Genomic DNA, 72,089 nt, shown 5'->3' on the forward strand with positions numbered 1-72,089 from the left:
CGTGGATTTACGGTCGTTGATACGGAATGCGCAGCGAAACGACGAGTGGGTGGAACAACGGCGGGCAGAGGTAGGGTCGACATCCCCGTGGACCTTTGACGAGGACCTTTTGAGGTATCGGGATCGGCTCTACGTGCCTGCAGGACCGCTCCGTGGATTGGTTCTCTCCCAGTGTCATGACACTCTGGCAGCAGGACACTTTGGCCTGTTCAAAACTTTGTACCTGGTTTCCCGTACATTTTGGTGGCCTCGCCTGCGACACGACGTGCAGACGTACGTCACGTCGTGTGTGCAGTGTCGACAGGCCAAATCAGCGACGGGAGCTCCTCCAGGCTTCCTACAGCCATTGCCGACCCCGGACAGACCCTGGGGAGCTGTGTCTATGGACTTCTTGACGGAACTGCCTCCGTCGTCCGGTTTCACTACGGTCCTGGTGGTGGTGGACATGCTCACCAAGATGGCGCATTTCATCCCCTGCCGGAGATTGCCGACAGCCTGCGCCACCGCCTGCATGTTCATCCAGCACGTGTTCCGGCTGCACGGCCTACCTGACCGGGTCGTCTCCGATCGTGGTACACAATTCACGGCCCAGTTCTGGAAAGGGCTGATGGCCGCTCTTGACGTTCAAGTTTGTTTGTCCTCGGTGCACCATCCCAAAACCGATGGGGGGGGACGGAGAAGGTGATTGGGATTCTGGAACATTATCTGCGCTGCTTCGTGAACCAGCGGCAGAACAATTGGGCGGAGTACCTCGCCGTGGCGGAGTTTGCGTTCAACAACTCGTAGCACTCCTCCACATGGACGACGCCTTTCATGGCGAACGTCGGGTACCACCCTCGTTTTTTCCCTCTCACCCCCGTGGACTCTCCGGTCCCTGCAGCGCAGGATTTCCTCTCTGAGCTTCAGGCGGTTCACCAGATGGTGCGCCGCTATTTGAATCAGGCGAAGGAGGATTACAAGTGGGTGGCGGACAGGTCTCACCGTGCGGTGCCGGAATTGGCCGTGGGTGATCGCGTGTGGTTGTCCAAGTGGCATCTTCCATCCCACCGGCCTATGAGAAAGTTGGACCACCGGTATCTGGGGCCGTTTCCTGTGGAGGCCGTTATCAATCTGGTGGCCTATCGCCTGACCCTCCCGCGCTCGATGCGAGTACACCCGGTGTTCTATCGCTCGCTCCTGATCTCTGAGCGGTCGGATTGTCCTCTCCGACGTCCCTCTTCGCCCCTACCATCGTCACCTGAGGTGCACACACAGCCATCGCACAGAGTGACCCGGATCCGTGACTCGAGATGGCTCAAGGGTCGGTTCCAGGATTTGGTCGACTGGGCGGACGAGGACTCAGACGGGGGGACCTGGACCGATGCGACGGCTGTGCATGCTCCAGCTTTGGTGCGGGCCTATCATGGACAATTTCCCTCCCGACCGCATCCCAAGCGTCAGGCCCGGGGGAAGGGCCCTGCGGTGAGGCATAGTGTTGTGGCCCAGCCGGTGCCGCTGCCGCTGCCACCAGACTCCGAGAGTGATAGTCCCTACGAGTCAGCTCCAGAGGAGATGGGCGATCCTGGACAGGATTCGGAGGCTGAGCAGGGATCCGAGAGTCTGGTCGGCCACCAGGCGGCGCCAGAGGCATGGAGCAGCGGTGAGAGCCAGAGGAGGCGGACTCCCGATGCCATGCCTTGGAGCAGCGGGGAAGAGTCACGTGACAGTGACTCAGGACTCAGCAGGGAGTTTCTAGACGCCCGTTACCGGCGCGCCCACAGACGCAAGGAGCGTGGGCGTAATTATAGGTGGTAAAGAGCTCTCAGGTGCTGTTTGGGCGGCGCCCTTTTTAGGTTATAAAAGGGTTGACTCTGGAGATGCCCTTCGCAGCAGTCAACAAAGGACTTATGCCAGAAGCTCTAGTCTGGGATCCTGGCAAGCTGGATAGCTGCTTTTGTGTTCTGTTCCTGTGAGTTTTATCTTGGTGGATTGCTGCCATGGAACCTCTTGTCTGTTCGTGTAATAAACCTTGTTCCCTTGTACTGTTCCGGAGTGTGTGTGCTGTGTGGGCAATGGAGGAAGGGGGGTCAGAACAAGATTCCATATTCGATTCCATTCTATAATATTCGATTCCATTCCAAAACATTAAATTCTCTCCAGTTCCATTCCATTCCACAGCATTCTATTCCATAACATTCCATTCCATAACATTTTGTTAGATTCCATCCCATACCTTTCGGTCACATTACATTTTATTCCATTCCATTCCATTCCATACCATTCTACTCCATTCCAGTCCATAACATTCCATTTCATAATGTGCCATTCCATAAACTTCCACTCCATTCCATACCACATTATTCCATTCCATAACTTTGCATTTGATAATATTCCATCCAGTCCCATTCCATTCGATTCAACAACACTCTATTCCTGTGATGGCAAACCTATGGCACACGTGTCCAAAGTGGCACATAGAGCTAAGTTGCATGTATGCTCCACGGCACCCGTTCCTTTTCCAGGTTTCTGGCACGCCTGCGCACGTGGTGATCAGCTGTCTTCACACGCACAGAAGTGCTGGAAACCAGAAGAGCTGGTCTTCCAGTTTCCGGTGTGCACGTGCACACCGGCCAGCTGATAGTCACGCACGCCAGATAGTCATGTGTGCCAGAAATTAGAAGACCAGGCGGCCGGTGCACATGTGCATGCAGGAAACCAGAAGTTCATTTCTCCGCACGTGCATGCCCCCTGGACAGCTTCTCTTCTGGGTTGAGGCCCTGACGGGCATGCGCACGCTCCCTTTTCAGTGCTGAAAAGGTTTGCCATCACTGCTATATTCCATAACATTCCATTCTATTGCATTCTATTTCAAAACATTCCATAATATTGCATTCCATTCCAATGTAGAAAGCAAAATGCAGAAAGCAAAATGCAGAAAGCAAAATGCAGAATGCAAAATGTAGAATGCAAAATGCAAAATGCAGAATGGGGGATGGAATGCGGAATATAGAATGCGGAACAGAATGTGAAATTCGGATTCAGAATGCAGAATTCAGAATTGGGAATGTGGAATTGGGAATGCAGAATTGGGAATTCAAAATATAGAATTCAGAATTCAAAATATGGAATTCAGAATTCAAAATATGGAATTCAGAATTCAAAATATGGAATTCAGAATTCAAAATTCAGAATGCAGAATTTAGAATGTGTAATAAGGAACTCAGAATTCAAAATCCAGAATGTGGAATATAGAATTTGGAATTTGTCATTCAGAACCTACAATTTGGAATGTGGAACTCAGAACTTGGAACCACAAATGCAGAATGCAAAATGCAGGATTCAAAATTCAGAATTTGGAATTAAGAATCTGGAATTTGTAACATGGAATTTGGAATGCAGAATTTGGAATTCCAAATTTGAAATTTAAAATGTGGATTTTAGAATGTGAAATTCAAAATTCATTATTTGGAAAACAGAACTAGGAATACGGAATTGGGAATGTGGATTTCAGAATATGGAACTCAGAATGCAAATTTTGGAAAGCAGAATGGAATGTTGAATGTGGAATTTGGAATTCAGAACTAGGAATTTGGAATGTGGAGCATGGAATTTGGGATATGGGATTCATTATTTGGAATTTGCAATTCAGAATACAGAATTCAGAATGCTGAATACAGAATGCAAATTTCAAAATTTGAAAATTAGAATGTGGATTTCAAAACTAGGAATTCAGAATGCGGATTTTGGAATACAAAATATGGAATTTGAAATGCAGAATTCAGAACTATTTGAAATTCAGAACAAGGAATTTGGAATTCAGAATATTGAATGGCATTCAGAATTTGGAATGCGGAATATGGAATATGGAATTTGGAATCCAGAGTCCATAATCCAAAATCCAGAATGTGGCATTGCGAATTCAAAATGTGGAATTGCGAACTCAGAAAATTGGAATGCGGAATTTGGAATTCTCTATGCAGATTGCGCAATGTGGAAAATGGAATGCGGAAAATGGAATGTGGAATACAGAATGCGGAATGCAGAGTGTATAATACTTAATTCAGCATTTGAAGTTTGAAATGCCAAGTTCCAAATTCCGACTTACGAATAACGAAGAATAAATTCCACAGTCTGAATTCTACATCGTAAATTCTGAATTCTAAGTTCCGACTTCCACATTCTGTGATCCAAGATTCAAATTTAGAATGTGGAATTTGGAATTCAGGACGTGGAGTTCGGAATGCAGAATTTGGGATTCAAAATGCAGAATTCAGAATTTGAAATGCAGAATGTGAAATGTGGAAATTTGGAATTCTGGAATGCTTTAATTCCTGCAGAGAGGAGGGGTTGAGCTAGATGGTCTCAGAGTTTCCTTCAAAGGTATAAATATAAAATTCTATGGTGCTAATTTCAAACCCCTGCCTACAGTATTTTATTGAAAAATGTATGCATGGTTTTAAAATTAGCAATGTTTAACACCCCTTTCCATGAATAATTAAATTGCCCCAAACTCTTGGCCTTTTGTACCCCAAAGAGCTCTGATGGTTCCCCTCCGTCTCCTTTGGATGCTTCCTAAAATTTAAGGAAATCTGATGGATCCTTGTCGGGACCCCTTACCTGCCACGGCTGCAGCCTTGGAGGCCCCAAACTCTCTTCGACCCCTTTGTTTCTCCTCCTCAGAATGGAGGAATAGGCAGCATTCAAGGCCTGGGCCAGAGTCTTGGTGATACTGTACACATTGGGGTTATTTAGGACCCGGATCCTGTTCCATTTCCACTGGGTGTCCAGTGGGGCTTTCTGGGGGCATCTTCCCCTGTCTTTGACCGAGAAGATGGACTTTGAAACAGAAGAGTGAAAATGCTCATCTTGATATTGAGGTCCTGCAAAGAAACTGTGTTCAAAGGGATCATCCTTAGGACTTTTTTCCTGAAAAGCAAAGTTCCAAATACTGTGGACATATTTGAAAAGCCTGTGCCTTCTCATTGTCGCTTCACCCAAGATTGACAAGATCCAAACTTTCCCTTCAGTGGGTCCTGGCAAGTGTGCAAGTGCTGAATGGAAAGGAAGAACTCTGTTTGCAAGAGGAACATGTTCCAGGAAGTGAACAAAGACATTGACTTGTCTCCCCTTATAGAGGGGAGCTGTATTTCCATCTGTGGAGAATTGTTGTGATACAACAACACAAATTCCATTCCTGACCAGCATAGGGCTGAAAATCCTCATGAAATTCTCTCCCTTCTCGGTGTCTGAAGCAAAGAGGCCAATCAGGGTCCATCTGAAATGGAGGAGCAGCTGGACAATGGCTGGGTACTGGATCCCTTCTTTGGGGAACATCTGGTGGAAAAAGGGGAACTGATTTTTATCTCTCAAGGTCTCTGAAGCAATTCTATCACTGATCTAAAAAAGCAATGAAGAATGCCGTGTTATATTGGGGGTTAGATCAAATCCAAAATGTTAGATTTTAATAAATCCAACCTGGTTCTCAGGAACCTATTAGAAGAATTTATTGTCATTAGCCATTAAGCCATGTCAAGATGAATAATGTAGAACACAGAGCATAATAAGTCCATATATGAAAATAGAAAGTAATAAAAAAATAAGTGAGAAAGAATATGACTAAAGACTGGAAAACGTATTTATGCATTACCCTTAAAATTTGCCACAGTCATACCCACATATCCAGTTCTCAATGGAAGAGTTTTGCTCCAATAAGGGGCTGCATTATATGTAATTTTGGAATTCTGACCACCCAGGAAATCAATTGTTTGGATTTAAGCAATGGGTCATTTGTCTAACAATGCAGTCCAAGATCTTTCTCTTTCTTAGACAGTAGACATTCCAATAACAGATGTATTAAGATGCATGACATCTTCTTAACTGGGGCTCCACAAATAAAATCCTTTTCATTATAAGCAGTTGATTATATTTCTTTAACTAACCATTATGACTAGCTTTTCAAATCTTGCTCAAATAAATACGACCCTGAGATATTAGGGCATCTCTGTGTCTCAATACTTGGAAATTTGGGAGGTCTGTTTGTAGCAGCTCATCCACTTCAATGTGCCAACCTTACTGAGGTTGGGTGTATCTTTCTCTGCTCGGATATCCCAGATTCCTTGTGCGGCCTTCTCTTGAACTTGTTCTCCGAGGACGCAAGAGACAGGGAAACCACAGCTCCTAATAGGATTTGTCAGATGTTCAAGGAAAGTGGGCTGTAATTGAAATTTTGTTGGTTGTGACAGACCAGATTTTGGGGTTCTCTCATTTTCCACTAATTTCATTTTAGATCAATAATAATATTCCCCAATTTTAGTGAGAGATAAAAATGAACAACTTCCTAAATTAGTTCTGAGGGCAGAAGCTAAAGTTATTTTATCCATCTCTAAGATACTCTTCAGATGCTGGGACTGGAATTGTACTAAGCATGAACTATTTTAACTATAGTTTGATATAGGAGCTTGGAAATACAGACTTTAATATATTGGGCTAAGGAAGATGGATGGTTTTTAAAATTTAAGCAGCAAATTCACTGAGTCCCCTGCTCTAAAGGCGCTTCATTGAACAAGAGTGAGTGAACTTTCAGTTCTGGGGAAAACTACCCTAAATAAGGAAAGATGTTAATTCACTCTATTGACTCACCATCAAATAGCCATCTATGGCTATTATGTTATTTTCCAAACACCCTGTTGACTTTCATTTATTAATTTTAAGACAATTATTAGCACAGTAGGAACCAACTCTTCTCAACAACCCAAGTTGAAACTCTAAAGTAATATCATAACATCAGCAAAGAGGCATTTATCTCCTAAGGCATACTTACTTCATGCCTTGATTTTGACATATTTTCACTCATTTCTTTTAACTTTTATCCACCCCCCTCTCCCCCTCTCCTTCCTTCCTTCCTGCGTTCATTCCATGGGGTGAGAGGCAGCCCTGATTTCGTTTTTTCTAACCTCTGTCTCTCCCCCCTCCCTCTCTATCATTTTTTTTAACTCTGCAAAATTCTGGTAACTAGTTTTTCAATAAAGTTGATTTTGTTCTTGAAGACAGGCCATACTATAGCATCAGCCCTTTTGTGTGGTGCCCTTGAGCATTAGCTTTCAAAATAAAGTACATTTTGATTCCAACTCAGCTGCCAACTTTTTCAGTTCTGTGATATGCTCTGGCATTAACTGGTCCCTGGAGTTTTGTCTTTTATCACTATGCCAACAAATCTCAGATTTATTTGTTTCTTCAGCCACAGGTGCCGTGTATTCCCTCTGGGCTCAGTTTCAAACATGGAGACCCCAAATCTCTCAATTCTAGATGATGGCTTTAATTCGATATCTGCCCCTGTTATTATGAATCACATGGGGATTATTTCCCTTTCATTTCCCTCTACAGAATTTCCCAACAACCTTTGAGTCCAAGAACTGGTTGAATTGTCCAGGGATCCCTCCTTAGAGGGAGAATTATGATAAAAGTTTCAGCTCTGCTCTTTGGCCGAATCCTCCAGGGGAGACTTTGGGCAGAGAAATATGGAGTTTTGGGACAGGCAGTGCCTGTGCTCTTGAATGTCCGTCTCTCTCCTTTCCAGATGAAGCTGAGTGTTTCTCTATGTTTCAATCAGGAAAGACACTGGATCATATTCCACCTTGTGAGAGTCCTTTGAATTCTTCTAATTCTTCTTTAGAAACAGAAAAGGGATCATTGATTCACCCCATGAATGATGGACCTCCTGCTTCTGCTTCTGATGCTGCTGGTGTCCCATCCAGTCTCTGGGAAGCTGAGAATGAAATGCCCGCAGAGTTTGGAGCACCAGGATGGAAAACAACCACGGAGCTTTTACAGCCCAGGAGACCATCTCATTGGTATAGTTTCCACTGGAAAGGAAATATTGCATACAAACTTGCTTTTCAATGTGGCTCCTTCTCTTCAGTTTGTTTTTCGTGATCGGTAAGTCATTCAGGGTGATACAGTTGCACTCCCTCCATTCTAACACTCTCCTTCTTTTCTGTTTTTATTTTTCATTTATTCCTATATTGGAGATTATATCTAATTTCCTCAATGATTTTGATTTCCATGGCTTCTCTCTTTTGTCTGATTTTGTGAAAGAGACTCAAATCCAAAAATGAATCTGAAGAAAAGTTGAAAGGGCTGCAGATTATTTTCCTCTCTCAGTTCAATCCTTAATTTATCACTCGGATAATGAATTTTATTTAAAGTAGTGGTGGAATCAGTTGTAGTTGCTGAACCTCAGCCCATTTCCATATTTGTATAACTGATCATTGCTTTTGGATCAATGTTGGCTTAAGGCTCAGTAGGCTTTTGGAGGCTTATATATTTTTAAAAAGTATTTGTTGCTGCCCATTATAATAACATTTTTTTTTACAATAGGGATGTTAATGGTTTTGCAGATGCCTTAATATTCATTTTCAACATTCAAATGGTCAACAAGAATTCCCAGCTCCTGCACAATCTCACACTTGGCTACAACATCCATGACAACTATTGGAGCACTTTCCACACTTCAGATGCCTTGCTGGACATTCTCTCCACTGGAGAAGCCAATGTCCCCAACTACGGCTGTGGAAGGAAGGAGAACCTTCTGGCTCTAATTGATGGAGCTACAAGGGACAGCTCCATCCAGATGTCAACATTAGGAGGCACCTACAAAGTCCCACAGGTTTGTGTGTGTTTTTCTCTCTCTGGTAAAGTGAGGGGTGGGTGGTGGTGGGTGAGCAATAAATGCAACCATGTCTTCTCCATGGAATTCAAAGAGCTACTTTTCTACATATTAGCAAAAATGACAATATTTTACCCAATTACGTTCATGTTGAGATTAATCATAAAAGGCCTGAAATGCAAGCAGTACATTCCCCGGAGAAGACATTCTACCAACTATTTAACTGATGAAAAAATATCCCTGGTTGTTGGGGCCTCTATTGGCATCTTCATTTCCACATATAAATAATATCCAGTCGGATTGAAGTTGGCAATAGTAGCATTTTACCTATCTAAAAAGTGGAATAAAAAGGACTCTAGCAATTATAAGCCAAATAGACTAGCAGATATTGTGGCTGAAATGTATGCCTGGATCCACTTAGTTAAACTTGAGAAAAATGCATTCCTTGCAGAAGAAACAGAAGGTTTTAGGTAGTGAATAGCTATACAGATTTTATAAGAAATATTGCATGTCAATAATCTAATATTGGTAACAAATTTGTCTTGAAATATCTAATCTATATCAGCAAAGTAAAACACGGTTTTGCTGGCTTTCTAGATGTTAGTGCATTTGTCATAATTAACAGAGAAATATTATATAGGAAATTGATTGCCCTCAAAATGGAGCTCTACCTGTTAGTCCTGATCCAGGCTCTTTCTCCAGGTCCTTGTTTGAGAGGGAGGTTTGGGCTCAACGGAGCAATGAGAAGAAGGATTGATACTTACCAAGGAGGAAGGGAAGGATGCATATTTGAACCCTTGTTATTCTCTCTTCATATTGGCAATTTACTTCAACAAATTAACGATCCAAAAACACATCATAAATAAATGTTATTTCTTTCTTTGACAAAAATTACTAAATTAGTGGATCAGTGAAATGCAGTGCACATAGTTTCCAGTACTTGGATTTTAGAAAGGCTTTGACAAAGTAAACCACCATCTACTTCTTGGTAAGCTAAAAATATGTGGGATAGACAGCATCACCCCCAGATGGACTCAGCCTGTGATCCTCAATGGAACTACATGGAGGGAAACAAGCAGTGGAGGACCCCAAGGTTCCATTTTAGGCCCAGTACTCTTCAACATCTTCATCAATGGTTTGGATGAGGGATAGATGGGGAACTCATCAAATTTACAGATGACACTAAACTGGCAGGAATAGCCAACAGCCCAGAAGATAGGCTCAAGATCCAGATGGATCTAGATGGACTTCAACCCTGGGCCTATTTAATAAAAGGAAATTCAGTATAGAGAAAAGTAAAGTAATACAATAGCAGAGTTGGAAGGGACCTTGGAGGTATTCTAGTCCAACCCCCTGCCTAGGCAGGAAACCCTATACCGTTTCAGACAAATGGCTATCCAACATCTTCTTAAAGATTTCCACAACTTCTGGAGGCAAACAGTTCCACTGATTAATTGTTCTAACTGTCAGGAAATTTCTCCTCAGTTCTAAGTTGCTTCTTTCCTTGATTAGTTTCCACCCATTGCTTCTTGTTCTACCCTCAGGTGCCTTGGAAAATAGTTTGACTCCCTCTTCTTTGTGGCAACCCCTGAGTCTTACACTGAGGCTAGAAAAACCAAATGTACAGGTACAGATTAGGTGAAACCTGGCTCAATAGCAGTAACTGTGAAAGGGATCTTGGAATCTTAGAGGACAATCTCGCAAATGTGAGCCAACAATGTGTGGCAGCAGCCAAAAAAAGCCACTGCAATTCTAGGCTGCATCAACAGAAGGATAGAATCCAAATCATGAGAAGTATTGGTACCATTTTATAATGCCTTGATAAAACCACCCTTGGAATAGGGCATTGATGGCGAACCCTTTTGGCACCAAGTGCTCTTGTCAGGGATGCAATCTGGAAGAGGAGTTGACCAGTGTGCATGTTGGTCCATACATGTGCACCAGGCAGCTCCTCTTCCACTTCCTGGCACTGCCGCGCATGTAAAGGCCAGCTGATGCTCGTGCTCACATGCACACAAGAAACCCGGAAGAGCAACGGGCAAGGCCACGCTTGCCAGTCGACATGGCTTTGCGTTCCACTTAGCCCAAGCTAAGAATCTGAAGCAGAGGGCACCATTTCCCCTCCTGGGGCCTCCATGCACCCCATTTTTGGCCTCCCCAGCCCCCAGAAGTACTCTGCCGGCCAAAAGCTTTGGTCTTACTTTGCAGCTTCAGTCCGTGGGGCTTGCGAAGGTAAGGCCTGCACTCAGCCGGTGGGTGGGGGCCAGCAGATGGGCAGAGTGATTTGGGCGGGGCAGCCTCGTGGTCCCACGTGGGCTGGATTAATGGCTTCAGTGGCCTGTATCCGGCCCGTGGGACGTAGTTTGACGACCCTTGGTATATGGTCTCCTTCTTGAGCAGGGGGTTGGACTAGAAGACCTCAAAGATCCTTTCCAACCCTTTTATTTTGTGATAAGTTCTGTTATGGGTACATAACAGAGTAAGTTCTGTTATGGGTACATCTGTTATGGGTACAATCCGCTCGCACAGAGAGGGCCTCCTCCAGGTGCCGTCCACTAGACAGTGTCGGGGGGCGGCGCCTAGGAGTAGAGCCTTCTCTGTGGCGGGCCCAGCCCTGTGGAATGACCTCCCTCCGGATATTAGGAATACCTCTGACCTCCGCTCCTTTCGTATTAAGCTTAAGACCCACCTATTCCAAGCAGCTGGCCTGGCTCAACTTTGATCTAACCATATCGCTCCTGACGGGTTTTTACTGGGTATTTTAATTATATTTAATTATCTAGGGGTTTTTAAATACTGTATTTTAATTGTTTTATTTACCAGCCGACCTCCTCCTTGTGTATGTCTCGGTATATGTCTCTGTTATATGTTTGTTTTGTCCACATATTTATTTCATATGTTTCATTGTACGCCGCCCTGAGTCCTTCGGGAGAGGGTGCGGCTAAGAAATAAATATTTATTTATTATTATTATTATATGTTTAGCATGCTAAATACCTATTGGAGCATGCTGATTTACACTGTGATATTATCATACTTGCACATTGGATTATATACCCTGTGAGGAAGACTTGGTTTCTTTTGTCATAATAATTATCGGATAATTAATACCTGTAAATCAAGTTCAAAAGTTATGGTCTTTGGGAAATGACATCATAGCCATAAATAGTCAGCCAATAGAGCAAGTAAGACCTTTCTTTACCTGGGGTTGTTTTCTCTGAGACTGAATCTTGGCTCCCTCATCATCAAAGGAGCTCAGTTGGATCAAAGACATGAGTGAAAGTGGTGCTTAAAAGAAAACCTCATAGCTCTCCAGCTTCCTTAGCCCCAATTATTAAAGTATATGAGGCCAAGGTTTCCCTCATGTTCTTACATCAATCTGATGTTTGATGCTTCAGAGAGAAATCACCAGCAGAACCAACCCAATCACAGGCTCTGAGGAGTATCTTGGGGTGGACAAAAGGACTCCAGCTGCTGCCCTCAGAGCTGATTTGGGAATTTACACAATTTCTGCTTTGTCTAAAATCAGAAAATATGGATATTGGCATTTAATCTATGGAAACTGACAGACTCTGAAAATTGTGGCTGTTAGAACAGAGAAAACTTCAATTAAAGACCAATCTTGGATTGTATTACTGAAAAATTGTATGAGGAACTGAGGTCTCCCTGTTTCTTGTTCAATTGTTGAAGAAGCTAAAAAGATTCCTCCACAAAGAATCTGGGCCTTAGAAGCATTAAAATATGCAGCAATCCTCAAAAATTATAGTAGGCCCTTTATTGGAATAGAATAATTCAGTTGGCATTTGCACATGTAAATCTAATTGCAATAAATTTTAGGGGTGAGATACAGTAATATGATTTATATTGATTATAGTTTTTAAATTTATTTATTATTTTCCACTCTTATAATACAATCTTGCTAATATTCTGTCTTTAATATTTTAAACAATGTCTAATTAACAAATTATTCTAATGCTTTCATGAGAACAAAATTGGATTTATTAAAATCTAATATTTTGCACTTGATCTGACCCCAAATATTACACAGCATTCTTCATTGTGTAAGGTTTTTGAATGCAGCTCAGAATCTGATGTCCAATGAAATTCTGAAGATGAGGCTACTGATTATCAGCTTTTATTTCTGCAGAAAGCAAAAGACTGGATGACCTTTTTGTCTCCCACCTTAACAGAGCAGGCAGAGAGAGAGAAACAGGCATGTGCCAAAACCTTTTCCAAACATCTTATAGCTTGCACAGAACGTCATTGCTATAGAAACATAATTTGATATCACGCAAATTTCATGATTTTTGTCAGCGCTCTGAAAACCATAGACTGTAGAAGGGAAAAGAAATTCATTTTTTGGAGTGTAACTCATACCTTTGTTAGGGAATGCTGAACACACATTTTAGGTTACAAGCAAGGCTACTTGGCAGATTCCACATTCTACTTTTCACAAGAAGTTACTTTGCTAGGCTAAGCTTGGCAATTCGCCTAGAAGTTTTATCTATGTAGTTGGCACCTTAGGATACAATGGAGCTTCTCTCAACAGCAATTTAACAAAAACTGAATTAGGTTACACTCTGTGTATGCTCTAATGCAGTGATGGCAAACCTTTTAGAGACCGAATGCCCAAACTGCAACCCAAAACCCACTTATTTATCTCGGAGTGCCAACATGAGGTTTTAGTTTAGAAAAACAACTCACGCATCATTAACGTCTTTTGTCTGAAAAAAATCCCACAATAACAGTGCTTTCAATGATACAAACACCTTTTTATTCAAAGGTAAATGTTTTCATTTGGCATGCTTTTGATTAATGTGACCTTTGTGTTGAATGCACACTGATAATAACCTTGACTCATACGTTGTAAGTTTGAGAGCAACACATGCAGCACTCAGGTCATCTGTTAGTCCAGGGGTGTCAAACTCAATTTCAATGAGGGCCCCATTGTGGTTGACTTCGGAGGCCATGGTGGGCACGGCCAGCTCCCACTGCTGCTTTGCTCACTCTCCTTGGTTGCCCATGGTGTGTGCAGGAGGTCAAAGTATGTGGGTCAGAGGGAGGCCCACTCCCTCTCCTTACGAGACCTAGCTTTGTAACCAAAGGATCCTCAATGATAGGATGGGAAGAGGTCAGGAGGATGGGACAAGGAGATGGTAAAAGGCAACAGGGCTGTTGGTGATCAAGCGCTAAGGCAGGATTTACCTAACACCCTCACCCTCTCTCTTTATAATCTCCTTCCTTCCCTTCTTTTTACTTCCCTCTTCATTCTTTCTTCCCCTCTTTCCTTCTTTTTGCTTCCTTGCTCTCTTCCCCTCTTTCCATCTTTTTCTTTGTCTTTCCTGTCCCTTCTTGCATACTCCAATGCAAAAGGGGAAACATTCCTTGTCTTGTGATCAACTGCCACTTTTGCTAGTAGTTTGTGGCCACTGAAAAGACTGAGAACAAACCAGGCTCAGTTTATTCCAGGCTTGCATTTCATGGGGACAGACTACAGGACAGCAAAACTGTCAAAATGATGGCTCTGGTAGTTGATCAGAGCTCCTCTGTTTTTTATGTGCAACAGCTTTAGCATTTAAAAGCAGAGCTAAGTTAGTTGCTTTACTATGAATACATAATGATCCTTGAAAGATCTCTTCCGTAGGGACCCTGCCATGCTCTAATTCAGACTGGAAATATAGCAAAGGAAACTATTTTCCCACTTGCTTTGTCTTCCCCCCCCCCCCACTGGAAACAGCTGTTTGCAACCCACAAGGAGGGGATACTTTCCTAAGAGCTCAGAATTCAAGGATACCAATGTGGCCATGACCACCACCAGATGGATTCATAACTGGCTGACCAACCACACTCAACATGTAGTCCTCAATGGAACTGCAGCTACATGGAGGGAGGTATGCAGTGGAGTACCCCAAGGCTCTGTTTTGGGCCCAGTACTCTTCAACATCTTCATCAATGATTTGGATGAGGGAATAAATGGGGAACTCATCAAATTTGCAGATGACACCAAGCTGGCAGGAATAGCCAACACTCCAGAAGATAGGCTAAAGATACAGAAGGATCTTGACAAACTTGAACATTGGGCACTATCTAATAAAATGAAATTCAATGGTGAAAAGAGTAAGGTTCTACATTTAGGCAACAAAAATGAAATGTGCTGGTACAGTATAGGTGGTACGTTGCTCAACAGTAGTAGATCTTGGAGTCCTAGTGGACAACCATTTAAATATGAGCCAGAAAAGCCAACACAGTTCTAGGCTCCATCAACAGAGGGATAGAATCAAGATCATGGGAAGTGTTAATACCACTTTATAATGCCTTGGTAAGGCCATACGTGGAATACTGCTTTCAGTTTTGATCGCCAGGATGTAAAAAAATGTGGAGACTCTAGAAAGAGTGAAGAGAAGAGCAACAAAGATGATTAGGGGACTGGAGACTAAAACATATGAAGAACGGTTGCAGTAACTGGGTATGTCTAGTTTAATAGAAAGAAGGACTAGGGGAGACATGATAGCAGTGTTCCCATATCTCAGGGGTTGCCACAAAGAAGAGGGAGTCAAACTATTTTCCAAGGCACCTGAGGGTAGAACAAGAAGCAATGGGTGGAAACTAATCAAGGAGAGAAGCAACTTAGAACTGAGGAGAAACTTCCTGACAGTTAGAACAATTAATCAGTGGAACAGCTTGCCTCCAGAAGTTGTGAATGCCCCAACACTGGAAGTTTTTAAGAAGATGTTGGATAGCCATTTGTCTGAAACGGTATAGGGCAGTGATGGCGAACTTATAGCACGCGTGCCACATGTGGCACGCGGAGCCATTTGTCAGGGCATGTGAGGCGCTGCCCTGTCAGCTGGCCAGCGCGCATGTGCGCGCTGGCCAGCTGAGTTCACCTTTTTAAAAGCTATTTTTCACCTTCCCCAGGCTCCAGAGGCTTTATAGGAGCCTGGGGACGGCGAAAAGAGCCTCCCCCGCCCCCCTGGAGGCTTCAGGGACCGTCCCTGAAGCCTTCGGAGCGCTTAAAACCACCCTCCGAGCAAACCGGAAGTCCGGGTTGCTCGGAGGGTCGTTTTAAGCATTCTGAAGGCTTCAGGGAATGTCCGAGGCTTCCCTGGTGCTTGGGGAGGGCGAAAAAAGCCCCTGGAGCCTGGGGAGGGCGAAAAAAGCATGTAAAATGGGGGGGGTGTCACGCATTGTGCGCACATGCGCACTGGGGGGGGTCACGCATTGCATTATGGGTGCGGCATGCCCGCACTCGACCCCCCTGCGCTCCCCCCACTTGTGGCACGCGAGCCAAAAAAGGTTCACCATCACTGGTATAGGGTTTCCTGCCTGGGTAGGGGTTGGACTAGAAGACCTCCAAGGTCCCTTCCAACTCTGCTATTATATTGTATCTCAGGGTGGGGAAGGCCATGGGAGTCCTAGTGATAGAAGAGACCCTCAAGGCCTCCCCAACCCACTAAGATACCTCCTGCTTCTCCCTCCCTTCCTGCAACAAGTGCTCACTTACTTTCCAAACCTCTGTCTCCTCTCTTGTTTCTCGGCTTCTTTGCCTTTGAAGAAGGGAGAGGAGAGTTGGCTGCGAAATGCTTTTTGTGCCGAGAATGGACGCTCCTGGGTACTATAATATTGTGCAGATTCAGGCACCCATCTTCTTTTGCAGAGTCAGGGATCCAGAAACTTTCATTCTCGGGGGTGGGTGGGTGGGGAAAGTGGTTACCTGCAGGTCTCCTGCTCCTCCCCTCCCCCCAACTACTTTCCACTTAGCTACTTAATGAGGCTTCTTTGTCTCAAGGAGCAGCAAATGGGGCCAGACAGAGACAGGCAATCCAAGTGTGTTTGGCAGAGAAAGCATACTTCAGCCAAGGCACCCAAACTGCTGCCAATGGTGTGGGCGACAGCTGAGCATGCAAATGGGGCCAGACAGAGACAGGGAGGGTAAGAGGGTAATGTTTGTGTGTTTGTGTGTCTCTCTGTGTGTGTGTATGTCTGTGTGTGTGTGTGTGTGTCAGGGAAAGCGTGCTTCAGCCAGGGCACCCAAACTGCTGCCAATGGTATGGGCGACAGCTGAGTATGCAAATGGGGCCAGACAGAGACAGGGAGGGTAAGAGAGTAATCTAAGTGTGTGTCTGAGTGTGTGTGTGTGTGTGTGTGTGTGTGTGTGTGTGTGTGTGTGTGTAAGCGTGCTTCAGCCAGGGCACCCAAACTGGTGTGGCCGACACCTGAGCAGTGAGGCAGGGTGTGTGTGTACTTTCATCCCCATTCAAGCAGGGCCTCTTATTTCCTCCCCAGCACAGTTGGGGCATGCAGGCTGCTGCCACCTAAGCACCATGATTGCCCCCTCCCCAGCCAGCCAGCCAGCCCCACCTGACCTGCTCCCTGCTGGCTCCTGCAAAGCCTCGCCATTCTCCTCCTCCTCCTCCTCTTCTTCGTGTGGTCCTCCTCCTCCGCCCAAGTGGCAGTGGGCTCCACAGGACAGGTTTCCATTTCTGCCCTGGGGCAGAAAACTCTGGTGGATGGAAGTGAGTGTGAATGGCCTGGCTCTCCAGTGCTTCCTGGGTCAGTTGGAGGCTTCCTTCAGCCTTCAAACAGTTGCAGGGCTTGTTTGGGGTTTTTTGCTTCCAGGTTGGTGCAGGAGGCTTTCCAGGGCCAAAATGGGGGGGGGGGGAACACACACACACACAAACACACACACACTGCATACTCATGCATCCCTCGCACTGGCCCTTGGCAATTTTAAAACCCACCATTGTTAGCAACCCACAAGGAGGGGATTCTTTCCTAAGAGCTCACAAATTCGGGAATAACGGGGGGGGGGGGCTGGAAAGCCTCCTGCACCAACCTGGAAGCAAAAAAAAAAAAAACCAAACAAGCCCTGCAACTGTTTGAAGGCTGAAGGAAGCCTCCAACTGAGCCAGGAAGCACTGGGGGGGGGGGATCCTGCACAATGTGAGCCCCCCCCCACTGCATACTCATGCGTCCCCCGCCCTGGCCTTCCAGAAAGGCCCGAAAACCAGCTGGCCGCCAGGAGGTGAGCCTGCATGTGGATGCTAGTGGAGCTGGGCTGTGGCGGCTGGCGTGCCAGGAGAGGACGCTCTGCATGCCACACGTTTCCCCATCACGGCTCTAATCCTTTCAATTCCTTTTCCAGATCAATCATGGAACAGCTTCAGAGGCTCTGAGTGATAAACGTCGATTCCCCTTTTTCCACCAGATGTACCCCAAAGAAGGATTCCAGTACCCAGCAATTGTCCGGCTGCTCCTCCACTTCAGATGGACCCTGATTGGCCTCTTTGCTTCAGACACAGAAAAGGGAGAGAATTTCATGAGGACTTTTACTCCTGTGCTTGTCAGGAATGGAATTTGTGTGGTTCTATCACAACTGTTCTCAACAACTGGACACACAGCAGCCCTCAGGGATTCCCTCTCTAAGTGGAGACAAGTCAACGTCTTTGTTCACTTCATGGAATTGGATTCCATTTGGGAGAGAATTCTTCCTTTCCATTTAACACTTATGCGTCTCCCAGGACCCATTGAGGGGAAAGTCTGGATCCTCACAAGTTTTAAAGCATATCAAATAAACAAGCGCAGACTTCTCAAATACATCCACAGTATTTGGAGCTTTGGTTATCTGGGAAAAGAAAGGCCAAAAGATTCTGCCTTTAAACCCTATTACTTTGTGGAAGAAAAGTTTCAAGATCATTATTTTCATTGTTCTCTTTCAAAGAATGTCTTTTCTGTCAAAGGCCGCAGAAGATGCACCCAGAAAGCCCCACTGGAGACCCAGTGGAAATGGGACAGAATAGTGATCCCAAATGACAACCACTGTTACAGTCACACGAAGACTCTGGCCCAGGCCCTGAATGCTGCATATTCCTCCAGATCGAGGATGGGAAGGAAGGAGGAAGAAAAGATCTTGGGGTCTCCAAGGCTGCAGCCATGGCAGGTATGGGGGTCCCGATAGGGATCCATTAATCTTAGATCCTTTGGAGGAGGAATCCAGAGGAGAAGGAGGGGAACCATCTCAACAGATCTGGCCAATTTAATTACTCAGGGAATTAATGCTTCCAAAGAGTAGAAACCATGGTATTTTGATACTTAGCACTGTTAATTGGAAAATGCTGTATTCTTTTTAAAATAAATTCCTGTATTTGTGGATTTGTGATTAGCCTGGTGGAATTCCACCTTTCTTCCGTCCCCATTGCACGTGGGTCTGTGTGCAGCTGGACAGGCAGCTAAGCCCCCCCTGTTCTCCTCCAATGAAAGGGAGCCTGGCGTGGATCTGGATGCTTTATTGGGAGAAGAGGGCAGGTGAAACTGAGGAGATGCAAAGAGTGGGAATCAAATAGAAAGACGAGATAGGCAGCATTAACTGACAGCCAACAAAGAAGCAGCTGGAACCTCTCAAGAGATGCTCCGTGTGAGGGACAGAAGCATCTCCGGATGACCAGGGGTCTCGGTCACAACGGCTGCTTCCGTCTTCTCCAAAGGCTGACAGAAAATGGAGTCTGGCTTCAGACCTTATACTTAGGCTTATCTGCCCTCGGCCACTAGGTGGGGCTAGAGCAACAACAGCACAACAGTTACTGTATTTTTCAGAATATAAGACGCACCTTTTTCCCTCAAAAAAGAGGCCGAACATCTCGGTGCGTCTTATACATTGAATACAGCATTTTTTTGCCTCCCAAAGCCACGCCCCCTTCACCAAAATGGCCGTGCATACCCTTATGGAGGCTTTCAGAGAGCTCCTGGGGGCTGGGGAGGGCAGTAATGAGCAAAAAATGGACCATTTCCCCACACCCCAACCCCCAGCAGCACTCTATAAGCCTAAGGCTTATAGGCTATGCATGCAATTTTTTTGACAAAAAACAGGCTTTTTTTTGCAGAAAATGGGCCATTTTTTTCTCATTTCCTCCTCCCCAGGAGCACTCTGCAAGCCCCCCCCCATGGCTATTTGTGATTTTTTTTAAAGGGGGGGGGCGTTTTCACAAAAATGGGCTGTTTTGGGGAGGTTTGTAGAGTGTAAAAACTTTTTTTCCCCTCTTGGAAAGCTCTTTAACTGGTTGATGAGAATTATATTGATCAAGTGCTTTGCCAGCAGAAAGAAAGTTTTAGGTGCTGCAGATTGTCAGCAATTTCCTTCTCCAGCACATGGATAAATACACCTGGAAACATCTACCTATCTACCTACTCTCCCTCCCTCCCTCCCTCCCTCCCTACTGTATTTCTCTCTCTATTTCTTTTTATTTCTCTCTATATATCCCTCCATTTACCTACTCTCTCTCTCTCTACCCCTACCTACCTACTGTATTTCTCTGTCTCTATATCTCTCTCTATTTCTCTCTATCTCTATCCCTTTATCTACCTCCCTTCCTCCCTACCTAATTACTCTCTCTCTCTCCCTACCTACCTACTGTATTTCTCTCTCTTTCTCTCCCTCTACCTACCTACCTACTTTTTTTTTAAAAAAAATTGCCTCTTCAAAACCTTGGTGGGTCTTATACTCTGGTGCATCTTATACTCCGAAAAATACGGTACATGTTGTGGCATGACAACCTTTATAAATTAGGAGGAGACCCTGAGACCATCTAGCCCAACCCCTCCTCTCTGCAGGAATCCCAGTTCAAGCTTCTCTGACTGATGGCTGCTCAGTCTTTGCTCTCAGACGATCCATGAAGAGGAGACTGAACTTCTCTGCTTTACTGGCTCAGCTCTAAAACAGCTCATCCTTTTATCATATTTTTTTCTTTCTCATTCATTTAAAATCTCCTCTCTTGTAACTGAATTCACTTTTTCCACGTCTGACACTCTGGAATAAGAGTGAGTGGATCTTACACTTGTGTGTAACAGGAGTCAGTTATTGGAAGAGGGTTGTATCCAGTGGTGGGATTCAAATGTTTTTACTACTGGTTCTGTGGGCATGGCTTGGTGGTCATGGGACTGGGTGGGCATGGCTTGGTGGTCTTGTGATTGGGTGGGCGTGGCTTGGTGGTCATGTGATTGGCTGGGTGTAGCCAACTTGACATCATTCACGTCAAGGGGTACCTTGCCTGGCCTTTCCTTGCGTCAACAAGATACAATTTCCCTGTATATTTATTTACTACTAATAATCAATCCAAAATGCACAATTTAATCCTATGTATATATGCCATATGTGTACATACATATTACAAGGTATAGTCTGTGTATAGGCACACAAAAAGATACATTATTTACTTTATACACTGTATGAGTATGTACACACACACACACACACACACACACACAAACACACACAGAGCTCTTCTAAAACTATACACATTCAACCTCACTTATTGCGTTTGGAAAAACACACCCAGAGTCCACTTTCTGCCACACATTTAACTATCACTTCTGCACATTAAAACATCACATAGGCCTTCAGATGTTCTTCCCTAGCCCCCACATGACTGTTAGAGCCAGGAGATGTCATGGATTGAGTAAAATGTGGCAAAGCTCACTTAGCAACGCTCTTGCTTAGCAACCAAAATATTGGGCTCAATTGTCTTAAGTCAAGGAATGTCTCTTCCTTCCTTTGCATGGCAGCCTTGTCCTAGTAAACTCCTTCCCTTTTCTGGCAATTTTCCTCTCTGTTAGAGGCACCAAAATAATCCAGGGGATACAAGGTCTCCAGCTGGAGCAGGGGGTTGGACTAGATGGCTTCTAAGGTCCCTTCTGACCCTACTAGAGCAGGGCTTGGACTAGAAAATGACCTCCAAGATCCCTTCCAGCCCTTTCAAACATTGTTGTGCTGTTTGAAAGAGTTTTCTGAAGCCATGGTTTGTGTCCTTCCTTCCTCTCATTTTCTCTTTCCCTCCCTCCCTCCCTCCCTCCCTCCCTCCCTCCCTCCATGTATCTATTGACCCATCCATCCAACTATATCTCATTCACTTCCTCCTCCCTCCCTCTCTTTCTTTTTTCCCTTCCTTCCATAACTCCCTCTTTCTTTCTCTCTCTCTCTCCTTTCCTTTCTTTTCCTTTCCTTTCTTTTTCCTTTTCTTTCATCTCTCTCTCTCTCTCTTTCTACCCCTTCCTTTCCTCCTTCCAAAGCTAGGAGATCCACCTGAAACAAAAACTCCTTTGGATGAAACCACCCATTTTACACATACACAAACACACACACGTGCACACATTCTTCCAACCAGCTCTGCGCCTCGCCTCATTGTTTGATTTTAGTGGTGGGCTGGTGGCCGAAGTCCTTTCCAAGCGCCCGGCAGCATCGCTTGCATCCCAGGGAAGCCTGGCTGATTAACTTATTAGGACGCGCTTCGATCGGTGCCTCTTCTGCGCAGGCAAGCTTCTCTCTCTGGAGCAGGCAGAGAAGGGGGACTTGCAGGCATAAGAGTCTGTGTGTGTGTGTGTGTGTGTGTGTGTGTGTGTGTGTGTGAGAGAGAGAGAGAGAGAGAGAGAGTGAGTGAGTAAGAGCAAGAGAGGGGGGGGAAGAAAAAAGAAAAAGAGAGTGAGAGTGAGGAATCAGAAGCTTTTCAACCTTGTGGGCTGCCTGGGAGGAGGCGGAAACGGGGCGAGGGCCTCTCCCCGTTTCCTCTGGATCTCCCTCCCTCTTCCCCAAGTTTTTCTTTCCTCCCATCCATTCTCTCCCCCACTCCTGAGAGCAAGGCGGCGCTGCTTTGCCTGGGAGTTTTCTGGGCTCTGGAAGGGGCAGCAGGGCAGGGGGGGTTGGGTTCCCCAGAACTTATTTTGGAGAAGCGTCATTCTGAACTCTGCGTTGGGGGGCGTGTGCGTGGGGTGTCCACTGAGGGGCTTTTAGCTGGAGGTGCCTCTGGCCAGGGGGGAAATTGGAGTGGCTCGGGTGATCCAGGAGGGATGATTGAAATCTGTTGGCTGAGCTGGTCAATCCCCCCCCACCCCGGTTAGACCTGGCTGAACTTTCCTCCCACCCTCCGGTCACCATGGAGCTGCTGCAGCCTCTCCCCCAACACACTGCCCAGTTATGGGGTCATCCTGCTCTTCCCTGCAGTATTAGGGTGGGGGGGGGTCCTCTGTTTGGGGGTAGAATTTGGTTGCAAAAACGCAAAGGGGTGGGCAGCCTTGGAGGGCCTGTTCACCCTTCGCCTTTTCCTCTCAGCCCGGTAAAACTAGAAATCTCCCCCCCCCTCTAAGCAGCAACTGAGACTGTGCAGGGGGGAGGAGGGGGGGCAGTAGAAGAAGATCTGAAAGATCCCAATTCTGCATCCAAAGGAGTTTCTGCAATGGGGAGGGGGAGGGGGTAGCCCCAGCTTCCAAACGCCTTTTAGCCATAATTGCCATCAGAGCAGATGTTGGGGAGGGGTTCAAGGAGGAAAGGGGTCCCTTGACTCTCCCTCAGACCCCCAGGAAGGAGGTGAGGGAGGGAGGGAGGGAGGAAGGAAGGAAGGAAGGAAGGAAGGGAAGGGAAGGGAAGGGAAGGAAGGGGGAGGGAAAGGGAAGGAAATGGGAAAGAAGGAAAGGATGAAAAACAGAGGGAATGGGAAGGGAAGGAAAAAGAAAAGAGAAAGGAAAGGAAAGAGGGAAAAGGTGAAGAATGGCCACTGCTGGAGTGGTTGGGAGCAGTCTGAAGTGGGCATTCGGGAGCAGACCAAGATGAGCAGGTGGCCACGGCAAAGACAGGCAGACAGGCTGGGCTGCGTGGCCACGTGGTTGAAGCAAGGGAGCCAAAGAGCAGCTGCAGCTATGACTCTAAGGCACCAGCCAAAGCCTGCGAGGCAAGGAGTGGTGGGGCAGGGTGTGGCCAGGCAGAACTTTTACTACCGGGGAGCCTGAACTGAATCCCACCATTGGCTGTATCTTCCCTTCTCCAACCAAGAGATTGTGTCAGTTGGAAAAGGGGCTAACAGACTCCTCCTGGTCTTCAGCTCTTCTCCTTGTGGTCTTTCCTCAAGGCTAAGAGCAACTCCTTTGATCTCTTCCTTGGCTTCATTGTCCTTCCCTGAAGTTCACGTAGATTGTGTGCAAATTCTCCTCCAAGCTTGGTGCCTGCAAGGGGACCTGGCCCTTGAGTTGGGGTCTCCCCAAACCAGAACGTTCACTTCCTGAGATTCTTATGGCTGCATTTGCCTTCTTTCCATGGACATCACCCTGCTGACTCAGATTCTGTTTCCAGTTAACTATGATTTTGAGATCATTTTCACAAACATACATATCAAATTTGGTATCCTTCATGTTTCTTCCAGTCCATCATTAATGTTCTTATATGAGACTCTATTGTTAGTCAAGTCCTAGTAGATAAAAATCAGATACTTTTCTACTGCTTTTTACTTATGAACCCTTCTCTGTGTGCTAATCATAAATATTGTTTCTCGAAACTTGATATTCCTCCTATAAAATTTTATTTTATTCAGAAAGGTAAGATACAAGTTTTGGAAAATAAAACTATTACAAAGACAAAACAAAACTAGATAAAACATTAAAAACAGACAAAGACATGCATCTTGTCTCCCCAATTGAATACAATACAGCAATAATAGTTTCTCCCACTTGCAAAATAGGCCCACAATTATAAACTATATATCTACTGGACTTGTCATCTATCTGCTGTATATAAAAAACATAGTTAACGAACCTGTCACTTCCGGGTTCCAACGACGACGGACGTGTTTGTCCACCGCTCATCTTCCTGGTGGGTTCCTGAGGGGACACAGGAGCCCCTGGAAGGGGGTCCTGCCGAAGGGCGGCCGGCCGAGGCACCCCACATGTGGCGGCAGCCAGCTGGGGTGCTTTTCGGCTTCGCCTAGGAGCCGGGGAGCGGAGGGGGGTCGAGAGACAGCATCGCGCTGTTCGCCCTCTCATCAGATGGCTCCGGAGGCTAAAAGAAAAGTTGGAGAAGTGCAGCTGGAGACTGAAAGTGGGGATCCTGACCGGTGCTCTTGGAGGACTTAAGAGAAAATCAGCAGACACTTTGTGAGTTCTTTGTGTTTCTGTTCTTGAATGGAGATTAGAGGGGGGGTTCTATTATTTCCCCCCCCTCGGATTAAGAGGCTTTGAAAATGGACTCTCTTGAAGAGAGAGGATAAAAGATTGACTTGATTTGTCATTTTGGACTTTCAATTGAAAATGACTTTTCACAATTGCTGGAAACGATCCTGAGCTGTTGCTCTAAAATAAAAAAACTTTCTGCGACTTCATTCCCTGTGAAAGGGAGGGCCAAGATGGCGCTCGCCCTTCTTTCTTTGTCAATATGCAAATGAAGGCTGTCCTTTGAAACTACTCCCAAAGAGAGAATAAAGAAAAGTGGAGTTCCGGTTCCGGCGGCGGCGGCAACGGGCAGCTCTTTGCCCGCTCCGGCTCCCTGGTGGGCTTCCCCACTCCTTGGGGGGCACAGGACACCCCGCAGAGGGGTCCTGCCGGAGGGGCGGCATCGCGGAGGACTCCTGCAGCGGCGGCGGCCGGCGGGAGGTCTCGCGCGCGCCCAAGGCACCGGGGAGCAAGCTCGGAGGGCGCTTCGCGTTTCTGCGCCTCGCGCCTCGCGCCTCGCTATAAGCCGACTGGAGAATGCAACAATAGAAGGAAGCGGCTGCAGTGCGGTGAGGTTGCTTCTCTCTTCATTCCCTACTTTGCATGAAGAACTATTCAGCTTTTTAAAAAGATTTTTACTTTCGGAGCATTTTGGAGGCGCGGCTGGAGGGAGGGGGGTTTCCCCCCCCCCTTGGACAAGCGGCGAGGAACAATTCTGCTCTCAGCCCCCGGGGAAGGAGGAGGGGGGAGAGCCAACGAATGAAGCCTCACCCAGGCTGAGATGATTTTCTCTTCAACTTATCTCTACATATTACTGTGATTTGAGGACTTTTGGAACTTTTTAAAACTTTGTTATGCCTCTGTGCCCAAAACTGGCAGGGCAAGATGGCACACTTCCGTTGTCTTTATGAACTGTGAAACTTGACTCCACCTTTAAAATTCAGGCTTCCGGTCTTTGTCTCCGTGTCTCCCAGAGGAATCTCTTGTGGATTGGTATTTTTTAAACTTCCTAGGGGAAACTTTCTATCTACTGCCAGACTTATTAGAGAGACTCTCTTCTGCCTGGCTCTTCTGCTCCCGAGACTCACCTGGCTACCCTTCTTTTCTAACTGTCTATCTTATATATGGACTGAACTTCTAACGTTATAAAGGATGGCATCTAAAAGACCACCTCCTGGAAAACCTGGCTTTGCTACTTCTGCTCCAACATCCGCAACATCCAGTCCAGCCACACAGTCAAAGATATCAGAACTGATGCAACCTAAGACTACAGAGATGGACTTTCAACAAATGCTTCAACAAATTTTACAGGGCCAGGAGGAAATCAAGAAACAGCTAAGGGAAATGAAAGATGAAATTAAAGAAAATCAAGCCCAAATATATAAGAACTCATAAAGACTGAATCTTGTGGAAGGGGGGGTGGAAGAGGTGAGGGGGGGGGGGTAGAAGCTGTGCAGAAAGGGAACAAAGATCTTGACATCCAACAGATGAAAATAGAATTTGAGAGAATGTCCTATTACCTTAGATTTCAAAATGTTATAGAAGAAGATGGGGAAAACATAAAGGACATCATGACAAACATCCTGGCTGACTACACACACAAAGAAAAACAACAGATGGGGTGGGATATAGACCTGGTTTATAGAGTGAACTCAGCTTATGCTAGAACACACAATGTACCTAGGGAGGTTCACATTAAATTTCTTAGAAAAAGCACAAGAGATGAAATTCTGGGTGTACAAAGGGGGCAAGCATTGACATACCATGATATGGAGATAACCATTCTGAAGCAGATCCCTAAGAAGATTAGAGAAAAAAGGAAGAATTATTCGCAATTAGCGAATAAATTATACCAGAAAGGGGTGTGGTTTAGATGGTTGATGCCTGAAGGTATGCTGATATTCTGGGAGGAGACAAGAATCAGAATTAATTCACCCATAGAGGCGCAGGCCTTTATGGAAAAAAACAAAACACTCCTAGAAAAAACACAAGACACTACAACGGACACACAGGACACGGGAGGGGCCAGAGCTCTGCCAGTGGAGGGAGATGGGGCAATAGCAAGAAGACTCAGATCACAAAAATAAACAAGAAAATCATATTATTATAAACTGACCGAAAGTGATAATGGAATTATATCTGGATTTTATACTGTAATGTCTAATCTGATTGAATTTAATAATAGAACTAATATGCTGATTGTAATCAATTATATACCAATGCATTATATATAAATGTATACTATGAGTATAGAGGGAGGGACGCCTGCCAAATTTTGCAACTGCCAAAATTTGTATACCTGTCCATTTACCCTTTTCCCTATAAATGTTGAAAAACCAATAAAATTTTTATTAAAAAAAAGAAAAGAAAAGTGGATTGATTGTTTACTCTCCCAAAGGGAAACTGGGACCTCCCCCTGTGTGTGGATCCTCTGATCATCGGCTGACTTTCTTTTCTCTTTCATTTTGGTGTATTTTACTCCTGGAACTGTAAATTGGGTGCCTTTGTGATTGTTTTCCTTTGGAGACCAGTGAAGCTGCGACACCCTCTGACATCACCTTTCCTGGTAAAGACTTGCATCTCTGAATTTAAACAAATGGCTGCAAGGAAACCTCCGACCGGCAAGGCTCACTCAGCCCCTTCATCTGCTGCCCCAAGCCCCACGATGCAACAGACTAAGATTTCTTCAATGTTGCAGAAAGGAGCAGCTGGAGAGGACCCAAAGGAACTATCTGTTATGGAAATGTTTAAAGAACTTATGAAAGGACAGAATCAAATGAGGGCAGAGGTCAAAGAAGAACTCAGAGTGGTTAAAGAACATATAGCTGGAAATACACAGCGAATTTTGGTGTTAGAGGTGGCGGGGCTGGGGGAAGAAGTGAAAACAATGCACAAGGGAAACACAGACATGGAAAATTTTCAGACAAAAGTAGAATTTGAAAGAATGTCCTTTTTTCTTAGATTCCAGAAGCTACCAGAAGCAGAGAACGAAAACCTTAAGGATATTATGAGTACAATCTTAGCAGATTATCTCAAGAGAGATAAAAAAACAATTATGGTGGGATATGGATCTGGTATATAGGATAAACTCAGCGTATGCTAGAATACACAATGTTCCAAGGGAGATACATGTTAAATTTGTCAGGAGATCCACAAGGAATGAGGTACTTGCGACCCAAAGGGAGGGACCATTGAAATACAAAGATGAAGAGATCACCATTCTCAAACAGATCCTGAAAAAAATAAGAGATAGAAGGAGGAAATATTCCTCTCTATCAAAAATATATATGAAAAAGGGATTTGGTTTAAATGGTTGATACCAGAGGGGATGTTAATCTTCTGGGAGGGAAATAGGATCAGAATTAATACAGCTCAAGAGGCGGATGCCTTTATTAAAAAGAATTTTCCGCTCTCAGAGGAGGATTTGAGTGGGAGTAGTGAAAGAGACAGTAAAACACAGGATAGTAAGACTCAAGATGGAAAGGAGGGGGGCACTGAGGCTCTCTCTGGGGACAGGGAAGAAGAAGAAGAAGAAGAAGAAGAAGAAGAAGAAGAAGAAGAAGAAGAAGAAGAAGAAGAAGAAGAAGAAGAAGAAGAAGAAGAAGAAGAAGAAGAAGAAGAAGCAATATCGAAAAGGCTCAGATCACAAAAATAAAATTATCTGGAACAATAGCATTTAGTGATATATTAGAAAAGGACAAAGAGAAACATGTAGGAACACAAGATTAACAATATAGAGTAAGATTTGGTCTACTATTTTCTTTTATAATTTTGTTTGTATGATGTTAAATATGTGAGTATCGTGCTGGGATCTCTACCAACAGTTTGGAAGTTGCCAAAAAAAATTGTATACCTATTTTGTATACCTTCCCTAAATATTTGAAAAACCAATAAAACTTTGTTTAAAAAAAATAAAATAAATAAAAAACATAGTTAACAGGCAATCCAACAATAAAGTTAAATTTCAAAACTTAAAAACTGTCTGTTATCTGCTATTGTATTTCACTCACAGAAAATTTCTACCACAGACCAACACAATCATTACCTGTGATCCATCCATAATCTGTCCAGGGTTAAACATCTTTGTTTGATTCTTATAATAAAAATACATTTCCTTAAATTTTTAATTAGAATCTTTCCCAACAACTGCTTTCCATTCCCCAAAGTTATAGGATGTCCTGTAAATGCAAACACAACTCTTAAGACTTGTTTTCCAGTTAAATATGGCAACTCCATTCCCCAATCTCCCTCAATCTTCTTGAAAGAATCCATTTTATCAGTCATCCATTCGGTCCACTTTGAGTCTTCAGGGTCCATGGCCTCTCCAGCCATCTCCAAGCAGCCTGCCTTCAAACCAGACTCCTCCTTCAGGGATGCCAGCAGCAAATTAAATTCCAGTCCATCCATCCAATCCATCCGATTCAACAATTGTTGCTTGCTTCTGATTATCGCCTTTAATTGATTTAAACCATTGTTATTTTATTAAACTTTTAAAATGAAGTTTCAAATAAGGCTTCTAAGTGGAAAGACTTTATATTCTTTAAATCACATCAAATTAGCTTACTCTAAGATCATATTAATTACCGTATTAATGACAACATAGAATAATTGATGACCAAAGGCAAATTTGTATCCATCACTTTTAGGTTTCATAAGAAAGATTAAAAAGGGTTAAAATTATTTGAGTATCATTTTGAAGACAGTTTTTATCCACTTAGTTATCATATCATCCACCCCTCAGGCTTCTAATCCTATCGCAAAATTATTTCTGACTCCTTTACTAAAATCCAGTGATATCACCAGAGTTCCCATAATCTATTTAGGAAGTGTAATGATGTGTGAGAATGATTTTTGGGATGAGAGGAAGAGAGGCTGCCTAGGGAAGGATCAGATAAGAGGGGAGAATCCTGCAGCTGCGTAATGGGAGAGAAAGAAACTCAGGATACTCACTAACTTTTCAGACTAAGAAAAGAGCTGGTGGGAGATTTGTTCTTTCAGATCTTCCAATAAAATTTTTTAATGTCGCATTATAATCAAGTAGAATTGGGACATTTAGAGATGTTTTCCATCAGGATGACCAGGGAGAAAATTAGCCTGACAACTTTCTTCTTGATCAACCCATGCTTTCTGGGAAACCTGTTGTTTTCAAAGAGTTTAAGGATCATCTTTTATTTCTCTGTTCATTTTATTTGCCATTTGCTCTAGAATGTTCCCTAAAATTGACCAATTGTGTCGATTATATTTTCTTTATATTTTGTCACTAAATGATTGACAAACTTTTCTCAAACTTTTTCATTCACTTATGAAGATATTGGCAGTATTTGTATCCTATTTTGCCATATTTGGAGGTTAGACAATTGTAGAAGAAAAATTCAATGTGGGATAAGAAACAAAGTTTTCTGCTTTTCAAATTCCTGGATGTTCCCATTCTAGTTTCATCCCTTTCTGGAGAAGAATGAATTTTGGAATATTTCCCAGTTTAAACTATACTTGGACCAAAATGGAGAGATAAGAGCCGATCTAGGCATTTGGGGCTTCTTGGTTCTCCCCAAGAAGGATGTTGTGGAAGAGATTCTCGCGTATTTTAAAAGACAGAGACTTTCTGTCAAAGAAGATGCCCTTTCACGGCTAAAGTTGCTCAATAAGGTGGGATAACTTTTGGTGTCTTTTCTCTGTTTTCCAAAGCCTGAGGTCCCATTTCAAGTGGGCAAAGCTTATAGTCTCCAGTGTGGTTGGCCTTCCATGCCAGTTGGTGTCATCTAATGGAAGTTTTTCAACAGACGGGACCTAAGTGAAGGGGCTTTGACATGTTTTATGGAAATCCTTCAAGATCTTACTGGTCAGAGATTTCTTTCTTCATCACAGTTTTATTCTTTATTGAAAAATCTAATGGAATAGAAATTTCTGAAATCTGTTACAATAAATGTTATTCTCAGTTTTAATACGAATATATCATTGTATGTAAATCTTTTTTCAATTCCATCTCTGCTGACTTTATTAAGTAGAAAAGTACTTTATTGTAATGTTAAATGCCAAAAGCAAAAGGGAGGAACTGAATCTGCCAGTAGTTAGTTATACTTCCTGCATCTTCTTAGTAGTAGTCAGGTATTTCATATTTACTTACATGAAGACCAGAGGCTATTTGGCTAATGTCAGTGTCTATCTCTATTTTCATGAATGTTGACTACTAATACATTTTCTTTGGCATTCTCAATTTTTCTGCTCAGTCCCTGCCTCAGTCCAACTGTGCGGAAAATTGTCATCCTGGATTTGTCAAGAGGGCTCGAGAAGGAGAGCCAGTTTGCTGCTATGACTGCATTCCTTGTCCAGAGGGGACCTTCTCCACTCAGGAAGGTGGGTCACCCTGAGGAAAATGGGAGGCTTTGTGGAACTGGATCCATCCAGAACGTTTTCATGAAAGTGCAAGTTAAAAGACACAAGCTCACCTTTTTTTAAATTTCTAACATGCACAATTTCTTATCTAAAAGAAAGTAAATCAAAAAGTCTTTGAAGGAGGGGTTGGGAGGAGTTGGGAGGAGGGGGTGGCAGACTGGGCAAGCTTCACTAATAGCAGAGGAAACATCTCTCCTGCTTTCTAGACTGGATATGTGCTGCTAAATTCACCTTTCTAGGAACACCTGAGTTCTTTGAAACTTGATGAATTGTTTTAGGTCCACGTTCTGAAAGACCTTGCAATTCACTGTAAATTGCATCCTCCTCTTGAGGATCACTGAGAAGGTGTCACTGGTCCATAATGTGGTGCTGTGGATAGTTATGGGGGGAACTCATTGCACAAATATTCTGCCAGTCATGTAGATCAATCAATCAATCAGAGTAGAACTGGAAAGGACCTTGGAGGTCTTCTAGTGCTACTCCCTGCTCAAGCAGGAGACCTGATACCATTTCAGACAAGTGACTGTCCAGTCTCTTCTTAAAAACATCCAATGTTGAAGCACCCACAACTTAAGGAGGTCAGCTGTTCCACTGGTTAATTGTTGTCACTGTTAGGAAATTTCTCCTGAATTCCATATAGCTTCCAGATGTTAAAAGATACTGTAGGTATCCTCTAAGTCCAGGATATTAATTGCCATGTGGCGGGACTCTAAATATTTGTATAAAAAGATTATATGATTCATTATTAACCTGTAATAATGTAGCTTCCTATGAATTACATTACACATTACACCAGAAATAATTAACGCCCTAGGACTTTCCTCAACTTCATATACCTAGCTACTTTTAAAAAAATTACATCCTTCTTATGCTTTTTTTAATGAAAAATAAAAGGAATGAAATATTAAAGAAAATTGATTTTTGGTTTCTCAGATGCAGAAAAATGCACCAAGTGTCCAGATGACAAATATCCAAATGAGGCCAGAGTCCAATGTTTCCCCAAAGTTGTAACCTTCCTGTCTTATGAAGAACATCTGGGCATCATCCTGGTCTCTTTTGTCCTACTCTTATTCCTAACTACAGTCCTTGTTTTAATTATCTTCATTAAATACGGAGAAACTCCCATTGTCAAAGCCAACAACCGGGACCTCTCCTACATCCTCCTGGTCTCCCTCCTGCTTTGCTTCTTGTCTCCTTCTCTCTTCATTGGTCAACCAAGGAAAGCCACCTGCCTTCTCCGACAAACGGTCTTCAGCATCATCTTCTCAGTTGCTGTTTCTTCTCTCTTGGCCAAAACCATCACAGTGGTGCTGGCTTTCCTGGCCACAAAACCAGGAAACCGAGTGAAGAGATGGTTGAGGAAGAGCTTGGCCAACTCCATCATCCTTTCTTCTTCTGCTGTCCAAATTATCATTTGCTCCATCTGGCTGGGAGCTTCTCCCCCCTTCCCTGACTCTGATCTCCACTCCCAGCCTGGAGAGATCATTCTGCAATGCAACGAAGGGGCTGTTGTCATGTTCTACGTCACCCTCAGCTACATGGGCTTCCTGGCTGCCATCTGCTTCATGGTGGCTTTCCTGGCCAGGAATCTGCCTGGGGCCTTCAACGAAGCCAAGCTGATCACCTTCAGCATGCTGGTCTTCTGCAGTGTCTGGGTGACTTTTGTGCCCACCTACCTGAGCACCAAAGGGAAATACATGGTGGCTGTTCAGGTCTTCTCCATCCTGGCCTCCAGTGCTGGTCTGCTGGGCTGCATCTTCATCCCCAAGTGTTACATTATCCTCCTGAGGCCAGACCTGAACACAAAGGAGCATCTCACAGCCAGAATAAATGTAAATGCCTGAGATATAATACATTATGATATTGGAAGAATTGTTAAAGTTTATTTTATTTGAAAGGAGATATTCTTTCCACTTAGATAGTATGCAGGAGTCAAAGAAAATATTTATATGTTTCAAAATAGAAAATTATTGAATTGATCTAGCTCCCTTAGTAGATATAGTTCATACCTTTTTTTAATGAAAATTATCAGTACTTTTGATCAGTGACGTCATCAAAGTAAACAAACCCACGTGCTGATTACATCACCAGATCATGCCCCTAAGCGGAAGTGACGTGCACAGCCCCCACCCTCCGGATGTGGCGTGCATAGCCCTCCTCCCCGGCTGGGATGTGTATAATTGACCCCCCGTGGTACAGGGTTCACAAATGTCATAGCCCTAGCCGGATATTTGTATATTGGCCTAAGCCCATCATGATGAGTAGCCCTAACAGATAAGGCGTTGTGCAATATCCTAGCCCTATTTTTTCAGATAAGACGTGTTGAAACTTACCCCATCAGGAAAGATGGCAAGATTCTGTGTACATGATTAGTTTAACCCTAGATTAATTCTATGGACATTCAAGGGGGAGGGGGGGTTGTGAAATAAAAAAATGTTTTTTATTTGTAATCATTCTCCTAAGGGCTGCATTTAAAGCCACATTTTTTCCCTAGAAGGTATTTATTTCTAGGCAATGTTGGTTTTAATTTTTGTGGAGACAGGGGTCTGCATTTAACCCACTTTTTTTTCTAAAAGGTATTTATTTCTAGGTGGGTTTAAAAACATTTCCTTGAAGCCTGGGGGAAAAAACACAGCCCTTTTTAAACCCTGCAGCTGGTTTTTACCTTTGTAAAATCTAAAGACACATATTTTGCCAATTGCACACTCAAATACTCATGTAACCGTTTTGAAGCCCACCTACAGGAAAAGACAAGGAATATTAACAGGAATTAAAATGTTCACAAGAGGAAACTCACCAGGTTGCATGCAGGGGATAAGTCTTGTTCAGGCATGCCTGGGAAATGCCCTGGCATGTCACACCCACCCGCCAACCTGACCCCCTGTGATTCTGGGCATGCGCAAGAGACATGTGTGGGACATGTCCGGGCATGCCTTACCCACCCACCCACCCAGCCCACTCCCCTGTGATTCTGGGCATGCGCAAGAGCCATGCAGGGACATGCCTGGGCATGTCATACCTCCCATGATTCCAGGCATGCGCAAGGTTCACTTGTCATTACAAGGGCTGGGTAGTTTGCCTTAATTTCAGCAGTCTCTTGAAGATGGCAACCTCAGATGGAGATTTGTTTGATATAAATTTGACCCCCAAACCTCCGAAGCGTTGGCGTAGAATAAGAAAAAGACCTGGATTCATTGAAGAGAATGAACTTATAAAGCCTTGTTATTGCAGGTTCTGCAAAATATCAAATGGTAAGGCAATATAAAAATTAAGAAAACACTATTTTGCTTAGTTGAAACATCCCAATCTAATTCTATCTTATTTCCTGTTTTAGAAACAGTGGAGCCTCAAAATGTCAGCATGTCACAAGTTCTGAAAGCATGTGTTATTAAAATAATACATCATTGTTTAATGGGATGTTTAAAATCAGAAGATGTTGTAGATGGAAACAGTGAAACCGAACTTATTAACAAATTATGTATTCGGCTTTCTATGCCGCATGTTCTCTGGATCATCATCAGTATTACTGACAAAGTGAATAAATTATATTTCACCCGGGATACACTTGGTGATCTCAAGACATTCATACAGTGTATCGAGAAGAGTCATAACCCACTGTCATTAATGTCAAAGATTGAAGCTGAATTGCCATTGGCTCTGAAGAGGATCATATGCCAGAATGTAACAGAAATTAATTACAAGAAACTGTTAAAGCTATGAAATTTATAATAAAATGTGCTTTACAAAACACATGAAAGGTGCATTACGTTTTTTTCTTTTGCTGACCCTACTGTTTAATCTTGTCAGATGTTAAACACAGAGATACAGTTTAATGAAAGCTCATGTGATGTTATTCATTCGGGATTTCCTATGCTGGTTGGGGCAGGGGAGGGCTGGTCAGTGTTTGCAAAAAGTCTGAAGAACTCACCAACTCTGACGGGATTAATTTGCAACATTATCTTCTATTCAACTGCATCTTCCGGATAGACAGGGGGGGCAGTTTTGCAAAAGGTGTGAAGAACTCCCCTTTTCTGATGTGATTAATTTGTGACGTCACCAGGGTGTATAAAAGTAGGACCGATACTTGTCTAGTCATGTTTACTGGTTTCAGGCATAACCATACCTCTGGATCAATTTGAGCTGCTAAGAAGACCCCTATTCAGAATGGAAGCTACTATTGTAAGTAATTTTATGCCTAATTTTGAAACACTTAGATGCAAAATGGTTTTTATAGAGTTCTTGTCTGCCTGCTTGCTTGTTTGTTTGATTGAATATTTTCTTTCACTAGAATGAATTGACAGATTCAGAATGTTTGATGGGAGCTACAATTGTAAGTAGTTTTATGGCTATTTTTTTTTTGAAACACTGACCCCTCTTAGATGTAAAATGTGTTTATAACATTCTTGCTTTCTTGCTTGTTTGTTTGACTGTTTGTTTGTTTTTCACTAGAATGAATTGACAGACTCAGAATGTTTGAGGGCATATGAAGGTATTTATCTTTCATACTTTCATATATTTAGATTCTTATAAACATACTGCAACAATTCTGACTATTGGGGTGTTTTCTTTTCCTCCAGAATGGGAGGACGATCAGCCATTCGTGGATCTCACAATTCCTGCAGAACCCCAGGGGTCCCCACATAACATGACCCCTCAGCCTTCCACAAGCCACACAACACGAATGATGTTAGGAGGTATAATATCTACCATTTCACCCAGCTACAACTCTATTAGTATTATTTTTAGAAACTAAAGGTGTGTGTGTGTGTGTGTTGGCATTACTTTATTATGTTGGCGATAACTTTTTGTTTGTTTGCTTGTTTGTTTAACCAGAGCCGTCCTGCAAAAAAAGCAAAAATGCATGGCACCGGACTTCCTGCATCCCCAGCAGACAGTGTTAGTTATGATTCAATGATTGTCTCTCAACCAGAAGAAGATACATGCCATTCTATGCCTCAGCTACAATCCTCTAGCTCTGCAAACTCTCAGAATATGAACAATGTTTATCTGGATATGGTGCAGGCATGGGAAAATCCTATCCGAAATTTCAGAGCTGTGGAATACTATCAGCGATACAGATTTGTTAATCTTGACCAAATCCGGTCCTTTGTAGTTGCTATAGAGGCTATTCATAATGTGTTACAGATTCTTTTGAATAATGTAGCTATGAACATAGGCCCAAATGATTTTGTTCAACTCCGGTTGGATGCAGAGGGTTTAAACCATCCTCTCTTTTCTCTTAGGAGGTGTGTGAATGATTTAAATGCTGATGATTTTCTGACCAGTGTTGAAAATCTGCTTCAAAGTAAGGCTGAGATATTGTGGGGGGGGGGGTAATTTGCAATTAGTTGTTACCATCGTGAAGAACAAGGAGGGAGGAGGGCTTAGGAAGTTAAACACTTTGCTACTCACCAGAGTACTGGAGAAAAAAAGACAGCACCTAGTAGATTTCAATGTGGAAGGCGAATTTCTTTGTTTTGCTAGCTGTTTGCTCTGTCTGATAGGTGCTGATGTTAGAAATCAAGAAATTATTACCAGGGCCAGGGAACTTCACAGCAGACTGGGTATTTCCACAGAAAACAGGATTGACTTTTCCCAGATACACATCTTTGAAAAACATTTACAGGTCACTATAAAGATCTTGTTTTATATGCAGGATGGGTGGCGGTTTTTTGTCACAGGTTGCCCACAGCAAGAAAAAATAGTATTTATATTATTACACAACAAGCATTACTATGGTATAAAAAATATCAAGGGCTTTCTGGGTGAACGCTATTTCTGTAAATTCTGCCACACGCCCTACCACCACAAATTTTGTCATGGCTGTCAATATATTTGCAGAGCTTGCCTAAAGCAAGAATGTCAGCAGATTGAGGTGGAGAAGATGCGCTGCTGTAGGTGCAAAGTGCATTGTCGGTCTAAGGAATGTGTTGAAAGGCACACACAACTCGCTAAGGAGGGAAAAGTAGACTGTAAGAATAAGGAATATTGTGAAACGTGTGGGGTTTATGTCTTTACCCCACACAAAAAGTGCAAGGAAGTCAAGTGTGGGCAGTGCTCTGAGAAGGTTGAAAGCTTGGAAGGTCATTTATGCTTTCTAAAATCGTTGGACCGACCATTAATTGGCGAAAGATACATCATTTATGACTTTGAATGCTGCCAAGAAACAGGCACACATATACCTAATTATACATGCGCCAGGGATATGTTGAAGGATGAGGATGATAAAGATGTTGTGAGGTGGGATTGTTATGGTATTAGATGCCTAGAACAGTTTGTAAAGAAATTTATAAATCATAAGTTTAAAGGATGTACTTTTATCGCACACAACTCCAAAGGTTATGATGGGTACCTAATACTGAGGCAGCTGATCCGTGAAAAGGTTAGGGTTCAACTTATAAGTCAGGGGGGAAAACTTCTGTGTATTACCCTTCCAGATTATAAGATTCGGTTTATCGATAGCCTGTCATTTCTACCACTTAAATTATCCAAATTACCAAAAGCTATGGGGTTTCAAGGCTGCAAAGGATATTTCCCCCACTTGTTCAATACAATGGCCAATCAAGACTACGTGGGACCACTCCCTGAAACCAAGTATTACAGCCCAGAAACCATGATGCCCGGGGAGAGAGAAGAATTCCTGAAATGGCACACTGCTAATAGAGGTACTGTGTTTAAACTAAAGAAGGCTCTGGCTTACTATTGCAGACAGGATGTAGATATATTAAGAGAGGCCTGCATTCGATTTAGGGATCAAGTGATGAAAATGACTGAGCGTGAGTACCACTGGGGGGTCAGGGGGGATATTGTTGAGGAGATTCAATGCATTGACCCCTTCCAATATATCACATTGGCATCTGTATGCATGGCTCAGTACCGGTTCATGTATTTGAAAAGCAATACCATTGCTTTAGATCCTTTGGACAATTATCACAATACACAGAAAAGGTATTCAGCTCCAGCGATTCAATGGTTGTTGCATATAGAACACACTGAGAAGCTCAATATTCAACATGCTCTGAAGGGCGGTGAAAAGAAAGTGGGCAAATATTTTTTGGATGGTTTTGCTGTCATAAATGGAACCCCCACGGCTTTTGAATTTCATGGCTGTTTTTTTCATGGGTGCCCTGTCTGCTACTCTGAAAAAGACTTCAACAAATTACTTGATTCAACATATGGCAGCCTGCACAGCCGTACTAGGATTAAAGAAGAGTACCTCAGGGCACAGGGTTATGCTGTGCGCAGCATCTGGGAACATGAATGGCGGGCCATGGTGGAGGATGACACCTCTTTGAAGCAGTTTCTAGTCGAGAATAAGCTCCCAACTCCTTTGAATCCTCGAGATGCTTTTTTTGGTGGTAGAACAAATGCTACATGTCTGTACTACAAACCAAAACCTGGTGAACAAATCTTATACTACGATTTCACCAGTTTGTACCCTTTTGTGAATAAGACCAAGGAGTATCCAGTTGGGCACCCTCAAATCATCTATCAAAACTTTGGGGACATAAAGCAATATTTTGGGCTAGTCAAAGTCAAAGTGTACCCGCCAAGGAATCTCTATTTCCCAGTCCTACCTCACAAATCAGGGGGCAAATTAATGTTTAGTTTGTGCGCAACCTGCACAGAAAAGCTGCAAACATCCCCCTGTAAACACAGTGATGAGGAAAGAGCTCTGACGGGGACATGGTGTACTGTTGAATTGAATGTAGCCTTAGAAAAAGGTTACAGAATTGTTGAAATCTATGAGGTCTGGCATTTTGAAAGAACTTCAAATGAGCTATTTTCAGGATATATGAACATGCATCTTAGACAGAAACAGGAGGCCAGTGGTTACCCTGAATGGTGCAAAACAGATCAGGATAAAGAGCAATATATTCAGGATTACGAAAAGATGGAAGGTGTCCGTTTACGACGTGACCACATTGAAGTAAATCCTGCTAAAAGACAGATTGCCAAGCTCTTTTTAAATTCGCTGTGGGGCAAGTTTGGCCAGAGCACCAACCACCTGACCACATCAGTGGTGACAAACCCTGAGGAATTATTCAAATATCTTTTTGTACCCTATTATGATGTTTCCTCATGTGAGTTTGTGGATACAGAGACAGCCGTCGTGACGTGGAAAACAGCCAAGAACCACCCCACCAAATCCTCATGCACTAATGTATTCATTGCCAGCTTTACGACCGCCTATGCACGGCTGGAATTATACAGACTACTGGAGGGGCTGGGTGATAGGTGTCTGTACCATGACACCGATTCAGTCATCTTTGTAAGTAGAGAGGGGGCGTGGACACCCCCTTTGGGTGATTATTTAGGACAACTGACAAGCGAAATTCCACCAAACACTACGATAACAGAGTTTGTTGCGGCCGGCCCCAAAACGTATGCTTATGCTTTGTCCAACGGTGAAGCGGTGGTAAAGGTGAAGGGAATCACACTAAATTGTGGTAATAGCAGTAAAGTTAACTTTGACAGTTTGAAAGATTTGGTAGACGATTATTGTCTGTGTGATGCAGAGAGAAAAAAAGAGATCAGGGTAGAACAGTTGGGGATTGTCAGGATTAAGAAACAGTGGACCCTAGAAACAAGGGTCCTCCGAAAAACTCTAAAAGTAGTGTATAATAAAAGGTTATTAAAGAGTGAGGATTACTGTACACTGCCTTACGGTTATTAAGGATTATGGAAAACATTGCACAATTTGTACACCCTTTTTCCTGTATTATAAGTGGACCATCCAATTCTGGCAAATCTTTTTTTATCAAACAAATGTTAGAACATGGCGATGCGGTATTGTCTCAAAGTCCTCAAAATATTGTATGGTTTTATAGCTGTTGGCAACCTCTGTACAAAGATCTGCTTAATAAATTCCCTTATATTAAGTTTATGGAAGGTCTACCGTCTTCTTTTGAAGATGATGTCTTGTTTCCGCCAAATCAAATAACTCTAGCTGTGATAGATGATCTCATGGCATCTGCCGGTGACAGTGACCAAATAGAGAAGGCTTTTACACAGTACGTTCATCACAGAAACCTGAGCATTATTCTCATACTACAAAACCTGTTTTTTCAAGGTAAGAAAATGAGGACAATAGCTCTGAATTCCAAATATTTGGTATTATTCAAAAGCCCCCGTGATCAGATGCAAATTGTCCCACTGGCCAGGCAGATGTACCCCACTAACACAAAGTATTTTTTAGAAGTATTCCAAGATGCCACTCACAAACCACATGGGTACCTATTAGTAGATTTGTCAGCCACCACTCCAGAATCCTATAGGCTAAGAACAGGTCTCTTTCCCCCTGATTGGCCTACTGTTTACACAATGAAAAAGAAGAGTAAAAAGTTGTAGCTCGGTTACCTTAGTGCTAGTTCATTTAAGATGTCAGAGAGGTTACGTAGAAATTGGGGGCTTTTAAAAATCTTAGTAAAGGCCGGACCAAGACAGAGAAAAGCCATCTTATGCAATGCTAATAATGACCTGGTGGGGTCAATAGCAGAAATAGCACTGAATACCCTAAAAGGAAATCTTCCTCTGAAACCTTCACAATTCCGGTCTCTAAAGAGTAAGAAGGGTGTCATTAAAAAGTTGAGTGATAGAAAGGTTTCACTCAAAAAGAAGAAGCAGATCATACTTCAGTCGGGTGGTTTTATAGGGCCCTTACTAGGGGCGGCTATTCCTCTGTTGACTAGCCTGTTAGCAGGCTAAACCATGGACCATGCCGAGAAAATGTATCTGGTGTCGCGTCATCAGATGGAGCAGCTACAGGGCAGGACGCCTACTATGGGGACTACAGCCACTAACCGGTTGGATGATGAGATGCGCAACATCCTTCAGAGGCCTGATTTGAGTGAGGATGACAAGATTAAGCTCTACAATTCTGTACTGCAGAGGTATCTAAGACTGACCAGGCAAAATGAGTCTGAAAAGGACAAACTGAATCTCATTTATCCACCGGGACACCCTCAGCCACTTCCAACATTACCAGAACAGCCGCCACATCCAACTCCACAGGGCACAGCTATGGATGATATCCTAAGCGGTGTGAGCGCTCGTTATAGGAAAAATGCAGAACTTCTGCTGAACAAAATGAAGCAACACCAGGACGTCTCAACCTGGGATGATCGCGGTACCTTTTTATACAAAGGTGTACCTGTTCCCGGTACTAATATTTTAGACTTGGTGAAAGGCGCCTCGCAACGCCGAGCCCCTACTGAGAAGCGGAAACCTAAAGGATGGGATGATTTTATGAATGCTATGGCTGAGGTGAATGTTCCAACTTCTGTGTTGGGGTCTACTGCTGTTAAAGAGCAAATAGAAAAGTTGAAAGATACTCTGGTTGTTAAGGATGAAACTGCTGCTAGCCCCGACTCTGTTATGACAGCACCTTTTGGGGCTCAGAAGCCTATGTTTACAGGCACCCACACTAGCCCTTGGACAATAAAACCTAGAAGTCAGCTCAAGTTTGGTGACTGGCTCAATTTTTAAAATGAATAAAAACACTGATACACGTAAAAACGTTTAAGTCTTTTTCTTTATTTTACAGTAAGGCATGCATGCCTGCATGCACTGATGACGGTTACAGATTCCAAGCCCCCTCCCAACCTTTATAGTTTTTACAAACAGCTTTACCATTTGATCATTTTTAATATCAGCATTGGAGTACATCTTTAAAATATTTTCATAGGTCACTCCTTTAATACGGTTCAGTAGAAAAAACGCACAGTGTTGTCCGCAGGTCACAGCACTGGGGTGTTGCAATTGCCGTTGGTGAAATGTGTACTTCTCAGCTTGCTGCTCTAAAAACATCACTATGGAGCCAGGAAAGTCATGGCTATCCGGAGGTCTTCCATAAGAATCAAAAAATTCACCATATCCGGGAGATGGGAAGTAGAGGGCCAGCCAGTGTTCGCCAGGAAATGTGTGAGGATGGGTGTTTACGATTAATCCAAAAGGTCTTTTGGAGATTTGTCTCTGGGGTAACAGGTCACAAGGGTAGACCCCTAGAAAGGTAGTATTTCCAGAGAACAAGTGGAGGAGCTGCTGTGTATCCATACTCACATATAATCAAAAAGTACATTCCTTGTGTGACTTATTTCAATAAGATTTTCAAAGATTGCATAGAGTATCATGTTAACGGTGTTGGGGAGGGGCTGTGCAAATCTAATTTCGGCTCTGAGGTTACCGTTCCTGATCAATGAATAGTGCTCAGAGCATCCCTGATCAGGACTCAGGTCAAAACAATACAAAGTATACCCTCGGTTAAACTCTTCCCGGCTGATTAACATCGGTCTGTCTTTCATGCCTTTGCCTGTTGCTTGAACCATCTGCATGTACTCTCTCACAAAAAGACCATGCTCATAATCGGGCTGAAGAGGCTTTGCGGGGATCTGTTCGCCATCACAATGCAGGGCGCAAAAACTGACATTGCAGTGTTGAAAATTGAATGGATTTCTTTCATAATCCCCACTAAAAGCTGCATTGTCCACAAACCCAATCACTAATTGTTTAGGTAGTTGGCCCAGAAATAGATTTTCCTGATTACACACAAGACTACCTGCGGGAATGCTGTAAACCTTCATCCCCACTCGATCAATGGGGTATTTGGCATTGGAGGTGAGCAAAGCTTCTGCATGGCCAAGACGCACTCCCGGGGCTACTTTTACACGTTTTACAAAGAGAGAAGCAGCCAGGAGTTGCACTTTGTAATTCTCATTGCCATCCTTCATCACACAAAATTCATTTCTGCTTCTTGTGAGTTTGACTTTCACATCTACGCCATTAATTAGCAGTCTGTCTTGAAAAAACAGATCACTATGCAGAGGCCCAAGCAGGTCCCATTTACGACTACCGGCCATGTGTCTGGCTCTCGCTTTGAAACCAGAGTTCCCAGCCGCTGTCAGTAGAGTACTCTCCATGAGGTCCGAATCATCTTTGTAAAAACCCCCAGAAGTAAATTGGGTGCCCAACGCATCACCACCAAAGTTGAGAATCAGTTCAATTATGGCCCTATATGAATAGCAATGATGGCTCTGTGTAATGAGCCGATCTCCCAATGTAACATCCAGCTGGTTAAACAGCGATGCTATGGGGTAGTTGGCCAGGGCCACCCTTGCCCCATCATCAATATCCGACCCGTCAGCTTTTACAATCTTGCAACTCACATACAGTAGGGTGTTGTTTAAATCGGTGTAATGCTCACCATGCCCTGTGATGAAAAATTCCAGGTGGGCGTTGGGCGTTAGCGCTGATAAAGGAGGGATCTCGATATAGGTACTGTTTTCAATACTGGTCTGTGTAGGCGCCAGTTGAAAAAGATCCAGTTCAGATTTAACACATTCCTCTGAAGCAGAATGAATAAATGCCATAATGTATTAGAATATGTCTTCCTTGTCACAGGGTTTCCTCTTCTGTGCACGTTTCCTCTTGGTATGACGGGGCTTTTTCACAAGTCTTCTCTTTTTAAACGGAATAGGCGGGCCCAATGCGTAATTCTTCCTGGCTATGACCAGCCCTGATCCATCCTGCCCGTTCTCAACAACACGGGATACAAGATGGCCCGCAACATCTCTAGCGATGTTTTTGGCAGCAGATTTCACATGCGGCTTTATGATTTCTAATCCCCGCCTCAAAAAAGGCATTGCTTTTCGAAAAAGTCCACGGAACAACCCTCCTAAACCGGTCCCGTACATAATGGGGGCTCCTCGGAAGCCTGGAAGGCCTCCCCCAGCTTGTGCCCTGTAGTAAGCTACGTAATAAATTTAATAATAATAAATTTAGATTTATTAGCCGCTCCCTTTCCAAGTAGGACTCGGGGCGGCGTACAATGGAGCATATAACATGAAACATATATAACAACACCAAACGTACATACATACACAACACACATACATACACGGAGGAGGAAGCAAAGTACATCAATAGACAGTTAAAAATCTGCTTTAAAATACCCCAATTGTAAAAACCCAATAAAATTAATATTTAAGAACAATTTAAAAAACAGTTTGGAGGAATGGGAAAATTACGATTGCGATTGAGCCAGGCCGGATAATTGAAAGAGGTGGGTCTTCAGCTGTACACGGAAGGAGCGGAGATCGGAAATCATCCTGATGTCACGGGGGAGGTCATTCCATAGGGCTGGGCCCATCACAGAGAAGGCTCTGCTCCTGGGTGTCGCCCCCCGGCACTGTTTGGCGGATGGCACCCGGAGAAGTCCCGTAGTCTTGAGGTCTCCCGTGCTCCTTGTTTACAACCATCCTTCACTTTTCCGAGGCCTAAAATGAAGCTTGACAATCACCTTCCCGTGATAAAAATGCACGTTTTTGTCCTGGTCGGTTTTGATTTCTATAGTAACTGTATCAATGTGATGTTTGCTGACTGGCACATAATGTGGACGGTCATAGGTCACAGTTATGAAATCATTGTCTTGCCCCCGCACAGGCACACAGCGTAGTAACGGCACATAGAAGTCACCTACTATCTGGAGCTCTACAATGTCTGTGTAAACATATAAGGTGCTGAATCCTGGGAACATACCTAACAGATGTCCAAGTTCTCCGCTAACTAGAATGGTATGCGGTTCATCTCCTTTAAGATTAATTTTTCGACCCACTGAATCATAATGTAGGGTTGTCTTAGGTCCATCCTTGGCATTTGATATAAGCTTGTTCATATTTTCTAACAGTTGTCAGATGCTATTATAGTACCCGCTTCTCAAAGAAAAATGCCATTTCTTTCTTTCGTTAGCAATTTCAAAATATCCAGGAGAAGTTAATGTGTGCCAACTATGCGGATACTGTATCTCTGCTAGACCTACTTCCCATGACCCTGGAAGATCCAACGATCTCGCTAATTGAATAGTAAAATTAGAATTTTTGTTTTGGGAGAAAATTTCTGCTGATGCATTGCTGGGGAGGGTGATGTAAAAATCTGACATTTCAAAGATGTTGTACTTCAGTAGCCTTAACCCAACTGTTGAACTTCTCTGGCCAGCCATTCCATTTGACTAGAAACTCTCTGCATCTCCCCCGCCCTCTTTTTTGGATAATTTTCTCTATTCTGTATACACGCTGATGGTCAGCAGGAACCTTTTGGAGCTCCTCAAAGTAAAAAGCTCCATCTACAGGGTCACCTGTGTAATCATTTAATCTATACACCACTCTTTCCCCCCTTGTCCCCAGTTCTTTGACAATGAATATCTCATCCGTATAGGTTTGCTGATAGCCCTTTTCAAACTTCCCCTTCAGTCTAGATACCCTGACATGATCCCCCACCTTAAGACACTTTTCCTTTCTTTTACTTTTTAAACTTACCCCATAAAGTCTCAGCCACACATCCCTTTCGTTAGACAAATTTACGGCTTTAGGAGCAGTCCCAATGCTACGATGGTAAGTGCTATTGTACCCCTGAAGAGTGTCTGCCAAAATGTCCACGTACCGATGGGTATTCCTAGCTGTGAAATATCTCCAGAGTTTGTTTTTTAGGGTTCTATTAAACCTCTCTATAACTGCTGCTTTAGTTTCACTATGGGTGACAAAATGATGAATGCCATAACGTGTTAAAAGTTTCTTCAGTGGCGTATTCAAGAACTCTTTACCAGCATCTGTCTGTATTTTTCGGGGTGCACGTCCTGTTTCAAAGATATTCTGGAAGGCGGATGTAACTTCCCTCCCTGATTTATCAGATAAAGGGGAGGCCCAGGCATATTTAGATAACACATCGATAACTGCTAAGATGTATTTTTTTCCCTGGTTCTCTTTAGAAATTTTGGAGACATCTTTGAGGTCGGCCTGCCATTGATGATCTAAGCCAGACACTACTGTTTTATTTCTAGGAAAGTTAATTCTTGCAGGCTTATGAAGCGTATAAACATCTTGCCCTGACAGCCACGTCTTGACTTGCTTCATGGTCAGGTTTTTATCATGTTTTCTAGCTTCCTGAAAAAGGGTATTTACTTCTCCATAACTCCCTACATATCCTGGAGTATAATAAATATGGCTTAGAACTTTTTCATGCATCATTATATTGAAAGAACACTGACAAATGGATCATGCGTTGACATTAACACAATCTTTTATTGGTTATACAGAGTTCAAAGGGTCATGTCCCCTCCATCAGAAAAATAGCCCTCATCACTACTATCAGAAGCAGAATATAGAGGTGCATAACACGCTATTTTACAATTCGTTGTGTCTGTATTCCACAAATCATGTCCGCAGCCGCAAGCAAACCAGTCTTTACACAAATTGCAGCTCTTTAGCTCACTGGGTAGATAGTGTGGTCTCTGGGATAGCTCAGAATCCCAGTTATAGTCTAGATCATAAAAATCTGCAGAAGCTTTATGGCCGCGGTAATTACCACTGGAATATAAAATTGGGGTGTCTTGAAGAGTTTGTTGTCTAGGAGTTATTATTTTGGAGTCTGCAAAATATAAATCGCATCTTGTTAGTGAGTTATCCACTCCAGTGTCATTTACAATATAATTAAAAAAAAACATATTTACTTACCATTGCTAGGAGATACTGAAGCATCATTCGCTGTTTCACATACTGTCCGGTAAGTACTCTGCACATCATCGTTAAAATTACAACACACCATGCTGCAGCTGTGCAAAACAGGTCTGAATAAAAAATTTTCTTTATCATAACCCCTGCAACAGGGTTTGTTGCATTCTGGCAGTTGGGGTCTTGTGTCAGAGCATGTGATGCTGGCTTTTGCTGCTGTTTTAAAAACATCTGAGGTTGCCATCTTCAAGAGACTGCTGAAATTAAGGCAAACTACCCAGCTCTTGTAATGACAAGTGAGCCTTGCGCATGCCCGGAATCATGGGAGGTATGACATGCTCAGGCATGTCCCTGCATGGCTCTTGCGCATGCCCAGAATCACAGGGGAGTGGGCTGGGTGGGTGGGTGGTTAAGGCATGCCCGGGCATGTCCCACACATGTCTCTTGCGCATGCCCAGAATCACAGGGGGTCAGGTTGGCGGGTGGGTGTGACATGCCAGGGCATTTCCCAGGCATGCCTGAACAAGACTTATCCCCTGCATGCAACCTGTTGAGTTTCCTCTTGTGAACATTTTAATTCCTGTTAATATTCCTTGTCTTTTCCTGTAGGCGGGCTTCAAAACGGTTACATGAGTATTTGAGTGTGCAATTGGCAAAATATGTGTCTTTAGATTTTACAAAGGTAAAAACCAGCTGCAGGGTTTAAAAGGGCTGCAGCTATCGCCCATCCAGGTGAGACCCTCCGCATCCCTCCTTTGTCTCATTAAAAGCTTCATATGTGGGGAGCCGGTTTCAAAGGACTACAAAGCCCCAGATCCTTTGAAGTTCGATGACAAATGTTTGATTTCTTCAGAGTAGATTAAATTGGGGGGGGGGAGACACAGATTACCCCCCTTGGGTTAAAATGACTGATCAAGATTGAAGGAGTGTGATTCATTGAGGAAATGTTTATCTCTGCCCTTCACATACTGGGGGTAATAATACTTCCACATTATAGAGTGTGAAGTAACATAAATATACTAAATAAATACATATGTTAAATAGGAAAATGAAAGCAGTTGATGGGCTCAAAGTTTTTGTACAGATTTCAAACAGAGAGGAGTATGTATTTATGACTCTGAGTGTTTGCCAATACAGATCATCCTTGCTTTACCCCAATTGAGAGGGGAAACTCTGTTGCTATGCAACACAATTAAGCAAGCCATCCCATAACCACACCTTATAATTTCAGGTCAGCTTCTTCTGTTAATATATCTGTTAATATTCCTTGTCTTTTCCTGTAACAGGAAAACACAAAACAGTTACATGAGTATTTGAGTGTGCAATTGGCAAAATATGTGTCTTTAGATTTTACAAAGGTAAAAACCAGCTGCAGGGTTTAAAAGGGCTGTGTTTTTTCCCCCCAGGCTTCAAAGAAATGTTTTTAAATCCACCTAGAAATAAATACCTTTTAGAAAAAAAAAAGGTGGGTTAAATGCAGACCCCTGTCTCTACAAAAATTAAAACCAACATTGCCTAGAAATAAATACCTTCTAGGGAAAAAAAAATGTGGGTTTAAATGCAGCCCTTAGGAGAATGATTACAAATAAAAAAACATTTTTTTATTTCACAACCCCCCCCTCCCCCTTAAATGTCGATAGAATTAATCTAGGGTTAAACTAATCATGTACACAGAATCTTGCCATCTTTCCTGATGGGGTAAGTTTCAACACGTCTTATCTGAAAAAATAGGGCTAGGATATTGCACAACGCCTTATCTGTTAGGGCTACTCATCATGATGGGCTTAGGCCAATATACAAATATCCGGCTAGGGCTATGACCTTTGTGAACCCTGTACCACGGGGGTCAATTATGCACATCCCAGCCGGGGAGGAGGGCTATGCACGTCACATCCGGAGGGTGGGGGCTGTGCACGTCACTTCCGCTTAGGGGCATGATCTGGTGACGTAATCAGCACGTGGGTTTGTTTACTTTGATGACGTCACTGATCAAAAGTACTGATAATTTTCATTAAAAAAAGGTATGAACTATATCTACTGCCATCTGTTGAGCAACTTGATCCCTAAACCTCCCATTCAATCTGTCTGATCCTTTTTCATCCCCACTTTGGAGAGAGAGATTGGGGGTTGTTCCCATGCCAACCCGGGATGCTTGGTGGCAGGGAAAAGACATTGGCTGCTCTCCTTAACTTCAGGAGGAATCTGGCTGCCTTTTCTGACTAACCTTTAAAAACAGGCAGAAGCTTTTCTGATGACATCAGATGCAGCTCACAAAAAGCTTCTGCCTTTTGAGAAAAATTGCTAATCGTAAAACTCCTCATTTTGGACACTGTAGAGCCGTGATGGCGAACCTATGGCACGCGTGCCACAAGTGGAAAGCAAAGGGGGCCATTCGTCAGGGCACGCGAGGCGCTGCCCTGTCAGCTGGCCAGCGCGCATGCGCGCGCCGGCCATCTGAATCCATCTTTTTAAAAGCTATTTTTCGCCTTCCCCAGGCTCCAGAGGCTTTATAGGAGCCTGGGGAGGGCAAAAAGAGCCTCCACCGCCCCCCAGAGGCTTTAGGGACCGTCCCTGAAGCCTTCGGAACGCTTAAAACCACCCTCCGAGCAAACCGGAAGTGACTTCCGGGTTGCTCGGAGCATCATTTTAAGCGTTCCGAAGGCTTCAGGGACCGTCTGGACGGCGGAGGGAGGGGGGACTCTATAGCCTTCCTGCCATGCGTCCCGCACAGGAATCCGTCCCCTCGGGGCTTTGCGTGGGCGTCACAAGGATTAAGCCAAAAGAGGGGGGACGGGGAAAGCGAAGGGGGCTTTGTTGTCCTCCTTCTCCTTCTCCTTCTTTCCCCCTTCGGCTCAAACGCGATGCTGGGGCCCGGCAGGCAGCGAACGAGTTGGAGCCTGCCGACTGGAGGAACAGGGTGAGAGGCGGGTCCTGTGAACGGTGGTAGCAGCGGCGGCAATAGTCGCAACTCGGCGGCGGGCCACCCCGGCTGGGAGACAAAGGAGGGGAAAGGCGGCAGGCAGCCGAGTTGTGACTATTGCCGCCGCTGCTGCCGCAGTTCACAGGACCCGCCTCTCACCCTCTTCCTCCAGTCGGCAGGCTCCGACTCGTTCGCTGCCTGCCGGGCCCCGGCGCCGCGTTCGAGCCAGAGGGGGAAAGGAGGAGAAGGAGAAGGAGGACAACAAAGCCCCCTTCGCTTTCCCCGTCTCCCCCCCCCTTTCGGCTTAATCCTTGCGATGGCGTGGCTAGAGGAGGAGGAGGAGGAGGCGAGGGTGGCGCGGCCGAGGCCTGACGGACTTCCCTTCGGCCGAGCCTGTCCTGGCGGCGGCAGCGATGTGAAGCGCGAGCCCTGGCAAGCGCGCAGAGGCTGGGCGGAGCGGCGCAAGAATGCCGGGCCTGAGGCGCTGCGCGGCGGAGGCAATCCGGGCCCGGGCGATGGAGATGCACGTCGCGTGCCTGTTCAGGGACCGTCCTGAGGCTTCCCTGAAGCCTTCAGAGCGCTTAAAATGACCATCTGAGCAACCCGGAAGTCACTTCCGGGTTGCTCGGAGGGTGGTTTTAAGTGTTCTGAAGGCTTCAGGGAAGCCTCCGGACATTCCCTGAAGCCTCCAGAGGGCCTCCGGGGGCCGGGGGAGGCTCTTTTCGCCCTCCCCAGGCTCCTATAAAGCCTCTGGAGCCTGGGGAGGGCGAAAAAATCATGCAAAAATGGGCGTGTTGTGCGCGCATGCGCACTGGTGGGCGCGTTGCATTATGGGTGCGGCACACCCGCACACGCCCCCCCCCGCACTCCCCCCACTTGTGGCACGCGAGCCAAAAAAGGTTCGCCATCGCTGCTGTAGAGTAACATGGCTTCCTCTGCTCCAATGTCTCTTTAATTGGACACTCAAATGGTTAGTAAAAGTAGTGTTGGTCATCAGCTTCATTCCTGCAGTGGAATAGATTGGCACTGGACCAATAAGTTTTAAGTTGGGATACTTTCCTGTTAGTTCAAGCAGTGGTGAATAGGACTTTAATTCAGCCATAGGGAGGAAGCCAAAGTCTCTGCACCAAAGAGTTAAACGACAAAGCTTGAGTCTGGGACAAACTGTATAAAATATATTCCATCCTCATTCCGATACCGATAAGTCTGCTATTCTCTATAACCTTAACACAGATAATCAGATTTGTACTGTCCATGGTTTGAGCCAAATGTACAGAAGCTTAAGCGAGGGCATCTGGGCACCAGGCACTGAATTATACGCCACCTGCTGTAATGTAAGACATCCCCCCAAATAAGGTTTATGTCATTTTTAATACTTAAAATGGTCAGCAGGGCACAGAACCAGCTGTTAAATTATTTGAATCCAACCACTGACTCAAATGTGTTACATATTTGCATCTCATAATATCACACGTTCATTAAACGGAGGTCTGAGATCAGAACGGGGCATAAATTGTAAGGAACACAGTTGCTTATAGTTCAAGAAAGAGATAAAGCAGACCCCGATTTGTACAGACAAACTTTTTTCTTATCCGGAGCTAGTCTCCAGCCACTTTATCTTCCCAGGTTAGCAATGTTGAAGGCTATTCCTACATTCCAGTCTGTAATGATCCTGAACATCATTTTAAAAGAGAGAAAAGAAGTCAAATTAAAATACAAACTTAACTACGTTAGTTAATAAGTTACAAAATCCATGTCATGTGCCCAGTGGTGGGCTTCAATTTTTTTTACTACCCGTTCTGTGGGCGTGGCTAGGTGGTCAAATGACTGGGTGGGCGTGGCCAACTGATTGTCACTCACGTCAAGGGGTGCCTCGTCTGGCCCCTCCCCTCCCAGCCATTCCTTGTGGTTCTATAGTTCTGTAAAAATGTTGTTCACCTTTTTTTTAACTTTATTATCTGCATACTATAGATGTACTTTCATGGACCACTGAAAGGAGGAAATGGCTGACATGCTTTGCCCAAGAGGGTGATAGGCCACAGGCTTTTAAGGGGCTGCCACAAAGAAGGTGGGGTGGGGGTGTCAATGCATTTTCCAAAGAAGCAGAAGGCAAAAGGAGAAGCAACGGATGGAAACTGAACCAAGAGAGAAGCCACCTCTATCGTCTTGGCTTCAGGTGTCCCTCTTGGACTGGTGGTCTGACTTACATGGAATGAGGAGGACGGACTGAAGACCGGAAGGAAGACTCTTTCTAGGGGTGGATAATCAGGAGGGAATCCGGGGTCTTAAGTCCTCCTGAAGGGCTGTTGTAGCTGTTCAGATGAAGCGTTTGAGTATTCAGGAAACGGAAGAAGTGTAAAGGGGAGGCAAATTGAAGCCACCCAAAAAAAAGGTGCTAGGAAGGGATTTCCTTTGGGTCTTCAAACAGCCTCCCTCATTCCATGGAGCTCAAAGTCTCCCCCAGGAACCTCAGTGGAGGAAATGGGGACGGTGGGGGTGGGGAGATAAAACAGCCCCCCCCCTTTTCAGATGGAGAAAATAATCCCACTAATATTCTGCTCCCCACCCCTCCCAATTGATCCTGCAGTTGGGCTGCCTTCTCCCCCTCACCCCACACGGCCCCATTTTAGGTCAGGAAATACGACATCGGTCAAGGCTGACCATGATGGTCGTAAGTCAAGGATTGCCATCAAATTGGAAAACAGTGCGGGTAGTCCTCAACTTCAAACCTTATCATATAGTGACTGTCCAAAGTTGCAATGCCACTGTTGACCATTTTTCACACTTATGACCGTTGCAGTATCCCAAGGGTCACGTGATTTACAGTTGGATGCGTAGCGACTGACTCGCATTTATGACGGTCTGAGCGTCCTGGGGTCCCGTGACGTGATCTCCGTTTTGCAAAGCAAAAGCAAAGTCACTGGGGGAGCCCCCTTCCCTTAACCCTCCTCCTCTGACTGACTTCAACAAGGATCAACTTCACTGCGGTGGTAAGAGAGCTCGTAAAATGGGTCCAAGCTCACTGAACAGCTGTCTCTCTTAGCAACGGGGAAGCCAGATTCACTTAGTGACCATTCAAGTTACACCATCACTGGAAAAAGGGACTTATGACTGTTTTCACACTTAAAGACCATTGCAGCATGCCCCATGGTCAGGTGATCCAAATTTGGATGCTAGGCAACTGACTCTTACTTATGACGGTCTCAGTGTCCTAGAGTCATGTGATCCCCTTTTGCGACCTGGCCAATAAAGTCCACAGGAAAGCTGGATTCACTTAATGACCACGTGACTTACTAAAATGCTGCAACTACCACCTAGCCATGCCCACCCAGTCACATGCCACCTAGCCACGCCCACCCAGTTACATGACCACCTAGCCATGCCCACCCAGGCACACGACTACCCAGCCATGCCCACCTAGTCACACACCCACCTGGCCACGCCCACCCAGTCACACGCCCACCTTGCCACGCCTACACAGTCACATGATCACCTAGCCACCCCCACCCAGTCACACCACCACCGAGCCATGCCCACCCAGTCACATGACTACCTAGCCACGCCCACCCAGTCACACGACTTCCTAGCCATGCCCACCCAGTCACACGACCACCTAGCCACGCCCATCCAGTCACACACCCACCTAGCCATGCCCACCCAGTCACACACCCACCTAGCCATGTCCACAGCCCCTCTAGTAAAAACATTTGAATCCCACCACTGGGCACATGACATGGATTTTGTAACTAGCTATCTAACATAGTTGCCTGCTGAAACTTGTGATTGGGTCCAATTGAAGGCCACGGACCCAACCACACCCTCCGCCTGTGGAAATACAGGGAGAAATTCACAACGAAGTGAAAAAAATACTAGGCTCTAGATCAGCGATGGCGAACCTTTTTTGGCTCGCGTGCCACAAGTGGGGGGAGTGCAGGGGGGGGTCGTGTGCAGGTGTGCTGCACCCATAATGCAATGCGCGACCCCCCAATTCGCATGCGCGTACAACGCGCGACCCCCCCATTTTTACATGCTTTTTTCGCCCTCTCCAGGCTCCATAGGCTTTATAGGAGCCTGGGGAGGGCGAAAAGAGCCTCCCCCGCCCCCCCCGGAGGCCCTCCGGAGGCCGTCCGGAGGCTTCAGGGTCCGTCCGGAGGCTTCCCTGACGCCTTCAAAGCACTCAAAATGTCCCTCCGAGCAAACCGGATGTTGCTCGGAGGGTCATTTAAAACACTCCGAAGGCGTCAGGGAAGCCTCCAGACCATCCCTGAAGCCTTCGGAACGCTTAAAACGACCCTCCAAGCAAACCGGAAGTGACTTCTGGTTTGCTCGGAGGGTCGTTTTGAGTGCTCCGAAGGTGTCAGGGAAGCCTCCGGACGGTCCCTGAAGCCTCCGGAGGGCCTCCGGACGGGCGGGGGAGGCTCTTTTCGCACTCCCCAGGCTCCTATAAAGCCTCTGGAGCCTGGGGACGGCGAAAAATGGCTTTAAAAAAGAGTGAAGACGGTCGTAGTGTCCTGGACTCATGGGATGGCCTTTTGGGACCTTCTGGTGAGCAAAGTCAGTGGGGAAGCCAGATTCGCTTAACAACTGTGGCAAGGTTGTAAAATGGGGGCAAAATTCACTTAATGACTGTCTTATTTAGCAACAGAAATTCTGGGCTCCATTGTGGTCATAAGTCGAGGACTGTCTATAGAATTATTTGGCAGCCTTCTTCCCAAATGGTGAAGCACCATTTAACACAAAGACACACAACTGCGCACAAAGGGGATGAATGGAGGCAGGTGGGAACTCCTGGGACTTTGCTGCCTTCAGATGGAGCCTTTTTTCAGTCTAAAGTGAGATTCCCCAGGGAAACACAGACACACAATGAGAGGGGGGAGCCTTGCATCCGTCTCCCTCCCAGGAGGGGTCCCAAAACGTCCCCCTCCCAGCCCCGTGAAGGGAACCCCCAGCAATTCTGCCAGCAGCTGCTCTCCTGCAGGGAAATCCTGGGTTGTCCTTGGGGGGTGAGACAGTGGCCACCCACCCTCTGCCTGGCAATGCAGAGACCCCCTAAAGGCGAGATTTCTTCCTGGGGCTCACAAAGAGCATCCAAACTTTCCTGGCATCACGTGGGAAAGAAGCCTAAAAGGAAAGGAATTCCTGCACTGGCTCCGATTGTGGCTCAGAAGGGATAGGAAGCCCCCCCCCCAGCGACCCCCTAACCCTTGCAAGACCCCCACTGCAGCCTGCCATGTGGTGAGCCCTCCCTCCTCCTGGGGATGCTCCTCCCGGCCCCTCCCTCCCTGCCGGCCCCTCTTGCAGCTTCTTAGTTCGGGGCTGCGTGGCGGTGTGTGTGTGTGTGTCACTGTGTAGGTGCAAAGGGGGGCGAAGCTGAGGAAGCATCCCCCCCCCATTCCGTGACTTTTCATCAGGTTGGGGAGTGAAAGAAGCAGAAATGGGCAAAAGGAAGACGCGCATGCTCACTTTCCTTATGAAGCTCGAAGGCTGCCAGGACTTCCCCACCAATTGCGGAGCGAGCCCTCTGGTGGTTGCCACCGGCCACGGCAGCTCCCTTTGCGAACCAGAGGCAAGAGAGACACGCCCAGAGAGGTGTTAAGTCCTAGAGCGGAAAGGAGAAGCGGCTCCTTGCAACAGATCCTCCCCCCTGGAATTCTCTCCCTCCCCCTCCCATCCAGGAGCAACTGCGGGCAACATTCTTTTGTGCATGCTCCGTTTGTCCTCTGAAGCTGCCTAGGCGGCATCTTCCGAGCGTTTACCGTGCCAGGCTCGGAGGGTTTCCTTGAGCTGGGTGGGTGGGGTGTGTGTGTGTGTGTGTGTGTGTGTGTCTGTCTGTCTGTCTGTCTGTCTGTCTGTCTGTCTGTCTGCTGGGTGGGGACCACTGGTTGCCACTGGCTACTGCAGCTCCCTTTGCCAACCAGAGGTAAGAGAAAGGCGGCCAGAGTTAAGTCCTAGAGCGGAAAGGAGAAGCGGCTTCCTTGCCACAGATCCTCCCACCTGGAATTCTCTCCCCCCACCATCCAGGAGGAACTGCGGGCAATGTACTCTCGCACATGCTCCATTTTTCCTTGGAAGCTGCCGACTTGTATTCTTCCGGGAGTTATGCTCGCAAGGCTCGGAGGCTTCCCTCCAGCTGGGGTGGGTGGGTTGTCGCGCGTGGCCATCGGGTTTCGCTCTTTCCCCCCCCCTGCAGTGAGGCGGCGCCAGGGGGACGTGCCCCCCCTCTTTCCTCTGCCTTGAACCGATGGTGCTGGCGGGGCTTTTTTCCCCAATCGTTTACAAGACAATCAGTGTAAGAATAAAGATGCTGTTGGGAGAAATGTCCTTCTGGGTTCGGCTCCAAGTGGGGAAAAAGACACGAGACATGGAAGCTGCTTGGAAAGATGGTTTTAATGGTGGACAGGACCACATGGCCTGAGCCCTGAACAGCAAAGGTGATCACATGCTTCAATGTTGGTGGAGAAGAGAAGAGAAGGGAAGAGAAGGACTGAAGAAGGGCTTGCAGGGATTTTTATAATCTGTTCTGCCCCACCTATCTGTTTCCTGTTCCTGTGTAAGAAATGTATTCTGATTGGTTGCCAGACTCACATGGGCCCATGCAGGGGCAACCCTCTAGGCTGTTTTGAATTCAGGTTTGATTGAGTTCAGATGCCATGTGGTCAGTTGAGTAAAGGCTTATTATCCTGCCTTAATCCCATCACAGCTGAAGAGGAGAACTCTTTATTATGTAAAGTGGACTAGCTTGGCCTTCTTAATGGCCCATTGACAAAGTGGGGATGGGCAGGAAGCTGTAGGAATTTAGTGTTTAAAATGTGTTTCTCCCTTTTTCACATCCAGGAAAATATAATATTCTGCCTTATCAATATTTCCTAGGATATTTCATTTTTCTGGGAGAGGGCTAGGTGATAACTTCCTACAATCCCTCCTTTTTTTTTTTCAAAAAAATGTGAGTGGAACGCACATGTTTTTGACAAAAGATAAAATTGGTCAGATCAGGGAAACTTAATTTTTCTGATGGAAAAGCATTGAAAGAGACAGCAGAAGGATCCCTTCAGTGGCTCCCAGAGAGCTTTCAACCATGAAGGTCTTAGCAACCAGGACACAATTTCTGGAAAGAAATTTACAATATCCAATTTACCATGCCAATTATTTTCAGATGTTTGATATCACTTTCTGTGAGCTTCCAGACAGGTTACAAGCAGCCACAAATCCCAAAAATCCTTCACAGCCATGGTTCTGCCTTTTAAAGAAGTACAGGCTACCCATTTTCAGGGGATGGTTCTTTAATCTGCCCTAGCTCTTATTTTAGTGAGGCCAAATTGAGATTAGCTAGTGTGCAATCCAGATATTTAGTATTTTTAAAACTACACACAATGAGCCCTGGGATTCCTCCTCCTGAGACCACCAGTGCAACATGTCCTGCTTTACTGGGCAACATCATTTTTTTTTGGGGGGGGGGGAGTCACTGTCAGGGTTTGAGTTTTGAAGATCCTTTCTGCTACTCTTCAAGTGGGGGAATTGCCTGAGGGGAACTGACCCTCCCCCATGGGATTAAACGGGAGATATCACTGCTTAGGCTTTTTTTTTTCCCCAGGGGAAAAAAATCAACCTAAGAAAAGCTTTGTGGAGGAGATAGTTTCTGAATGGAGCCCCCCCTCTCTCCCTCTCTCTCTCTTTTGTGTGTGTGTGTGTGTGTGTGTGTGTGTGTGTGTCTGCTTCAAAATACAGAAAATACAGATATTTTGGAGAAAATTTCCCTCCCACCAGCCAGAAATCTAAGGTGTTCAGATCTTGCTGTGCTAGCCATTCTCAAATACAATTCTTATATGAGTACATTAAACTGATTACAATATAAATGAGGCAAGGAAGAAAGCATAATAAATTTCTGTGAATGAAACAGAGAAAGAAAACTTTATCAAATTCCACCCTCCCCATAATCTTTTCAGCTGTCTTCTGGGAATTGAAAAGAGTCTTTTGGTCTTTACTTCTTCATCTCCTTCAGGGTTCTTTCATGTCTGCTAGGGTGGCATGCTTGGTTTGGTGGTAAGGCTGGTAAGAGTGGTCAGTCAGTCTTGGTAGTCTGTGCCAGGTTTGGCTAAGTTTTTTTTCCTCATGTCAGGTTTTATCAGGAGGCAATCACCAGCAGCAAATTGGAGAGTTATGGTTTGAGCTAGCAGTCCTTTGTTTCCATTCTGTCCAAGTGTGGAAATCCAAACATTATTTCAGGAGGCAGATGAGGTAAATTTCATGGAACATGGCATTCCCACTGCCTGTATGATTGAAACACTTTTGCAGTAAGATGAGTAAATTTCCAAGAGGGACAACAACTTGTGTTGCAAACAAACAAACAAATAAAATATCATAGGGTAGAGCACCTTGACTCATAAGCGTTTAAAAATGCACTCAGGTGTAAAAGAGGGAGGTAAGAACAGCTTTAAAAAAATTGCAATTAAAAAAAATGTACTTTGAGTCAACACTCCAAAATATCAAATTCCATTCAGATGGAAGCAAATTCTCATTAAGTATGTTAAAACATTTACAAATGTAAGCAAAATATCTCAAAATCATTCCTTTTTATAGGTTTAATTAAGCATTTTAAACCTCAAAAATTTCCAGAAGAAAAAAAAAATCAAAATTGTATTCAGAGCAAAGAAATGTAACTGCATAATTTTATATGCAGATAAAAGATCACAATAGTGAAAGGTAAGCGGGAGCAGATCACCCATTTACTCCAAATTTCTCAGAAGAGAGGGGGGGGGAAGTGGTTAAAGTGAGGAGAAAAAATTTCAGCCTTTAATGACCCAAAAGGAAGGAGGGAAAGAAGGAGGGGGGGAATGCCCAGAGGCATTCACAGGTATCACTGGGGCGTTTCATACACACACTCATGGTAAAATGAGCAGACATTCATTCTCCCCGCTTTTCCTACTTCCCTCCAAAGAATGACCCAGAAGGAAGATGGGGGGGGGGGGGAATTCACACAGGCAATCACGTGGTTCTCTGGATCCCTTCACTTATCACTCCTTGGGGCATGGGGGACACATACTCATATTCATACTGCAATCAGACCTTCATGCTTGCTCATGCCAAACAATCATAGGTATTTCAAGAAGCTTTTTTTTTTTTTTACAAGCCACCAAGCTTCATTTTCTTTTATTAGAGGATCTCACCCTCCCTTCAGGTTTGGAAATGATAACACATATGCATACACACACATACCATTAAACAACCTTGTAACTGACTGCTTCTTTATATGAAAGGGAATCAAACTACATTCATACCAACTTTACCATCAACATACTCACATTTGCACTGCAATCATTAATTTCACATACAAAAATCCCATTTCATCTTTCTTCATGCAAGGCAGTTATTACAATTACTTCAGGGAGCTGTACATAAGCCAATGAGCTCCATTTTCTATTATTAAAGGATCTCAACTTCCCTCCAGGTCTGGAAATGATCACGCACTAGATTGTTAATGCCTGTCTCTGCCCTGGGGTGTTCGTTTCTAATTTGGACCTGCCAGCTGTGCTGGCTAATTTTTAAAGATCCAAATTCTATCTTGATATCCCAGCACGCGCTGGCATTTTTAAATATCAAGATGTATAGAAACAATGTACAGAGATGTTTGTCCACACATTGTTTGCATTCAGCCAGGGTTCTAGGTTGGCGCTCCCAGCACATGCTGGCATATTTTTAAAGATCCAAGATGTATGGAGACTTTCATTAACACATCATTTGCATCTGGGTGGGGCCCTTGATTCATCTGATGGTGGCCAGAAAATTAGCAAATTTGTTGACAAAATCTAAATCAAAACTGCCTTCTGGAGGCCAGGTTTTTACTTTAGGACTAATAGAGTAGGTTGGTCAGAAAAATGTGCAGAGGGTTTTTACTCAGGTTGAAGGCAAACCTTTAGTAGGAATTTCCTTCATTTCATACATGCACACACAAGGCAACACTCTCCTCCTCCCCCCCAAAGGGAAAAAAAATCTATACTCACCTGAAGAGTACAATCTTCTAGGGCTGAAAGACATGAGAACAAGGTTCCCTCCCCCACAGAAAAGGCATTGTTGGAGGATTAGAGGTAAGGGAGGGGCGGGGGGGGTAGATAGCTTGCAGGCAGAGTTTGAAAAATAAAAGCATCAGTTACTCAGCAGATAAACAGATATTATGGGGATATCAGAGATGAGAAATGGGGTATGGATTCACATGCTCCAGGAAAGAAATGAACAGGTAAAATCATTTAGTCACACAATAAATGCAAGGATGAAACTTTTCTTGCAAACATTTCCTGGGTTGTTACTTTAAGGTATAGGCAAGGAAGGAAGGAAAATATATATATATATATATATATATATATATATATATATATATATATATATATATATATATATATATATATATATATATATATATATATATATATATATATATATATATATATATATATATATATATATATATATATATATATATATATATATATATATATATATATATATATATATATATATATATATATATATATATATATATATATATATATATATATATATATATATCTCTTTACTCTGTTTCTGCTGGCCAAAACAGACACAAAGTGAAGACCCTTCCCAGTTTCAGTTAGTTTTCTAGGCCCAACAAACTGAGCGAAGGCAATTTCTGCCAGTTTACTCCTTTCTTTCTTTGAACACTTTAAAATTCTTGTCTTTTGGATTGGAGACATCTTAGTTACAATTACCTTGAGGGTGCACAAAGACTTAGACATACACACACACAGACAAAGAGGGAAAAACAAAATCATTCCCACCATGAATTTCAGTTAAATTGGGGAAGGCACAAATCTTAAGAAACAAAAACCACGTGGTTACATAGAAGACAGAGAAAGAGACAGACAAGAGAAAAAAAAAAAGAAATCCCACCATTTCCTTTTAAATACCTTTTCAGCCAAATTAGTTTTTCCTGTATCATCTTTCAGCAAAGCCCATTTTCTACAATCTGCTCTTTTTTTTCTTCATTCCGGCCAGGACGGGCATTTGCTTTTCGTCCCAGGCCCCCAACAACTCCCCTAGGGGGGTTTCCATGGCTACCCTCGAGCTACCGCTTCCCATGATCCCGTTTAGATGTGGGTTCACTTCGTCCTAGCCGGGTTTGCCACTTCGTATTTCCCCACTTTACTTTCGCGTCCTTAGAGGACCTTTCGCGCCCTTTTGAAGGGACTTTCTCTGTTTGCCCTTCGGAGGGTCTTATTGGTGCCCTTCGGAGGGACTTTTCTGGGGGTGCCCTTCGGAGGGACTTTTGACGCGTTCCTCACCGCGGGAACCTTCTCTCGATTCGCGCCCTTTCACGCAGGGACTTTTCTTACAGTTTCAAGTCTTGGGGAAAGAGACCCGGAGGACCAGCCGCACAGTGACCCAGGAGGGGTGCTGTCGGAGCGGGTATGCGTACCTCCCTTTTTCTCACTAACTTTCTTATGGGCTTTAGCTTTTTTCTCTCACAGGACAAAAACAGCAGCAACAACAAAAAATAAAAAATCCATTCACTTTTCCATCCATTTTCACACACACTAAGTCACACACAGGCAGGCATACACACATTTCCCATGCTTTAAAATTAAATTTTAGAGAATTAAAATTTAGAGGTACTCACCTTCTTTCCAGGCAGCCTTTGAGCTCAAACTCAAAACCCCTTTAAAGCCTAGATCCAAATGGCTAAGGCCAAGATAAAGTCCACCCACAGACTCAATGGGGTCTGTGCCGGCATGGGAGGCTTACCTGGGCCATATCCATTTGTTAGGCTAGCTTGGAGTCCCATCTGGGGTGCCAATTGTTGAATTGTTGGGAGAAATGTCCTTCTGGGTTCGGCTCCAAGTGGGGAAAAAGACACTGGAGACATGGAAGCTGCTTGGAAAGATGGTTTTAATGGTGGACAGGACCACATGGCCTGAGCCCTGAACAGCAAAGGTGATCACATGCTTCAATGTTGGTGGAGAAGAGAAGGGAAGAGAAGGACTGAAGAAGGGCTTGCAGGGATTTTTATAATCTGTTCTGCCCCACCTATCTGTTTCCTGTTCCTGTGTAAGAAATGTATTCTGATTGGTTGCCAGACTCACATGGGCCCATGCAGGGGCAACCCTCTAGGCTGTTTTGAATTCAGGTTTGATTGAGTTCAGATGCCATGTGGTCAGTTGAGTAAAGGCTTATTATCCTGCCTTAATCCCATCACAGCTGAAGAGGAGAACTCTTTATTATGTAAAGTGGACTAGCTTGGCCTTCTTAATGGCCCATTGACAAAGTGGGGATGGGCAGGAAGCTGTAGGAATTTAGTGTTTAAAATGTGTTTCTCCCTTTTTCACATCCAAGAAAATATAATATTCTGCCTTATCAATATTTCCTAGGATATTTCATTTTTCTGGGAGAGGGCTAGGTGATAACTTCCTACAATGCATATGAGTGAAATGGATAGAAATAAATGGGGACGGTAGGAACAATGGTTACGGGTTCTGGGGTTCTGCTGGAATCTCTCTCTCTCTCTCTCTCACACACACACACACACACACTCACTCACTCACTCACTCGCTCACTCAGTCACCCTCCCTCCCTCCCTCCCTCTCTATCGCAGGCGGCAGAGTGGGATCTGCAGAGCTTCCCAGCCCAGCGAAGGGACGTCTCTCTTCCGCATCTGCAGGAGCCCCAGAGGTTCTTTCCCAGCCCTTGCCCCAATGGGGGCAGAAGGGGAAACGCAGCCACAGCCCAGGACCTCCCCAACCCTCCTGTGCAGAAGAAGGGGCTTTGTGGGGGGGGAGGGGATCCCTGGAATTGCAAGGAAGCAGAGATGGAAAAGGGGTTTTGGGGAGGGGGCTCCCTTTGCACCCAGCCCTTCTTTCCCCCTTTGATGGGGAGGGATCCAGGCAGCCCCGATCTTCAGTGTGTGGGGAAGTCCAGAGCCTGAAATGATCCAGGGATCCTTTTGCCTGAAGCCAAGATCTCCAGCAGGAACAGTGTGGGAGAAGAGAGAAGCTCCCCCCCCCCGCTACTCCCTGGGTCTCTGCCCAGAGTCTTCCTGGAGGATTCCACCACAGAGCAGAGCAGAAACTCGGAGGATAATCATTCTCCCCATCAGGAAGGATCCCTGGGGGATTCAACCAGATCTTGCACTCAGAGTTTGTTGGGCATTTCTCTGGAGGGAAATGAAAGGGAAATAATCCCCCTGTGGTTCATGATAACAGGAACAGAGAGATTGGATTAAATCCGTCATCTAGAATTGAGAGGTTTGGGAGCTCCATCCTTGAAAGTGGCCCCAGAGGGAATACACGGCGCCTGCGGCTGAAGCTAACTAGAAATGTGACATTTGTTGGCATCGTGGTTAGAGAGAAAGCCCCGGGAGACAGTTAATGCCCCAGCATGTCACGGATCTGAAATCGCTGCCTGCTGAGTCCACGCCAACATCTGCTTTCTTTTGAAAGGCAATGCTCAACAAGAGGGCTGATGCAACAGTGTGGCCAGACTGCAAGAATAAAATCAACTTGAATGGAAAAGTAGTTCTCAGAACTTTGTCTAGTTGAAAAAAATCACACCCACAAATAAACACACAGAGAGGGAGAAGTCAGAGAAAACCAAGTGAAGAGAGATGGAGAAATCAAGGCTGCCTCTCACCCCAAGGGAGGAATGAAGGGGGGGGAGAGAAAGGGGAGCTCAGGAGCCTCGTGTTGCAGATGGAAAGCATATATGCAAAATCTTCCTTTCAACTTACATCTTCTGAGACCAGGGAATGTGGGAGCCCATATCCCATGTTCCCCTGCCTCACTTTCCTGTGCAGAGGCTAGGCAAGGGGGCTCTTGTAGGGATGCCTAACAGGACTCTGCCCGGCTGAGTGGGGAGCCCCTCTTGGCAGAAGAAAGCTGGGGAGCATCGTGTTGGGGGAGGGAAGGAGATCTGCAGAAGCCCCCTCCAAGTTCCATCTTCTGAGTCCTGGGAGGAGCCCAAGTCCCATGTTCCACTGCCACCTCTTTCCATGCAAAAGGCACTCTGGAAAGCAAAGCCCAGACCCATAGAAAAGGCCCAAGATGGCCAGGAAGGAGGAGGGGATCTGGGGAAGCTCCCACCACCCCTCATTCCTTGGGACTTGAGACAATCCTGGTTTGTTGGGTGGGGAATTCTGGGGGTTGAAGTCCATTCATCTTAAAGTTTGAAAAACACGGATGCAGACCAACAACTCTCCACACGTGACCTCCATTTTGGAAAACAAGAAACACACCTGAAGAGACCATCAGCCATTGGCCGGCTTGCATAAGGCAGAAACCATGGATTTTTATGGCAATCAGATGTGAAACATGCCACAATTAGTTGGGCTGACATTGTTAAATTGGGCTGACATTGTTAAATGGAAAAAGGTTTCCTCTGCGGGTTCGGATTTCGGCTGGGATAATGAATTTAGGATCGAAGCACGCTGCGTTTGAAAGCAAGTTGACTTTATTATTTCAGGAAAGCAAGACCAACAGTGATGTGGATCAGCGTTCCTGGGTGAGCTGACCCCGACATACAGAAAGTGTACATTTTTATACCATTTTCCTCTTTGAAGTCCTTTTGTTTTCTTTGTACTATTGTTTTATCCCTTTTTGTGTGTGCCTTTGCTAATGGTTCTAATCCTGTCCTGAGGTTTGTTATTCCTCTGCCCTAAAGTGCTTCCCATGGGACAGGGATGAGCCCTAGTGTCTTCTACTGTATTTCCTATTTTTCCATCTTCGCCCCCGAGCTAATCAGTCTTTGTTGTCACTCTGACCTTTTCCTTCTCTTAAAGGTAGCTTCTTCCTGCACTTCCTAGGTCTTTTGTCTTATTTGTACTCTGCAGCTATTTCTAATTGTGCTGATATCCTGGTAATTATTCTCAGGATGTTTCTTTTAGAATGTATGCTGGCTTTGTTATTCTAGTGACTTCTAGTTTGGCTATGGGCTGTACTGGTCTTCCTAATACAACACTGTCTTGGTGAAGTTCCCTTCCCACAATCCTACCTTTTCTTTTTCTCTCTCTTTTTTTTTGAGTTGACAGCAACTATGTGTGTTCTTCCACCTTTTCTGTTTCTAGCGTAGTGTCTGAGTCAATCTGAATCATCATGAGGGCTGCCTGGTGCCTGGTGGTATCTGGTAGGGGAGGAGCGGGTCGGCAAGTCCTTAAACAGGCCAAACAGGGAGGAATGCAATGACAAAGGCAACACATGAGGGCCCCTATGACACAAACAGCGACAATTCCTGTCAGTAGAATTTTGAGCCAATGGAAGTCTGGCAGCCAGGAAAAGAGCCAGGAAAAATCTAGGGATGATTGGTTATGGCCAATATTTTGGGCCAGCTCCTTCAGGTGATGGATGTCCTTTTCTACAACCTCCGAGCTTTGGTCTAAATTGAAACAGCAGAACCCTCTGAATTCCTCACAGCCATGGTTATGTTTTAATAGTAAGAAATCTATTGCTGCACGATTCTCCAGGGTGGCTTCTCTAACTTGCCTTAGCTCTCGGTTTAAGGCATCCAGAGCATGGGAAGTCAAATTTAAACTTTTCGCTAGGGTACATGCCAGGCTATTCAAATTTCTGGAATTCCACACTGCTAGTCCTGGCACTCCCACTAGTGATACAGCCAATGAAACGTATTCAGCTTTTGTTAGCAGGGACACTTTGGAGTCGCAGTCTGAGTCTAAGGAGTGAAAGGCCCTTCTGTGTCGCCTCTGTAGGGCGGGCATTAACATGGTTAATTTGCCCAGGGTGCATGGTCCCCCTGTGGAATTAGATGGTAAGTATGAGTAGGCCTGCAGACCACACAGCATGAACCAGCCATGAGGTAGCCTCATATAGCTATAGGAGTAGGAAATGTGCTCAGTGTGATTGCATATAAGGTCTGTGTTGTTTAGGTTGATGCACGTTTCGCCGTCCTGTGCTTTGCATCCTTCGATTCTAAAACACCATGATGAAGTGGTGACAGCAGCTATGTGAAGGGTGTACATATCTAGAGCTTTAGTTCTAGAGATGTTTCCCCAGTCATAAATGGTTGAATATGATGGTGTGATGGGGAAAGTGTCTAAGCCTGGTGTGGTTGTGGATGGCTTGAGGTCCTACTGCTACTCCCATTAAACATGTCTTGAGGATGTCTTTCACTGATCTCCCACCTTCTAAACAGAAATCAGTAGTGTTGAGTACCTCTTTTGCTAGATATTCCCAGATGTTACCCTTCTCTGGGAAGAGATTTGGTTCCAGGAATGCTGTTACTTGGGTTATAGTTAACAATATACAACAAAGGTTACATAAAAGTTTTACAATGGGTTTCTTTCCTCCCATAGTGTAGTTAAGTCCCCTCCTTCCCTCCCCCCTCCTTTTTTTTTTGAAAGCAAGGATGAAACAAGGGAAGAGAGGGAGATGGGGAGGGGGAAAGGTAATCGGGAAAATTTTGGGAGAAGAATCCAATCAGGAAAAAAATAATAACCTCTTGTTAGATTTCAAGGTTCTTTGGTGTCAAAAATGCTTCCAAAGTCCACTGTTGAGTTTCCGGGTTCTTCTTTGGTTTGATTGGTGGGATCTCAGGGCTGAGGTCTATGACTGCTGGTTTGGCTTGAGTCCAGTGGATCCAACAGTCTTTTTCTGCAACTTTAATGGCCGTTTGTGTAGTCAATAAGATTTGGTAGGGTCCTGTCCATCTGGGTTGCAGTGGTGAGGTTCTTGTAAAGAGTTTTATCCACACCAAATCACCCGGTTCGAAGGGATGTAGGTTCTCCTCCAGAGGCAGTGTCTGGGTCAGGGCACTCTGTGTCCACAGGACTTGTAGTCTCTTATGCAGGGCTGTAAGATAAGAAGAGAGAACCATATCCCCCCCTATCTAAGCTCAGTGATTGTGGGTCCAGGCCCTTCAGGGTGTCTGGCGGGCGTCCAAAAAGTATCTCAAAGGGAGAGATCCCTATATCTCGCCGTGGCCTTGTCCTGATGTAAAACAGGGCAATGGGCAGTACTTTTGGCCATGAGAGGTGTGTTTCCTGACAGAGTTTGCCCAGTAGGGTCTTGACCTCCCTGTTCTGCCGCTCTGTCCCGCCCGATGAACAGGGAGAATAAGGGCAGTGGAGGTTCTGGGTAATGCCCAGGGCTTGAAATATGTAATTAAGGACCTGAGCTATGAAATGTTTGCCTCTATCCATGTCCAGAACACTTGGTACCCCAAATCTGGGTACAATATCTTTAATGAGGTGTCTGGCGGTTTCCAGGGCTGTGGCATGGCGGCAAGGGAAGGCCTCTACCCAGTGTGTCAATTGGTCCCGACATACAAGTGCATACTGGTATCCATCTGCCTTGGGTAATTGTATGTAATCCAGCTGTACCCTTTCAAATGGTCTTTGTGCCCATGGTCTGCCCCCTTCATGAATGTTCTTCCTGGATGTGCTGTTATTGGCCTGGCAGGTTTGGCAGGTTCCAGCCACTTTAGTTGCCTCACTATATATCCCAGGTGCGTGCCATACCCTTCCTGCAGCATCCACTATTGCTTGCGTCCCCACAGTGGCCTTTTGAGTGCAGCCTCTGGCAGATTAGTCTTATGAGGCAGCGTGGGACTATTGGCCTACCATCCGGGACCCTCCAGAACCCTTCTGTAAAAACTGCACCTAATTTCTTTTCCCACATTTTCGCTTCCCCTTCCTCTAAAAAGTCTGCATAAGGGATTTCAGGATCAGCTCTTATGGCTGGTGCTGCTATATTGTGAGGGAGGGGCTCGGTAGCTACCCTCTTTGCTGTAGCATCAGCATATTTATTCCCTTCCGTGATTAAGGAGTCATCTGTTTGGTGAGCTTTGCAGTGGATGACTGCTATGGATTTTGGTCATTGGAAGGCTTCTAGTAGTTTGGAAACAAGGGTTGCATGGGCTATTTGGTGGCCAGATGATGTTAGGAACCCCCGTTGTTTCCATAAGGCTCCTGTAGCATGGCAGACCCCAAACGCATATTTAGAGTCGGTATACATGTTGGTAGACCGGTCCTCAGTGGCTTCACAAGCTTTTTGCACTGTGCGATGGGAGGAGTGGTTCTGCCCAGACAATCTCGTGGAGTGAAACTACTGCAGCTCCTGCAACCCTTTTCTCGTTATAGATATATGAGGAGCCATCCGTGAAGAGTTCATAATCTGGATTCAGTAACGGGGTGTCAGTTAAGTCTGGACGTGGCAGTTCTGCGTCCTGTATTAAGTGGAGGCAGTCATGGAGGCTTTCATCTGATTGTTCGGTGGGCAGCAAGGTAGCAGGGTTTAAAGTGCTGCACCGTTCAAATGTCATGTGGTTGGAAGTGAATAGTTCAGCTTCATATTGCGCTAAGCGTTGTTGCGTGAAGGCTTTGGTTTGGGATTTTAAAAGAATGGCAAATACCTCATGGGGCACCTTTAGAGTCAGCGGCTGTCCAAGGACTATGTCTTTGGTTCGTTTTACTATCTCTACAGTGGCTGCTACTGCCCTTAAGCAGGGAAGCGTTCCTTGAACCACAGGGTCTAACTTTACTGAATAGTATGCCACTGGTCGATGTGCTGGACCGAAGCATTGAGTTAGAACTCCTGATGCAATCCCTAATTTCTCATGAATAAATAGTGTGAATGGTTTGGTGTAATCAGGGAGACCTAATTTGAGGGCTGATGCTAACGTTTTTTTTAATTTCCTTGAGATTTTGATCTAAAGAGCTGGACCAGGTTACGGGGTCTGGCATGTCCTTTGTGAGTAATTGTATTAAGGGTTTAGCCAGCTCCCCAAATGATGGGATCCAAGGACGACAGAATCCCAAGACTTCCAGTAGGGCTCTTACTTGTCTCTTTGTATGAGGGTTTTTCATTGCCAAAATGGTTTCCACTCGGCTAGGAGCCAGTTTCCTCACTCCTGGAGCAATAATATAGCCCATATATGTCACTTCCTTTTTCAGATATTGCAATTTTGAGGGGGAGGCTTTGTGTCCCCACTCTGCCAGGGATCTTAATAAATGTAGTGTATCAGTTTTACATGCTTGCTCATTTGTGGATGCTAGTAGGAGATCATCCACATACTGAATTGATACTGATTTCTCAGGGAGTGAAATAGAGGATAGATCCGCCTTTAAGATCTGTGAAAATAGGGTGGGGGACTCTGTATATCCTTGAGGTAGACGGGTCCATGTGTACTGTTGCTCCTCCCAGGTAAAAGCAAAAAGATACTGTGATGCCTGATCCATTGGGATACTGAAAAAAGCGGAGCACAGATCTATAACTGTAAAATGGGTTGCTGAGGCTGGAACTTCTGTGATTATTGCAGCTGGGTTAGGGACTATGGGGGCTCGAGGTATCACATGGTTATTAATGACCCTCAGATCATGTACAAATCTATAAATGGGATTCCCTTCCTTATCTACTTTGGACTTTTTTACAGGAAAGATTGGGGTATTACAAGGGGAGGTGCATTTACGCAAGACCCCTTGTTCAAGATATGCTTTAATTAGTTTGCGTATTGGTTCAATGGCTTCCGCTTGGATCTTGTATTGGGGGATGCAGGGGGGCTTTCCCTTTTTCACTTGGATCGTGACTGGGGAGGCCCCCTTTAGGAGTCCTACCTCTGTTGCGTCCCAGCCCCAAAGTGAGGATGGAAGGGCTTGCAGATCCGCATGAAGCGATGTCTCATGGGTGACCAACATAAAGGTTCTTTTCCCCGGGATGTCTAGTGTGAGACCTCCTTTTCCACACTTTATGGTGGCCCCAATTTTACATAGGATGTCTCTGCCAAGAAGGGAGACTGGGGATTGGGGGCAGATGGTGAAGGAATGGTTCAATGAGAAGGGACCTAAGTCAACTTTTATTTCTTTAGTAAATTCTACTGGTATGGTTTTCCCTCCCACTCCCATTATGTTATCTTGAGCTCCTAGCCTCACTGAATCCTTGTGGGGTGGTTTTGTGATTAATGAGGCTGTGGCCCCAGTATCCACTAGACATTCGTATTCTTTCCCACCTATGTAGAGTGAAATCATAGGTTCGCCTTCTGGGCCATTCCTTAAGGGAATTGCAACCCCTTGAAAGGTGACTATGAACTCATGGTCTTCCTTCTCTAGTCATTGGGCAGGTGGATTGCTTTCTCTTTCGTTCTCCCAATGGGTGTTTTCAGGCTGATTGCTTTCATTGTGGCGGAAAGGGTTGTTCCGTGGCGGGGGGGCTGTGGGTGGCTCCCTGCGATAGCTATTCCTCTGCTCGCTATGGCGGAGCGGGTTGTTTCTTTGCTTAAAATCTCTGGGCAGTCCCGAGTACCGATAATGGTTAGAGGACTGATTACATCCGTGACTCAAGTGCCCCAGCTCCCCACATTTATAGCAATGGTGGCATTTGTATGAGGGATTTCCCACTTTCTCACACCACCAGCATCGCAGCCCATTGTCAAAAGCTCGCCGTCGCGCTGGCTTTGTGTTATTAGACATGGCAGCAAATATTTGTATTTCTTCTTGCCTTTCTGTCCTCCTTTTTCTATCTCTCTCTTTTTCCCGCTCTATCTCTTTCCTTTCTTTTTCTTCCTCCTTGAGTTTTTCTCTCTGGTCATATACGAAGTTTGCGATTCTACGCAACTCCGATATATCTAAGGTAGACCAGTTGGACACTATTTTATGGAAGTGTTCCTTAATATCCCGGGAGGATTGATCAACGAAGGCTGAGGCAAGTATCCTCTGGTCCTTCTGGCAGCCCAAGTCTAGGTGGGCATATGTTGTAGCTGCCTCAGAAAGCTGAACCCAGAAGGCATCTGGGTTCTCTTGGTCTCTTTGTGTTATTCTTTGAAATTCTGACCAATTTAGAGGTTTTTTTCCCAATTTCCTCTAGTGCTTCCATTAGGTTTTCCTTTTGCTCTGGTATATGTGATCCCGTTATTATTATCGTTATAGTCCCAGTCAGGGCGGTGCAGTGGCCAGGTGACCCGTGCCGGGGCAACTTGACCTGGGGCAGCTATAACTGGTCTTTTGGCAATTTGTTCAGTTTGCTCAAACAGTTTTAGCTGTTCATCTTTAGTCAGGAAGACATGCAGCAATTGAGTCATGTCTCCCCATGAAGGGTTATGACTCTCCACTATTGCTTTCAGGGTTTGAATCACTGTTTGGGGATCTGCCCTGAAGGTTGGTGCATCTCTTTTCCAAATTACTAGGTCTGAGGCAGAGAAAGGGGTGTGTGTTAACACATATTCAAATTGGCCTCTCTGTCTTCCTGGTATAGGTTTGCTTATTAGAGGGGCCATAATCCTAGCCTCATTTTTATCCTCAGTATTGATAAGTGTTTTCTCAGTTATTGAACCTTTTGTTCTAGCTAATTCAGCCCAGCAGTACCAATTGGGTAAATGACTGGGTTTTATTCTTGGTCTAAGTGCTTTTAGGGTTTGAAAATCAAAAGTACCGCTGTCAGGCCAAATTTGTCTCCCAGTGTCATCTCTTAGCAAAGCCCATTTGCCACACAATTTCCTTGCTTTCTTTTTGCTCATGCCAGCTAAGATAGGCATGTGCCTGGCGTCCCAGGCTTCTAGGAAATCTCCAAGAGAAGTTCCTGTCACCCTTGAGCTAACACTTCCCATGACCCTTTAAGATGTAAGGCTCACTTTGGCTTAGCCGGGTGACCCGCCGCAAGTTTTCGGAAAAAAAAAAAGAAATTCCGGGAAGGACTTCGATTCCCTCAACAAAGTATTCGGCCCCTTTCCTCATAGGGAATTCTGCTAAGGTTTTCTGGATCCAAAAAAGGTGACCCGGGGAGGACCTCTGCCCCTCTGCAGTTAGTACCACCCCCTCCTTCTCTCAATTCTGCACAATGACCTTTGCTGCTTCTGACACATCGGGATTCCCTTATTTCTTTTTATTACCCCCCACTCTTTCACTTGGTTTGCTTGGCTTCCGTTCCTTTAAACAGAAAGTCTCACATTCGGCGACCCCCCCTTGCTTTCCCGATCCTGACGGTCACGGCTGGTTAGAGCTAGCGACAGGTGGGGGGCGGCTAGGGGTCATTCGAAGAGGTGAGATCAGGCTGTTGTCCAGGGGGAATCCCCCACACACACATATACACGCACACACATTTCCGTTCTCCTTAATTCTAGGGATTTTGGTTACATTTAAAGCGGTACTTACCTGCTTTGAAGCAGCTGTTGAGTTCAAGGCTCAAAAACTCCATTTACTACCCGATGCCTCCCGGACAGGGTCCGTGGATTGTCCCTGGACAAAGATGGTCCATGCCAGCTGGGTTGAATCTCCAGGCCCTGTCCGGTGGCTGGGTTGGCTGGGAGTCCCTTCGTGGTCGCCAATTGTTAAATGGAAAAAGCTTTCCTCTGCGGGTTCGGATTTCCCGGCTGGGAGAATGAATTTAGGATCGAAGCATGCGGCGTTTGAAAGCAAGTTGACTTTATTATTTCAGGAAAGCAAGACCGACAGTGATGTGGATCAGCGTTCCTGGGTGAACTGACCCCGACATACAGAAAGTGTACATTTTTTATACCATTTTCCTCTTTGAAGTCCTTTTGTTTTCTTTGTACTATTGTTTTATCCCTTTTGGTGTGTGCCTTTGCTAATGGTTCTAATCCTGTCCTGAGTTTTGTTATTCCTCTGCCCTAAAGTGCTTCCCATGGGACAGGGATGAGCCCTAGTGTCTTCTACTGTATTTCCTATTTTTCCATCTTCGCCCCCGAGC

At 44.8% G+C, this 72,089-nt stretch overlaps 2 protein-coding genes and 1 long non-coding RNA gene across 3 annotated transcripts; 2 read left to right on the forward strand and 1 right to left on the reverse strand.

The window, feature by feature from the left end:
- Positions 1-7,687: 7,687 nt before the first annotated feature.
- Positions 7,688-32,843, forward strand: LOC309392702 (vomeronasal type-2 receptor 26-like; the record flags this gene model as incomplete). Its single annotated transcript, XM_081954130.1, has 6 exons — positions 7,688-7,914; positions 8,356-8,644; positions 17,789-18,583; positions 30,040-30,252; positions 30,834-30,960; positions 31,933-32,843. The coding sequence occupies 6 exons, from the start codon at positions 7,688-7,690 to the stop codon at positions 32,841-32,843; spliced, it is 2,562 nt and encodes an 853-aa protein (XP_081810256.1).
- Positions 32,844-35,004: 2,161 nt separating this feature from the next.
- Positions 35,005-35,693, forward strand: LOC309393539. The gene is made up of 3 exons (XR_014175604.1): positions 35,005-35,178; positions 35,449-35,488; positions 35,577-35,693. It is a non-coding gene; the product is annotated as an uncharacterized lncRNA (long non-coding RNA).
- A 6,363-nt stretch (positions 35,694-42,056) lies between these two features.
- LOC309392703 (uncharacterized protein F54H12.2-like) lies at positions 42,057-43,367 on the reverse strand (the record flags this gene model as incomplete). The annotated part of the gene is made up of 1 exon (XM_081954131.1): positions 42,057-43,367. One exon carries the CDS (start codon positions 43,365-43,367, stop codon positions 42,057-42,059), a length of 1,311 nt encoding a protein of 436 aa, XP_081810257.1.
- Positions 43,368-72,089: the final 28,722 nt, after the last annotated feature.

This window comes from Natrix helvetica (genome assembly GCF_964273705.1).
Source record: "Natrix helvetica genome assembly, chromosome: 5".
In the NCBI taxonomy this organism is placed as follows: Eukaryota; Metazoa; Chordata; class Lepidosauria; order Squamata; family Natricidae; genus Natrix; species Natrix helvetica.